Raw genomic sequence first — 72089 nt, 5'->3', positions numbered from 1 at the left:
GTCACCTCATATCTGAAGGGATGGTGTCAATGAGGCGACAAACTTCTCGTTGCTTGAGCTGTTAAGCGACCATTTCTTGCTTTAGGCGACCATTTCCTTCCATCACCTTAGTGTCTGCATGGCGTAGTTGTACGTACGTAAGAGTATATTAGTTTACACCTTATTTTCTCCTTCCTCTTTACCCTAGCTAGCCCTCATATCTAACGGTGGCGAGGTGTACTCAATTACTGACTTTTGGAATCAAGATGCATGGTTAATTCCTTATCTTTCTTTTTTTCATCTTTAGGCATTGTGAAGATAAGATTCTATCAGGTTACCCTGTTGGTGTTCTTGAGACATTCGAGACCTTAAATTGGGATGATTGAGGGTTAATTAGCTTCTCCTTGGACGGTAGGCGCTCTTGTGGCGACAATGGTGGTGTTTCTTTCGGCATGCACGACAAATATTATGTTGTTTTGTGTGTCGAAACCTCAAAAAATTCCCCGTGCTTTGCTGGGAACAAAGGCAATACTAAGGTCGCCGAATTTGATGTAAGTTTTTTTTTATTTTATGAAAGGACTAATGCGGCTGCCTTCAAATTTTCATTAATGAAACCGTCGAATATAAGAGGGGACGTGAACCCTAAACCTCTGATTACAAAGTCCCGATATAAAATCAAAGATCCCTACAAACAAGTACCCAACAAATCAACCAACCAGTAAAGAGTAATACATAAATGACAACTCTATTTGCTTTCGACCAGCAGTGGCATGGTGAAGAGATCACTAGATATGTAACCCTGTCGACGATGAAGCAGCAATTACATATCCTACTGTCTAATAAAACAGCTCAACAACCATGTTGTCGCCGGAATAACCCGACGACACTTAATTAGTCCCATCATGCCACTAGGTGGTAGTGCCCATTTCATCAATAAGCCCCACCTACCAAAACTAGATAAGGCACATAAAGTGCAAATACCGACACAAGGCCAATTTTGCCCTACCTTAAAGCAATAGGGTATTATTCGCGACATAAAGTCACATCTTAGCAAAACTAAATAAGTTTTAATTGAAATAAAAAGAAAGAAAATTGATGGCCAACGCCCAAGCCCAGGCACAAACCTAGGCCCAAGCCCAAACCTTATTTCCATCAGGCCCAAACCAACCTAGCAGACCGCAAAGATGACGATAAACCCTTCCCGTCAGCTCCTCCAGACATGTTCCGACCCTAGCAGCAGCATCACCACCACCTAATACCAGCCATCTTATTGAATCACTGCCCCTTAGTCTTCAACTCAATCTCTCAGACCAAGTCTAGCAGACCCAAGATCTGGATCTTAGAGAACTCAGTGTTGACACCGCATTGCCGTCACCCTTCGCCGATCGTCGACACCGCGTCCCCACCGCAAATCGTCTGCAAGGTCGACCTCGATCCTTCCCATAAGAAAGCAATCCCAACCCAGCCTCCACCTTCTCCTGTTGCACGACACCGAGACTAGAGATGGGCACGGGACGAGATGGGACGGGACGAGGCTCATCCCACGTCCCGTCCCACTCTTTTAAATCGGGATGGGATCGAGACGGGACGAAGGTTTTTAAGAATGCATCACACTCGGGATTAATCCCGGTTGGGACGGGACGGGACAAATCCCACCTTTCTATGAAGTTAAATAAAAACCTATATTTTTATTTTTTCATAACAAAGTAACATTCAATAATGAAATTTTAACAAAAAAATGCATATTTTGTTCAAAATATTATAATTTACCATTATTATTTGAGTTGATATAATTTTGGAGTTATTAAGAACATAAATTAGTTTCATTTTGATACAAATATATAAGAATTTTTAAGTTTTCATTAAAGGTGGGACGGGACGGGACGGGATGAAGCGGGATATAAATTATTCGTCCCACGTCTCATCCCACTATTATGAAGCGGGACGAGACGAACGTTTTTAGGCCACCGTCCCGTCCCTATGAATTTCGGGACGGGATCGGGATTTCCGTTTTTTATGCCCACCTCTAACCGAGACACTCCACAAGAACCCGGAAAAGCAACATTATCCTCCTTCCGTCAGCCACATAGCTGGACCCACCATCACTGGATTCAAGATCCCATCTGGCCCGTCCGACGACGCCGCCGCCGCAAGAGCATGTCATTGGACCGGGCGTACACTCTTATGAAGAAGACGACGGCACCTCCTAGGTTTTTCCCGAGAGGAGAGAAAGAAAAAAGCTGACTTTGATGTAAGCTAAAGGAAGTGAAATGGAAAAATATTGATTTTGTGAGAAGAAAGTAATGAAGCGGTACTCTTTTCAAATGAACATGATCGATGGACATAAAACGAATCGAAACATTTGGGATTGATCATTGGTACATGCTAATTATTTAAGAATGAGGTACGTCTAGTTCTAACTAATCATTACTTCTAGCACAACGTGTGATGGCACTACAAACTCGTCTATAAGGATTAGCCCTCCCAGTGATAACACAATTGTAATACGACTTGCCTCGTTGACCACATGGAACACGATTTTTCAGTAGAGCTCCATAGCTTATGAACCTTCTGGCTTCATAAAGATGTCTTCTTGTTCTTTCGATGGCTTCATCAGAATAATTGTGGCAGTCATCAGAGAAACCATTAGATGATGAGAAATTGTTGATGTCACGACGTTGTGGGATATGCACTTCAAGATCTCCAGCATCCCGCAAGCGAGTTGAGTAACGATGTGAGGTTGGTGACGAATCAACTATCAATGTCATTGCCAAGGCCACCACAAGCAAGACATTTACTAATATGAATGTTTTCATGGAGAGAGAGAGAGAGAGAGAGAGATGAATCAAGTACTGGAATTGATGGATGACCAATAGTGATTAGTTATGATATAGCAATGAAGTTCGACTTGAGTAGCTAATTTTCTAGATAGTACTGTAAGGTAGGTAGTTACGCTTTTGAGATGTAGTACGTGTACGTAGTCCGATTCCCACTCATCATTACTCGTTAAACACTTAAACTAGCTAGATTGGTTCAAACCAAAATGCCGGCTTACATTAAAATTAATAAATTACAGGCTTCACTTCATTGGTATATGACCAGATAATTTGTTGGGAAGGTACGTAATGTTAATATCACAATTTCAATGGGGTTGTTATGTGTAGTTATGCTGAGTTTCAATGGAGTTGAATATTTTTCTTAAATACCAAAAAACTATACTCACTTATAGGCTTACAATTCAAACTGAAGATTTTATTTCTCAAAAACCTGAAATATTAAATTTTCTTTAAAAAAATAGAAGACTGAATAAATCCAGTAGAATTGGTGAACTGGATGATAATTATAATACCACTAGAACATATATACCAGCATCTGTTAAGGTTCTTGTTTATGCAAGTTTGATTTTTGGACAAAATATTTGTTACTCTTTAAACTTTATTTTTAAAAACAGTTTTATCCCTCGCATTTCAAATTAAACAGGTTAGTCTTTAATCTCTCAATTCTCAACAATAAAGTCTATTTCGGTAAAATAGCAATTGTAAGTATATTAAAATGACTAAAACACCAACCTTTAGAAGCAAATTTTTTTTTCCGTTTTCTCTCACTCCTTCCGTATCTCTCACATACAATTACAAATAAGCAACGAGTCTTAAGAAAAACGTAGCTACCTCTTTGTCTTCATTCTTAGATTTTATTTTATATTCTCTCACCTCTTGCTCTCTGAATCTCTCTTGTTTCTCGTTCGTCTTTAATGTCGTAGATGTGCAGCTTATTATTCAAGAGAGTTAAACGACATTAAAAATTGAGTTTCATTTAGAGTGACGAAGGGGTGGTGGATCTAGTGAGATACTTGTAGATGCATGTTTGTCTATATATGACAACTCCCATAATGTAAAAATAGAGAGAAAGAATAAGAAGTTAAGAAAAAAACAAAAGAGAAAAATAAAATTAAGTTGAATTGGGGTCTTTTAGTCATTTTATTAAATTTAATTGAATTTTTGTAATAAAATGGAGTAGATTGTTGATAAATGATATATTAGGGACTAACTAATTTAATTTGAAATGTGAAGGATGAAACTATATTTTGTCCTTAATTTTTATATAAATTTTGCTTGAGTTGCATGATCAATGACAGACTCAATTATCCAAATCATATTGCTCTTTCCAATTTTTTTTAAAATGCATTAACTAATTAAGAAAGGTAAATTAAAAAATAAAATGTAACTAGAAGAAGATCGAAATAATGGATATATATATATATATATATATATATATATATATATATATGTAGATGGAGATGCAGAAGACAATTCCTCAGTGGCCAAGCTCGAACTTCTGGAAGCATACGCTTGGGGCAAAGTTCGAGAAGGCAATCCCTCAATAGCGGATCCACATTAACTGAAATCAGACATTGTTCTTTCCAAAAGAAGAAAATAAGGGGAAACATTATACGTATTTCATTTCATATTTGAGATCAAATGAGGCACACGTGCTCACATTTAGCGGAGAAGTGACGAAAATTTATCGTAGTTGTAGATACAAGTGACCGAGGTTTTTCGTAGTAACGGAGAAGTACAGGTACCATTGATAACTTTGAGAGTTCAGATACCATTCTGATTAAGTGACAAGTCTTCAGGTGTTGTTGGTGCATTTTTCGCTTTGGAGAATGATACTACATTGTTTTACTCACTAATTTTCTAAATTGATTTTGAATTCTAAAAAATAGAATGTTGTCATCAAACATCAAGATTTTTATATAATCTCATTCCATTAAAATAGGGCGGTTAGTTGAAATTTCTCCGCTGATATTGTTTGGTTTGGTGACTACACCACTTTTTCCTTTGCGGTCTGGCTAGTTTTGTGAATCGGATCGCTTTCTGCTCAGCCCTAGTTACACTCATAGAAATAAGTGTAATCATAAACCCTTGGAGACGAGCTTTAATTTATGTATACGTTGAATAAATTGCTTTTTTGAATTTTTCTATAAGAGGGTGTAATTGAATTATCCTTAGTTAAGTTAATTTAGTTGAGTTCCTAAGAGATAAATTCCTGTCATAGTAGATTGAAAAGCTATTTTACTCGCAACATATTCAAAAGCCATTTCGCTCGCATGTATCACATCTCTCTCAAAATTGAGCCTTATTTAGTTGTTCTCTTGTTGGTTGATGTTATTTTAAGATATGGTACTAAAGTTTAGAGAATTGATCTGGTACTATCATGTTCCTTCTAGAAAAACTATTGATTGATCGACAAGAATTTGTATACATGTAAAACTCGAGAGGGTCTTCTAATTGTGAATAAATAAACTACTATAATAACGCTTCGTTATTCAAATATGAATACTAATACTGGAAAGTTTTATTTTATGAAAAAATCAAGCCTCTTATCGGATTTGAACCGACGACGATTTGCAGTTTACCTAGGCTTGTCTGATTCAATTCCTGAATAAAGTCAGTACACCAGTTCTTAGTAGAATAGTGCGTAGATGTTTACTAAAAAAAGTATGGTCTTTAATGATCATCATGAAAAAAATGCATCTATGGTAAAAGAAGATACAAGTTGTGTTACGATCCAGATATTTTATCATAATTATTATTGTTTAAGCATAGGTATGACTTTTACTGTAATCCAAAATTTAAGTTTTTGGCATTTGATTGGTAGTATCTGAGTTTTATCAGAGGAAAACCTGAAATAGTGCTCACATGGCCCAAATATTACCCTAATATCTAAAGTAGGTCGTGCAGGGACTACTGTCGTCAAATGAGTCATTCCAAAATTTTGATATAGTCTCCCTTGAAAGTAGCAAACCCAACTTGTGGAAAAATACAAGAACAATCCAAATACCAAATCTCAACTCTAACATCAAATATCCCAACCATAAATTACAGAACTTAAATTCAATATTCTTCTACAACATCAGAAAAATCTCATGGTGGAGTAGAGCAACTAAAAGGAAAGTAATTACAATGACTTGTAGGTGAAACATGTAACCTCCAGTTTAGATACTCGACGGTGGAGTCAATGCCTCATTGTTGCTAAGGAGAGTCGGTAAACCTGCGATCTGGGCATTAAGAAACAAAGGGCATATAGAGTGAGTGAACAAAAATAAATACTTGAATTAATAAAATTATTTTAAATACTTCTCCCCCCCCCCCCCCGAAAATAGTAACCTTCTAATTCAAGCTTTCCTCCGACAAAACTCCGCTACAACAAACCAAATGTCAAAAACTTAAATTTCGGATTACGGTAAAAATCATACTTATGTTTAAATAGTAATAATTATGATAAAAAAAATTAGGGGTCATAAAAGGTTGTGCGTCGAAAATCGATATACAAAGATTTTTATGATCCATGTGTTTGCCGGTGATTCACGTGAATGAGAAAAATAGCAATGAGAATGTTGTATTGCCTTTGGATTGACCCTCTTGTGTTGTAGATCCAACATAATGAATTTTGTACAAATGTGTTGATTGATGGGCTGAAAAACATCAAGCCTACATTGCCACCTTAAGATTTTGGTCATTGTTTCCTTTATGCAAACATAATTCATCAATTTATCACATTCATGCTCATGAGAAAGGTTTATTTGAAACTAGCATTATAGCCGTTACTACAACACATGTGGCTCAAACTTAGGGTTATAAGAGTTCTGAGCTATCTTCTACATCGTCTACAAAACTTAAGAGTCATGAAGCTAGTCCGACTAACTGATGCTCAAATTAGTAGGTGAAGTCGCCATTTGGTGTGATTTTTTAAACAAAGTTTTAGCTTTGGGACTTTTTGTTCAGTATTGTAGGTCCTAACTAATAAAGAAAGATTGATGCGACCACAACGAAACATGGTCGACCCTTCGGTGTCAGACACTGGCGGACCTAGCTATGGGCAAGTGTAGGCATATGCTCCCATTGCGTTTTGTATATAGTTTAGAAGATTGGTGACCTAATAGCTATTATACTAATTTTTAGCCTAAACATAAACATATATGTTAGGTTAATATTAACCTAGTAATGTTTGCCTTATTCTTATTCTTTTGCTTTATATTTTTGTATATTTATTTATTTCTTTTTACGTTTCATACTCATGCTAGGAAAATGTGCAAATGATCGGAAACACGTCAAGAAGAGTGGATTAAGCGCACATTATGGATTCGGGTGAAAGTTTCAAGCCAAAAAGAGCAAATGTGGAGATTTCATAAGAAAAGAAAAGTCAACGCTGGAAAATGCTTGTTAAACTCCGGCGATGAGAAGGTGGTTGCCGGAAATGGTGGTGGTTAAAGTCAATAAGTCAATGAAGCATATTGGTGAATTATGAATTGTAAATTTTAATTTACAATTTAAATTCAAAATTGAAGAAGACAAATGAAGGAGACAATTTCAAGAACAAGATCCACAATTTGTGCTCCATGAATTGAGGATTTAAATTCAAAATAGAAGAAGACAAATGAAGGTGACCATTTCAAGAACAAGATCCACAATTTGTGCTTACACATTTGTCCACCATATCTAACCATTCATCCCCTTACATCTCCACCATTCATTTGTGACCTTAAGGCCTTTAAATACCCTCATTCTTCACGAATTCGTGCATTCTCCTTCACCACACTAAAACTCCATCAAAACTTCATATTTTCCATAGTTTTAACATAGTTTTCTTAGGCCTAAGTCATAGATATCAAGTTGTGCAAAGAAAAGTGTAAAGTGTCTTGAGTTTTCACCAAAAACTAAAGATCCTTTACACCTTTGATCAATCACAAACTTGTTTCATAGATTTGGGTCACTTCACTCTCTTTATCCTCTACTCATACTCTTTCTCAACCCTTGTTCTTTGTTCCTAGATTGTGTGAATAAAGTATGGTGGTCATGAAGTTCTTCTTTTGTTAGAACCCATTAATACCATACTTAGAAGCATTTTCTTTCTTATTACATCTTTGTGGGTAGTAAACCTTTAGAGGTACGGTTTGGTATCATTTGTACCAAACCCTTGGTAATCTCTTCTCTCTTTACTCTACTTCTCTTTTGATGTATTTCATTTTCAAGGGTTGTTGTATTTAATGGGTTGTGAGTAGTTGGATTTGAGGCTAGACTAGCCCTAGCCAAACTCATGTGCTAATGAATTCATTTTACTTTTAATTGATGTTGATGCATGTTGAATCTATGGGCTTCTACACTTAAAATGCTTACTAAATGTGTTACTAGTTTTGTCACCTAGAAACATGTTTAGGTAATTAATGAATCGGAACTTGAACTTGACAACTTCTTGAATCCGTGAGCATGGGTAGCCTTTAGGTGGTGGCTTAGTGTTTCTTACGGGAAATATTAAGTTGCTTGAATTTCTTACCATGAACTTAATGCTTGTGCCATGAGTGTAATTAATCTAAGGGGGTGTTATGCTTGTGGTACATAGCCCACTTGTATTATAAGGTAATATAATTGGGACTAAGGTTTTGTGATTTAATTTGGCTCCAAAAGACTTTGTTAAATTGCATGATTAGTTGGTTTCTTGGTAGCTTCACCAAGGCACTAGGGGAAAGTTTGTCAAACATGTTATGCATTAATCTTGAGTTACATTTGTGCATGAGTAAGGCTAGGTGCAATGCCTAAGTCTCTATTCCTCTTTTGATTTTATCTCTACATTTACCTTTCTTTGTTGTTTTAGTGCAAGAATTAGTTTGCTTAGCTTAATTCTAAAATCAACCAAGTCGATTCACTACCACTTGTTAATACCATCTCTATGATTCTTAGCTTCCAAAGGGCTAAGGTTGTGAACTTATAAAAAGTTAGAATGCATGTTTTTCTAGTTTTTCTTCCGAAAATCTAGTTAGAGTTGAGTTTCCCCCAATCCCTTGGGTACGATACTCTACACTTTTCCTTACTAAAACTTGACCTCCTATACTTGGGAGTAGGTAGTTTCACACATAAATACATATAATCATACTTAAGTGATTCAACCAACAATATAATGCCTCCACTGCAGCTTAGAATCAAGATAATATGACATTATGTCCCATAGAACTAAACCCCTCGGTCTGCCACTGGTGTCAGGAATAAGAACCCAAAGATGAAAAGGTTCATGGGCGACCCTTGGGTGTCAAGAATTAAACCCAAAGGTGAAGCTTCTTCACGTTTGTAGATATACTATTTGTAGCAATAAACAATAGTAAGGGCAACGAATAGTGTGGACGACCATGTTTTGCTTTCTCTTTTACTTATTACATTCATATATAAGTATATTCCTCCTTAATTAAGTTTATGATCCTAATTACCCCTATATAGCCAGCCTACCATACGTTCTCATATGTCAGGCATTCGTTCCCTTATTTATATGTTTTAATTGTCTTTGGTCTTTCCTATTATTTGAATCTCATTCATGATTATGCTATTTTCATAAATACTATTCTCTCACATATGGCACGTACAATTATGTGTTTATGTAATCGATCTTGTCCATAATTAACATCATTGATGCTTTATTCCCTTCCTAATTTCCTTTGTGTCAATTTAAACCATCTGGGTTCAATTTATTTGTTTATTTCAATTAATTCGTTGTTCATAGATCGAGACCTGAAGTCTTTTGATCATATTTGAGAGGACAAGAAGTTCCTCGAGAGAAGTATAGTATATAGAGGACCCGAAGTTCCTTACACAATCGAATTTAATGCATGAAGTTTCTCAGAGCTTATATAAAGGACCAGAAGTTCCTCATAGATATATAATGATCGAAACCAAATCTTGTGATCGCTAGTCTTATGAGGGCCTGAAGTTCCTCACCTTGATAATATGTTCTTGTGATAACAAAGATTATCATACTTGTGAAATAAATCAGGCAAGAAGTTGTATGTATTTTGTTCATCAATTGAACCAGAAGTTTCCGATGTTAATTTCCTGTAATTTCTTTTTTTTTATGTACTTTTCATTACCGTATGTATCTATTAGAAGTATAGTGGTGGTATGATGAAGCATGATTATATCCAAAAGATACATGGCTATGTTCATGGAAGCATGGTTATATCCAAAAGATGCATGGTTGCTCTTATGCCCGAAACTAGTACGATGTTTAGTGGATTGATGGGAGATGTTGTGTCATTGTTAATAGTTTACTTGTATACTTTACCTTATCATCTCTTATCAGTGTTGATATGTAATTATGTATAGCTTGTTATGTGTTGTCTTGTTCCTCTAATCAAGGGATAGGCATGAGCTTGTAATAGTTTTTTAGGTGATTAAGTATGTTTTATCACTCAATCTTTCTTATATATAGTTTAGGGTTGTAAACTTGTTTTTTATCAAGAAGTAAACCAGAAAAGCTTTTGCATATGTGTTCAATTTTTCCACATAGTATCAAAGCAGGTGTTCATGGCCTGTCTCTTTTACTCTTTATCTTCTTGGTCAATTTTTGATTTCTTCATCGTTTTTGGAGGAAAAATCAATTTAGAGGTTCTACCTCAGTCTTTTCCGACGTTGGAGTAATTCCAAATTGGGTCATTTTTCTGATTTCTTCTTCTTGTTTTTGGGAGAGAAATCTGTTAGAGTTCTTTTGCATAAGACTCTTCATTTCTTCTTGATCTATTTATGATTACCTCTTTCCATTTTGAAGAGAAATATGTTGTTATTGGTCAAATTTTGATTTTTCTATCACATTTTGGAAATTTAGAGTTCATTACTCTTTAGTCTTCTTGGGCACTTTATGATTTCTTTTTTCCATTTTGAAGAGAAATCTGTTGTCTACGGTTAATATTTGATTTCTTCATCTTATTTTAGAGGGGAGGTCTATTTATAGGTTCTATTTTAACTTCGTCATTTCTGATGTTGGACTATCGGTGTTTTTTAGTTTCGTAGAAGTGAAGAACAAGAGGGTCAGTCTTCTGGGCATCACATTTGCAGTTAACCTTGGTGTTGTTTTCAAGAGTATGTTTGGGTCTCGATTCAAATCCATCTCCGACCAACATGATCTTATGTTTGTCGTTGCTCTCCAATCAAGCCAACTCTGATCCGCCCATCCTGGTTGTCACCGTGCATCTCCAATCTAAATGTATCTCTATGCATTAGGAAGTCGTCGTTCGCCGGGTCTTTCATTGGATCTACTCCAACCCAACCCACGAATTTGATTATGACACCTTTTGTTGCATTCACAGTCTGGCTCAGCTGTATAGTCGATCTTGATTCTTCCGTTGCGTCTCCCTCCCATATATGAAATCTGGCGTAGGAAGTCCAATATGTTTGACCCGGTTTTGTTTTTTCTATCTTATCGGATACTTCGATCGAAAAGCTATCGTTCTCCTGTTATCATTTAAATCCGACATCATATGGGACCAATGCACCTTTGTTCTCATGCGTGCAGTTTGCTTATCTTTTGCCATTAAGATCAGTTTGGGTTCTCCTCCATCATTACAAAATTGCAATGATTATAGTGGTGATGACATTTTTACTCTGGGGCTTATGCTTTTAGGTTAACTATTATCAGTTGGTTCCATTGCAGATTTGTATTACCCTTCTAGCATAGGAGTTTGTGCAGTTCCCAATTCAACTTCAGGGGGAAAAACAAACAAAGCTTCAATCTTTGAAGCAAAAATGAGTTTAGCTTCTTGGGAAGAACTTCTATGTTCTTCAGCAAACATGGTCTGATATATTCTTCAACAACATCATTTGGTTGGTGACCCATAAACACTTATTTGTTTCTTTCATTGGTCATATATACATTTGGGTGTGCCTCAAAAGTTGCAGTCTTTTTCGATTATGGCTATTATTTTATGCAATTATAAACTATTTGGGCATGACAATGGTGTGTTGATGAGGATGTTTAGGACCCAAAAGCAACTTTGGAGGTTTTAGATTCTGTTTTGAGGTGTTTATAGAGTTTGAGAGTTCCTATGTTCTACTGTTTGAAATGGTAGAGAAGGGTTTTGATCCGAATTTGAGTACCTTCATGTGGTAATTGATGGGTTATGTAGAAGTATGATTATTGATGAAGTTGTAGAGTTGGGAAGGTATACTTATTCAGTCTAGTTGATGGACTATGCAATCAGAAGAGATTAGAAGAAGGGAAGTTTGTATTAAACTAGATGTATGATTTAGGTTTGAATCATGACTGCACCTTGTACATTACTTTGACTTCAGAGCCTTATCCACCTTACTTTCTTTCAAGAGCCCATCATTCGAAGTTGTTGGTCAACATTCAAGCCATTATTAGTTAGTTCATCTTGTTATTGATCCATCTTATACTAGCTTGCTCCCTCATTGAACCTACTTCTGAAAATCATAAACTCATCCATCCATCTATAACCTTCTTGTTATCACTCTAGTACGTAATATATGGAGGAGATGTCTTTCTAATCCTTGACCTTCATCTCTTCATGTTTCCATTCTATAAGTCCATACCATATCCGTAGACTTCATATTTTGATTTTCATTCCATATCGTATAATCATTCCATATTTTCCCACCTCATTCTATTATGGTATCTTTTTATTTCAGATTTCAAATCGGTACCATAACATCTTTAGCCTTTTTAATGAAATTTGTATCTCACCCCATATTTCATCTCACTCATCTTCATCACATTTCATATTTCATGGAGTTTGATTATCTCAGAAATGTTTGGCAAGCTTGGCTCAAGGCATCCCTTGATCCAACTTGAGGGGGAGTATTGGAAGTATGGTGGTGGTATGATGAAACATGATTATATCCAAAAGATACATGGCTATGTTAATGGAATCATGGTTATATCCTAAGGATGGATGGTTGCTCTTATGCCCCAAACTAGTGTGATGTTCAGTAGATTGGTGGGAGTTGTTGTGTCATTGTTAATAGTTTACTTGTATAATTTACCTTGTCATCGCTTATCAGTGTTGATATGTAATTATGTATAGCATGTTGTGTGTTGTGTGATAAAGTCTATTTTATCACTTAGTCTTTCCTACATATAGTTTAGGGCTGTAAACTGTTTCTTATCAAGAAGTAAACCAGAAAAGCTTTCACATCTGTGTTCAATTTTTCCACAGTATCTTATAATTTATATTTTGTTATTCATACGGGCTAGCAACCCTAACGTCTGTGTTCAAAACCTTGTATTAGAAGTTTAGAACATGAAGTTCTAATAATGAAAACTCATGCCTGAAGTTGTGAGTATAAACTATATATCTGTTATAGTGAGCCTGAAGTTTCACTTTAGCAATTTAGCTACATCGAGCCTGAAGTTTCGAGCATCAAATTTATTTGAATATGAAGTTCATTATGTGAAATATGAGAACTATTAGTCCTAACTAATAGGATAAAAGTGAACTTGGAGTATTGATTACACATAATTAATGACTCCAGAAGAGCACATACTATTCACTCATTACATCAAATGCCTTCAGTTTTGGGTACGTGACTGGTTACGTCCTCTTTTGTTTACCCAATTACTAATCTAATGAGATACTCATCCAACCATGAGGGGAAGAAAGATTGTTCTTGAAGAATGACATAAATTGGTGGAGGATATCTATTTAACCCTATTGTGGGATGCAAGTGTATTTAAGTGACATTGTTTTCCCCTAAAGAGAACGTCATTCAATTTTAAAGTTCGTACGGATGTTCATGAACGTAATGTTTTTGACCTAAGAATTGGTTTGGGTTCTCCACCCGCCAATTAATTAATTTTTTTGCTCGAAAAAAGTGTTAGATCTAGAATGCATTTTATTGCACATGGTCATAATAAGACAGTCTTCCCGCCGTTAGGGGGAGGAAAAACTACTACCATTTAAATAAAAGCATGAATTTTATGTGGAATGTATCCACTAGGTCTAAAGTTCAAAGCTCCTAAAAAGGGAAGATTATACATGCCCTTTAATGCTTTGTATGAGAGACTAAGTAAAAGATCCACATTAGCTAGATAGATGATTGACATTTGTCCTTGAAGTGACAATGTTTGCCCCAGAAGTGGCATGAGTACCCAAATCAATAAGATCATGCATGCATATAAGAATGTGTAAGATATATGAATGATGATCATCGAGGATAATTTACATGGTACTTACCAAAGATCATTAAGGGTTGTATTGATGCTATACCACGAATCATTATGAATGTCGACAAATATATATATTGACCAAATTGGAAAGAGGCGATTCCAATGAAACTGAATACTTGAATTGAAATGAGATACAGACTTGTAACACGATACAAATGAATGTTTTTTTATAGTGAAGTTGAATCATTATGCCGCAATGTCTAATATAAAGACATGAGATTGTGAAAAATCTTCCTTGGCAAGATTGTCAATTTTTCTATAAGTTGGTGTTACATATACTTATTGCAATAGTAACGAGAGACTTATGGACATTGTCATCGTATGTGATGAGGATCTTAAAGGATACATTGCTACAAGTGATTTCCCAAAAATGTCAATATAAGCGTATCGCTTACGAAATCCTTACAGAAGTCGATCATGGACTCTTAGAGACGTACTAAAGCTGTCTCATATATACTCATTATGTTAGTTAACGCGACATAATTTCCTCAATGAGTATTATGTTAGACTACGAAATCGACTTCTAGTTATGATCATTATGTTGCATTATATTTTAACTTTCACGAAGTTAAAAATTTCTCAGAGCTCTTGAAGAGTTTAGATATATGAGACGTATCAATACACAATGATATTAAGGCTTGATATGCCATAATAATTTTCCCAATGCTTCCAACTATACAAAGATAATTGACCTATTACTTTGTATGAATTGAGCATGCTGTTTCTGACCTTATAAGGTAACACTTATTTATAATTGTTTAGCTACGTAGGTGTTGCTTTAATTTTGTAGGTATGAAAAATTTGTGATGAGCCCCTAGATGCAATGTATACATGGTCTCACTATTATGATAGACATGTAGAACTGTTTTACGCAGTGTATGAAGTTTGCAACAATTAAGGGGAGATTCTTATCAAGGGGAGCATCCAGAAGTATGCTATCTAGGACATTACGAGTGTTGTGTTTTTTTCTCCTTCAACCAGAGTTATTTTTGTCTTACTGAATTTTTGTTACATGACAAGGTTTTTAATGAGGCAACATTAAGCCCGTTCAATTTCATCATTCATTCGTGGACATCCAAAGGGAAGTGTTATAAATATAATTATGTGTGGATGTCCACGTAATTACTCATTAGTTATGTACTCTGATGTAAATCTTACGTCTGCCAATGAGAATGAATGAATGAGTGGACTTTTTATCTCTTCCCAACTCTTCTCTATTCATCTTTTCTTTCACTTGATAAAAATTCTAGGCTTTGTTCCGAATTCTCATCGCCAAGACAACTTTTATTCATGGAGGTATATTCAATTTTTTTTTAATTACCCAGGTATATTCATTTGGTTGCAGAATAAAACATAAAAAAGAAAATAAAAAAGGAAGACTACACTGACTATAAAAAAGAGACATAAAACAATTTGACCAGAGAGACAAACTCGATGTTTCATAGAACTCCGACACAGACTGAAGCTTCCTTTGTTAAGCTTCTTCTGTAACCAAACCCCTCCCTCAACTCCCCATCAAGTACCTCCAAACGTTTCGTTGATTCTTCTCCAAGGTTTAGCAATTTCTCAAGTGTCTTCTTCCTCATCTGGTTTGAAGTGCTGTCTTTCGTGTACATAGAATTCAGATTGCTCTCGTGGATTCTTTGTTTCTTCTTGTTTCAATCCCATCTTTGCCGAAACTCCGAAAGCTAAGCTTTTCCTGCAAGTTTAGTATTCATTTTGGGAGGCCCAAAAGGTAGTTTGAACTTTTGGCTACCAACTGGTCCATACTTTGACTGGTGGCTGCTGTTGTTTGGGTCAAAGTAGAGCTGGCAATTATGATCTGCCTAAATCACCCAGCTCAGTATTGATGATTTCCGTTTCTTCTATTAATTGTGGGTTCTGTAGTTCTTGATTTTTGAGGGTTTTGGATTGCTGGGATTGCTTTTTGAAGGGTTTGAGAGTTGTGGGTGGTTTTTGGTTTCTGTGTTTTGTGAAGTTTTTAGATTCAAATTTTAGTGGAATTCAGGGAACTGATATTAGAAGTCAGCTCATGTTTCTAATGCATTCAAGAATTTGGAAATTGGGGATTAGCACTGAGGTTTTCGGAGTTGTGGTTTTGGTGGGTTTCTGTTGTTGAGGGCTGTGTGTGAGGTGAAAATGGGAAGTAATGGGGTAGACCATCCGTTGAAATTATCCGAAGATGAAAGTGTTAGCAGGCCCGGACATAGTAAGGGTTTTAAGTTACACCAGTAATGGACTATGATCTAGTAGCATTGGTTTACTGGTTTTGAAATGAGTGATTATATGCAGGTTCGTTTAGGAAGGCAGAGACTCAGAGGATAAATTCAGCAGGGCGTTCGTCGGTTTTGGAGATTTTTCAGTCTAAAGAGTTCGAAGTTGGTTCTTCACCTCGGAGAGGTTAGTGCGGCTTGTTTTGGTTCTTATACATTTATCGACCAAAATGAAGCCTAACAGTGAGGATATAGATGAGGGTCTTTCTGTTTAATGAAAGATAAATGCAAGAAACTTGCTATCATATATCATCATTTGCTAGACTTTATTACATGAAGGAGGCTTAGAATTGATATATAGGATGGTGGAGTATTATCTGGTATATATGTCCTGTATAAGCTAGTAATCACCGATGACACCTATTTTTGCTGCTTTCGTTTTGAATTTATGTGATCACACTACTGATGTCTAAGCATATCTTTATGCAGGCTTGGACCATTGGATCACGGCACCAATTGTCACTCCCAAGAATTTGTTAATTGATGAGCATGAGATAAAATTCGCTAGATCAATGACAGAGAGGAGGGAAAGTCGAAGGCATGATCTAAAGCTGGATAGACTGTCAGAACGTGAAAAGGTAGATATCAACATAATGTGCATGTTGTTGAGTGTTCCCGTTCTCATGTCTGCTTCTAACTTATCATTTCACGCAAGTGCTACTTAAGCAAAGACGTGCTTTAAAAGCGTTCCCCTGAAAACAATGGGCCGCAGAAGGAGATGCCCAAAACTTCATATTCTGAAGTATGGTTTAGAGTTCTCAATAGTAGTTCTATGATCCCAGCAAGCCCCCTGGTGTTGGTGCCCAACTGTGTACTTGAATTATACCGGGTGACATGTAGCACGATTCACATGTGGGTCTTACATGCAGATTGCTTGCTAAGATACAATGTTAGGGTCTGTACTTTTTTTCTGTAGAGCTTAGTCTTCCTGATGGCAGGTACTTAAATCAGAACATGTAATATTTAATACACGCTATCTAAGATAGATACTTTTTGTTATGGAACTGCATCTTCATGCACATGTTTAATATCTGAGCATGATTGTGTACGAATGGCCCCGCCTTACGCCATCCTATATTCTCTCAATACTTGATTATGAAATGAATATAATGACATAACTTGAGTTATCTGCTGCTGAATAATATAGCAGCTCTGATAACTGTAGCCTCTAGTTAACATCCGCCTCCAACCCCCCCCCCCCCCCCCCTAAAAGCTGCAACCATAGTATAAAAGTATATGACATTAGTGACTTACATGTCTCATCATGTTTATTCCAAATTTTGTCTGCTAATTATTTTTCTTTTCTTGGTTTTCAGAAAAAACTAATTGTTGAGATGGTCAAGATACAAAATGATGGAACAGTTGAAGTTGATCTAGAGAGAAGTGCACCTGTTGCATCTGAACTGTTAGAGCTTCATTCGGTTGAAGATGTACCCATCAGTCTTGGTGATACAACTTCCAACATAGCAAAATCAATTCCAAGATTGAAAATTGCCATGCTTGTTGTTGGAACAAGAGGAGATGTACAACCTTTTCTGGCTATGGCAAAGAGATTTCAGGCATGTTAAGCAACATAACTGACTGATTTTTGCTATAATATTTTTTCTCGTGTGTTAGTATGTACTTGTTTGTAAAGGGATTAGTTTCTACCAAAATAATCTCATTAATCATTATTCCACATATGATAAATGAACATATTCCTATCTCCTATATTTGTACATTGCTTTCCTGCATTAGGAAGACATTTTTTTTTTATTTTTTTTTATAGAAGAGTCAGTTTTTTCAATTTGTGTTAGTAAGTAAATGCACTATTCACCATGCTATTGAATATATTATTTATATCTGTATAGTTATAGTTTTGTTGATCAAGTGTGTCCACTTAGTTTTCCACCCACTTCTGTGTTGTATCACATGAATTTAAATTTTGGGCTCACATGATGGTTGAGGTGAGCAATCAACAGTCATGTTATAGAATAGTGGTATTTTACCTTTATACATAGATGGTGCTATAATGCTAGACATAGTTGTATTAAGTTTCAGATGTCATTGTCAGATTACTCATTTTCCTTGTATGAATAAAAAAAATCATACCGCGTTTTTCTTAGATTTTTTAGTATGCTGTTAATTCTGGATGGTCTGATGTTTGCTTTTTCAGGAATTTGGTCACCGTGTTAGGTTGGCAACTCATGCTAACTTCAGCACTTTTGTAAAGTCTGCTGGTGTAGAATTTTATCCATTGGGCGGTGATCCTCGTGTTTTGGCAGGATGTAAGGGATAACCTAGTATTAAACTTCCTTTTTTTTTTTTCAATTTAACTACTTTTGATGGTGATATTGGGTTGGTAGAATACTTTCTATGTCCCTCACACCCTCTATCTAACTTTGCCTCTTATGCTGTCTGCCTAATTGTGGTTCTTCAGAGGATCGCCAAAAACATTTTTACTCTCTCTCTCTCTCTCAGTGTGTTGACTTGAATATTAATTTCATGAATGATCTTGTAATTGATAGCTGTGTAACTTGCTTTACACCCAATTCCAGTTTTACCATCTCTTCTAGTTCTTTACCTAGGGCAGTTTATTTTTTCATACCTTCTACTTGGAGGATTTATTCCAGCACTGAATTGAGTGCCTTTTAATTTTAGATATGGCCAGAAATAAAGGTCTAATTCCATCTGGACCAGGAGAAATATCTATACAAAGAAAGGAACTAAAGGCAATTATTGAATCTCTTCTTCCGGCGTGCACGGAGCCAGATATAGAAACTGGAGTACCGTTTAAGGCTCAAGCGATTATTGCAAATCCTCCTGCTTATGGTGAGTTCTTAGGAGTTGACTGTTTGCTAGTTCATAACAATTATTTTCCAGTTACTATTTATTACAGTAATGTAAAAGGTTAGAAGGTTGCCTTATCAAATCGTCCTGCATGGTGATTTCCTACAAGCTGTTTTTGTAGTGAGAACAAGTGGTTGGATCCAGGCACAGAATAAATATTTAGTAACAGAAGGTTGAAACGACCTGAACCTTCAGGAAGTATAAATAGTTAAATACTTATAGGAGAATGAAAAACTTCTTTCTTGTGTCTTCTTTAGGAGTAACATATATGTAACAATGATTGCTAGCCCCTTCAAGACTTACTTTTGGTGGAATCTATTACTTTGTAAATTGGCTAGAAGAAAAGTTGTGTAAGTACCTTTTGTTTTTTGAGAAGGAAAAGTTGTGTAAGTAGAGAAGAAGGGAACTGGGAATTTATAATCAGATTACCAGTTTATTTCTTCACCTTCGTCTTGTTAATTTATAAGATACACGAGATGTATGAAATTATTATAGTGCTCTCATCTTCTTATATGAAAAGTTAACGTATCATAAAACTTGTCTAAACATATGATACGGGTTGCAGGACATGCACATGTTGCTGAAGCTCTTGGAGTACCCCTTCACATTTTCTTCACAATGCCATGGACGTGAGTGTTGACCACAATTTTTCTTTCACTATGTGGTACAAAAATATAATACTATTTATGCATTACATGTTTCTTAACGTAATCTTGAATAAAAAGAAAGACACGCATAAATTATATATCTCATTATGTATTTGATTTTTAATTTTAACCTCAGAGCTGAGCATAGTTGACTTGAACGTTGGTTAGTATAGCAATCATCCATGGTGTTGTGTTGACTTTTTATTTTATTTTATTTTTCTTCTTATGGATAATTGGTGTGTATATTGACTTGTGTTCTCTTACCTGAAACTATACCTGTCACGTATTTTTAACCTATCAATTTGGATCAGTCATTCAAACTACAGTTCATTTGAGTAGTGGCTCAAATTGGTAGGGTGGTTTGGGAACAGAACTAATATATTCATTCTACGTTACAACTCTCTTACCATAAGATGCCAAAATGTCCTTACGAAAAGAAAATAAAAGATGCCAAAATGTCTTGTAACTTGGTAACCAATCTTTGATCTGTTTCGTGTCTTATGTTTAGTCACCTATTTGACTATTTTATTTTGAGTGTAGATGGGAATGTGATGGCCCAGAGTTTCTTCCTTCTCATTTTAGATGTAAAATAATGTAATGGAAGCCAAAAAAATAAAAATAGGTTTCTGTGACATTGGCTGTTGTGCTTCAAGTTACTGATTGACATGAGAGTGGAAAAGGTAGGAAATCAAATTCTTGGTCACGTTGACTACATTGGTGTTTTAGATTACATGAATGGAAATTGTTGGAAAGAAGACGTTTTTTTTTAAATATTATTTGTTCTTTAATTTGGCTAAAACTTCTTCCTTTATTATGCTATCTCATCAATCTTTTCTATAGGCAGGCCTACTTATGAATTCCCTCACCCTCTCGCACGTGTACCTCAAAGCGCTGGATATTGGGTATGGCCATGTTTTGGTGTTCTGCTTCTACCAACATATTTTCATATGATTGAACAAGTGGACTAATTTAAGGAAGACATATTCTCCCTTGTCCTTGCCATATCCAGCTTTCATATATCGTTGTGGATCTACTGATATGGTGGGGCATCAGGAGTTATATAAATGACTTCCGGAAAAAAAAGTTGAAGCTTGCGCCTATTGCATACTTTAGCACATACCATGGATCAATATCTCATTTGCCAACTGGGTATATGTGGAGTCCTCATGTTGTGCCAAAACCAAGTGGTAAGCGATTTTTTTTTTGTCATGTATCATTGACTAGAGTTAGGAATGTGGGTGAACTGTTGTAGTTATTACAGTGAGCTAATTGCCATTCCGATGATCCTGTGATACATGGTAATTTGCTCCATATGATGGTGATGCTATCTTCATATTAACTCCTTTTGCTACTGCATAGAGGTCCACTGGTGTTTTTTTGGCAAATCAAAGATACCTATTCTAATATTACATCTTTAACTTCTCACTAGGTTTTTTTACCTGTGAGTCTGTATGTTAAGTAAAATAAAAATCTTGTTTCTTGCACATGTGTCTAAAGGTCTCATTTCGCTTCTCTTTGCTGACCATATATGCCACTGCAGAAAGTTGGAGTTCTATAGGGACTAATACTTGTATACAAAACTTGCTCTTCCATCTTAATCAGAACCTTTGAATATGCCCCATTCATTAACTTATGAATTATCTTGTTGTCTTGTGCAACTGTATCAAAAGAGAACCAAGAAATGATTTTAATTTGCTTCTGTTATGGAGAACCTTTAATGGCAATTCCTGTCGACTGGTAAATGTACGTATGAAGCTGGTGCGATGGTGAAATGGGTTTCCCTTTTGCAAGCCCGCTACCTGGTTAAACTCAGGACCTTAAAATATTATTTTTCTCCGGAAGTAGTAGCTATTTATTATTTAGTATGACGTTAAAATGTGTTTAAAACTATGTTCTTTTCGGTATACTAGCATTTTACTTTAGCCACATCTTTTCACCGATAAACTTCCATCAGATAGTTGATAGTATCCTATGATATTACTGAATATTGGTGATTAACTGTTAAAAGTACTATCAGTTAATTATGAACATTTTTTCTTTGTAATTGGATAGTTGTAATACTATACTCCTAAAGATCATAACAACTAGGGGTAAGATGAAATTGAAATGTTAGCATTGGAACTGAGAGATCTTTGAACCAGACATGCACTCTAGCATTGAATGTTTCAATCAACTGCTTCTCTTTTTGGAAATTGTGAATATAGTAGCTGTCAAATGACATCCTCACACTATTCATCTTAAGCTCCTATATTTGTGTACGTGCAATATTTATGTTGGAAGGTTTGACATGATAGGAAATTTTTTTCCAGATTGGGGATCCTTGGTGGATGTTGTTGGTTATTGTTTCCTAAACCTTGGGTCGAAGTATCAACCTCAAGACGCATTTGTTCAGTGGATTCAGAAAGGGCCAAAACCTATTTATATTGGATTTGGAAGCATGGTATGACGATATCCACCTTCTATATTTCATTGATGTATTTCCATCTGTCAGTTTCTTACCATCACTTGAAAAAGTGAATCAAAGGAGAATTTGTTTCTTATGGATAATTAAGGACTTATTGGCTGTCAAAAAAGAAAAGAAAAAGAAAGAAAGGACTTCAGGCTTTTCTCCTGTTTCTTCACTTGCATATTTGTCTTGTCTTTCTAAATTTTTCTAGTGATTAACATTTATAAAAGATGTTGGTATCATGCATCATGTGTTCAAATAGAATATGATTCCAATTTTCACCTGTTTCTTGTTAAGCCCCTTGAGGATCCCAAGAAAACCACTGAAATCATATTGGAGGCGTTGAAAGACACAGGACAGAGAGGAATAATTGATAGAGGTTGGGGAGACCTAGGGAATTGTAAGTATCTTTCTTTTTGTAACAAACAAATGTTTTTGGTGTTTTTGTAGGTAAAGGTGGCAAATGGACCCAAAAGCCCGAGCCCGGCCCATTAAAAATTGGCCAGGCACGGCCCGAGCCTGTTATTGTAATAGGACGGGCCGGGCCGAGATATTTTGGCCCATGTACCCGACACGGCTTGAGCCCGGTTTTAGCTTGGCACGGCCCGAGCACGATAAATTCATGGGCCGGCCCGTTAAACACATAATTTTATATTATTTATATAAATATTTAAACAATCATCATTATTAGACTTGAATATTAGAGTTTTTAAATTAAAATATCTTGATTATTTCATTATTTTAACTACAATATTTCATAAATATTATCAAATTACTGAAGAAAAAGTCATTATTTTGACATATGTAACATTTTAGAAATAAGATTATGAAATGTGTTGTAGTATTTTATTTATTTTCCTATTTTAAATAGGTATATAAAATAAATATTCTAAGTACATAATATTTTTATTTTTATTGTGTCATATAATGCTAATGGGCTGGGCCGGCCCGTTTCTTGGCCCGGGCCAGGTCCGAGCTTATTATTTAAGCAAATGGGCCGGCCCGAGTCCGGCACAATAAATAAATGGGCCGGCCCGAGCACGGTTTTGGCCCGCTTAAAATGGCCGGCCCAGCCTGGCCCGTTTGCCACCTCTATTTGTAGGGCTTTCTAACAGTTCTTTACATAGTTCAAATGTCTTGGATTGATTAACAAAATTTTATGCTTTTGTGGGTAAATTTATACATCTGATGATCACTGGACTAGATGGTCAACTGGTTTAAATTAATTATTTTCTTTCTTCTTTAGTATTCTATCTGTAGGAGTAAAAGTTGAAGAATGCTCGATTCAAAGGGTAATTCTATACTTTAAAAAAGATAAATGATTTAGCTGAAATTTTTTTGTTGCAATCAGGATCAAGGTGAAATGGAAAGTAAAATTTCATAAGTAGGAGATTGTTTTGCAGATCTCACAGATATATATATAACACTCCAGAATCTTTATGCATCAGCAAGAACCTGATTGGTTGAATCACTTCTTAAAATATGACTGATGTGTTTTGACTTTTAATTGAATATACAAATTAATTCTCTATATGCTTTCTAGTTACTATGTATTGATTCTATTGGAGAGGAAAACATAAGGTCTTAATTTTATATCTAATTTGATTTGCCTCTTGCAGTAACAGAAGCATCCGACAATGTTTTCCTGTTGGAGGACTGCCCCCACGATTGGTTGTTTCCTCAATGTTCTGCAGTGGTAAGTTGTATTTTCACTTCTTGTCAAGCTTAAGGGAACTTTTTGACATCTCAAATTTTTGTTAATGTGTTTTCATCATCTGTTAGATATATTTGCTTGGGTACTATATGGTTCCATTCTTATTGTGTTTTTTCGACCAATTAATGGTAGCGGAAGCCTGTAAAGCAACTGTACAACTTCTGATCATACTTCAAATCCATCTGGTTAAAAATTGAATTTACTGAAAAGTTTACTGTGAAATGATATTTATAAGTTAACTTGAAGCTATTCTTCTTCTATTGTGCAGGTTCATCATGGCGGTGCTGGAACCACAGCTACAGGATTAAGAGCTGGGGTAATACTTTCAGTCACTGTTGTCTTTCTTATCACCTTTTTTTTCTGGGAGAATAGTTTCCACCAATTGAATAACCTTTTTTTGTTTGATGCTATCTAATGGTAATGAAAATAATAGTGTCCAACAACCATAGTGCCATTCTTTGGAGATCAGTTCTTCTGGGGTGATAGGATACATGAGAAAGGACTGGGACCTGCACCAATACCTATATCCCAGCTTGACGTTGAGAGCCTTTCAAATGCTATAAGATTCATGTTGGAGCCAGAGGTATTTATGATGTCATACCGTACTTTATCAACAATAATACCTATTACAAAATGTTATGGCATTGGTGCACTGCTATATAGAAAGAGTTTAGACTTGAACAAGATTTAATTCCTATACATGATATTACTTCTGAAATTGGTGAGAGCTTGAGATTGGACAGCAAAGAAAAAAAAAAAATCTAGTTTTGCTGTGAGGCCTTTGCTTCAATAATATACACTCTTAAATAAAGCCCAATTTCTTTTTGGTTGAAATAATTGAAAATGTGCTTGTCTATATGAGTCAGCAACATATCAAGCTATCGGTCCTATCACCTTGCTTGTTTGTAATTCTATCGACAGATAAGTGAAGATGAGTATTGGGAATGTCAAATCCAGGATGACCTGCTCCATTAGCTCCTGAGTCCATGTTAAACAATCCAATAGAGTTCAATAGTTCATCAACTGAAATTGAGTTACTGTGGAGGTTTTCTTATTTGGGTTAGGCTAATGGTTTTATGACATCAAAATCAAGGTCCCAGATGGACCATTTGGTTCTTCCATTCCTGTATACCTTGTAATCTCAAGATAATGTTCTATATTTCACAAATAGTATATGACAATGTTTCTTTCAAACTTCAGCTATTCTGGCAAATATCCTACAAAATGCAAGCTAGGCACACTTAGTTGAACCGTCACGGACATGAAAAGGAACTGTTTTACTAGCTAGATTAAAAGACACATTGAGGAGGGGTATGGGCCATATGCATTTTTTCTTCTTCACTGTAGTAGAAATTAAGGAAGAACAAGGATCAGAAAGTCTGAAAATATGAAAGAGGAATATGTGAGCTCATGTGGCTATAGTGAACATCAATGATGATGTAACTTCATTGCATTAGGTTTTACTGTACTAGCATTTATAGTGTATTTTCATTTCCTGATGTCATATTTTTTTCAAGCTAGTCTCAATATTATTTATAACATATCAGTCTAATAATATTTATATACACTTCTATGACTAGATTCTTATTCCACCCAAAGAGGCTGCAAATGCAGAAAATATAACTATAAGAAGAAAAATATGATTCCTACTTCCTAGTATAAATTGAAATTAATTTGGATATTTTCCGGGATTGCCAAAACATTAAAAAAAAATTGCTAATGCTACTACCTATCAGGGGCCTAACTCATCGAAGTTGAGCATATGACATTAACCATTTAGGTTTTACTTTAATTTTTTTCCTTTTGTGATCCTTCGCACGAGAACTTTATATGCCATCTAATTAATAGTATGAAAATTATAGTGTTGAGAAACATATCAAGACATGTACTACTTCTAATTGAGCTTGAGTTATCCTAGGTCAAATCTCGAGCACTAGAAATAGCAAAGTTGATAGAGAATGAAGACGGTGTTGCAGCTGCAGTTGATGCATTTCACCGGCAATTACCTCCTGAGCTACCATTACCAACTGCTTCTTCAGAAGATGAACTTGCAAACCCCTTGCAGTGGCTCTTTCTTCAGGTTGAGAAATGGTGCTGCCTGCCATGTGGATCGTAAAAATTTGTGCTACATCTTGTACTAGTGTATAGCTCTTTTTTTTTTTTTTCAATATTTTTCTTATAGTAAAATCATTTTCATCTGCCATTTCATTCATTTCATTCTTGGCTTCTCGGTGTGGGTTTGATTAATAATACTATTTACAGCTAAGATAGGTTTCTGACAGCTTGCTTAAGAGACTTAGGTCTCTTCGACTTCATTTTCAGTTAGAGAAACTGATCTGTAGTGAGAATGTATGCAGAACTAAGCCTAATTATTGTAGAAAGTGATTTCTATTGATCTCATATCATAACAAAGTTTGTGTAGAAAGTGATTTCCATTGATATCATATCATTACAGAGTTTGCAATATATAGATACATTGCAAGCTGATTTACACTACAGCTATACTGTTGCTGATCTACATTGAATGCAGTAATACTCATAAGCACAAGTGAGTCAAGCTATTAATTTATAAGAAATCAGTTTGGAGGAGAATCAGGCTTAATTATAGAGGAAGAGAGATTTGCTCTAACAATATATTAAATCAATTTTCCGCCCCCTTGTCCTCAAGTCGGATTTCTGTATTGCTGTTTACTGGTTTACGAGAATCATTTGGGTTAGTAGAATTCCTGTAACAGTTACATTTTAACATGTACCCTGATTTTTGCTTGTGAGAACCCTGCTGGTATCTTAGATAGATTGTTACATTATGAGAATAAAATTGGTTATCATCTGCAAATGCTTTACTGCAATTTGTATGTTTCGTTTGTCCATGTTGGTCTTTACTCGCATATGGGTTATGAACTTATGATAGAGGTAGTAGATACTTTCTCCACTGGCCATGCTCATCTTAACGAAGATAGAAGAGGGGAAATAACTTTCTGAAGAATATGCTTCATTCTTTCATTAATTTCTCTTCTAGTGTTTTTATTTTTATTTTTCAATAGTAGTTCGATGAGTCTTTACTGAATAGTGGTTTGATTGATTCTTTACTAGAACCAAGTATAAAAACCAGTCATACTGCTGTGCGTCCTTGGCATATCACAATATGATTCATTGCATAGTGTTAGGGGCCGCACTTGTAAGGCCGCAAGCAACCTTGTCCAAGGTCATGAGTCATGCCTATGGCCGGTTGCTTGCGTGCTAGTGGCAGTATTGTAATTTATATTTTCTGTAATTTCCTTTTTTAAGTTGGCTCATGGTGGGAAGGTTCCATGTTTCCCCCTGCCAAGTCTAGTTTTGCAAAATATGCTATTATAGGGAGGGGTTCCTAGGCGGCGACGGTTGGCCTACGGAACTAGTATAGGTAAGCACATGTACTTGCGCCTCCCTTAACGTCTTACCATCAATAAAGAGAGGAATTATTCAATTATCTGCGCCCCGTGAGATCATTCTTGTTGCCTATCAAATTGTTCATGAGATTGCCCAACAACTATATAAACTGTGTTCTTGCTTGCCGCTAACACTATACTAATATCGTGTGCTTTCCATTGTCCCTTGCAAGGTACTCACTTGGCTTACTTGCTACTCGTTCATCGATTAGCAAGTGCCGCACGGTCTGCCTTTTGCTCTACAAAAGTCGGCCCGTGACAGCTGGTATCAGAGCCGGCTTGCCGGCTGTGCTTAAGACTCATACGATGGTGGGAAACATGACGAACGCGCAACGGTTCGATTTCTATGATCAACAACTCGGTGAACTTGCGGGAGTCCCTGATAGATTGATTGATATTACCTCCTTGTTGGATCGTGTCGATCTAGAGAAGTTGGCGACACGAGTGGAGGATCTTGAGGAGTTAAGGGACCGAGTGGTGGCCCTAGAGAAGGCAGAAGCTCCCAGGGGAGGAGCAGGGCCTAAGAAGGAACTTGAAAAACTGAAGGACCGAGTTGCGGCCCTAGAAAAAACAAGAGCTCCCGAGGGGGGAGGACATGATGATGAAGATAGAGGAGGTGCCTCGTTAGAGCAGTTGGGGGCCATGAGTGATGCCCTTGACACTTTACATGTGACTATGGACACCCTCGCTGAGGATGTCCGAGCCACCATTGATGCGTTCAAAACCGAGCTGTTGGAGATGAACACCAAGCTCAATCTTGTTGTTCGAGCGATGTCAAACCAACCTGTGACGGACTACAGGAAGGTCAAAATACCGGAACCTCAAGCTTACGGAGGGGCACGGGATGCCAAGGAGCTTGAGAACTTTCTATTTGATATGGAACAATACTTTCGAGCAGTAAAGCCTGATTCGGAAGAAGCGAAGGTAAACATGGCGACTATGTACTTGTTAGGAGATGCCAAGTTATGGTGGAGGACTAAATACAATGATATTCAAAGGAATGTTTGCTGCATTGAGACATGGGAGGATCTCAAGAAGGAACTCAAAACCCAATTCTTTCCTGAGAATGTCGATTATATTGCAAGAAGGCAATTGAGGGAGTTGAAACACACCAACAACATTAGAGATTTTGTGAGCAAATTCTCTATGATCATGCTCGACCTCCCCGACATGTCAGAGAAAGATCGGCTATTCTACTTCCTTGAAGGATTGAAGCCATGGGCTAGAACTGAGCTCCAAAGACAAAGGGTCCAAGATTTAGCCTCGGCCCAAGCAGCGGCAGAAAGGCTGACTGATTACACATTCGAAGAGAACTCTGCGAGGAAAACCTCATCCTTTTCGAATGTGAATATCAATAGAAATGCCAGACCGGGTCCGAGTAGAAGTGGGGGAGGAGAGTCAAGGTCCTCGAATTTTGGAGGGGGGGATAGAAGGGTTATTGGTGTCAGGGACACTGCCTCCTCCAAGCCAGCAGCCTCCACTGGGGTGTTTACTCCACGCCCATTCAGTTATACAGGCTTCACCCCAAGACCCATATCGTGCTTTCTATGCAAGGGACCTCATAGGGTGAATGAGTGCCCTCACAAGACCGCTTTGTCAGCATTACAAGCCCAAATCTCGGCCAAAGAAAATGAGGAACACCAAGAGGAAGTGGAAGAACCTAGCCACATGGGGGCATTAAAATTCCTTAATGCGGTAGAGAAACAGACCCCCATGCCAAAGAAGCCATTGCTAAAAGGCTTAATGTTTGTTGAAGGTAGCCTGAATGGGAAGAGAGCCAAGAGCGTGATGGTCGATACGGGTGCCACACACAACTTTGTGTCAGAAGCAGAGGCACGAAGGTTGGGGTTAAAAATCGAAAAAGATACGGGTCACCTGAAAGCAGTTAATTCCTCACCCTCACCCACAATTGGGGTATCTAAAGGCGTGCAACTGAAGTTGAGCAATTGGGAAGGAAAGACGGATTTGGTTGTCGTGCAGATAGACGACTTTGATGTAATCTTGGGGATGGAATTCATGTTGGAGAACAAAGCCATTCCCATACCCAATGCTCAAAACTTGTTGGTTATGGGGGAAAGGCCTTGTGTAGTGCCGGCAAAGCTTAGGCCACCGAGTGGACCTCGCCTCTTGTCGGCCATTCAATTCAAGAAGGGTGTGAAGCGCCAAGAGCCGACATATGTCATTGTCCCCCTGATAAAAGACAAAGTTGAGGAGGAGACGATTCCAAGGGAGATTAGGGGAGTGTTGGAAACTTACAAAGACATGATGCCATCAGAACTCCCCAAGGAATTACCACCAAGGAGGAATGTTGATCATGAGATCGAGTTGCTCCCTGGGGCCAAACCTCCTGCGAGGGCACCCTATCGAATGGCCCTTCCAGAACTAGTAGAGTTGAGGAAACAACTTGGGGAGCTGCTAGAGGCAGGGTTCATCCAGCCCTCCAAGTCTCCATTTGGTGCGCCGGTGCTATTTCAGAAAAAGCAAGATGGGACTTTGAGGTTGTGTGTGGACTACCGAGCTCTCAACAAGGTCACCGTGAGGAACAAGTATCCTATTCCATTGATACAAGACTTGTTCGACCAACTCAGTGGTGCCCAATATTTCACAAAGCTTGACCTTCGCTCGGGGTATCATCATGTCCGCATCGCAGAGGGAGATGAGTACAAGACTGCATGTGTCACTCGATATGGTGCCTTTGAATTCCTAGTGATGCCGTTCGGGTTGACTAACGCCCCTGCTACTTTCTGCACATTGATGAACCAAGTCCTTAGCGACTTATTAGACAAATTTGTGGTGGTGTATCTGGATGATATTGTGATCTATAGTCCCACATTAGAAGAGCACGTGGAACATTTGAAGCTGGTGTTTCAACGATTGCGGGAGAACAAATTGTATGTCAAGCGAGAAAAGTGTGCGTTCGCACAAAGTTCCATCAAATTCTTGGGACATGTCATAGAAAGGGGAAGAATCAGGATGGACATGGGAAAAGTAAGAGCTATTGAGGAGTGGCAGAGTCCCAAGAACGTGAAAGAACTGCGCTCCTTTCTTGGACTAGCCAATTACTACAGGCGGTTCATTGAAAATTATTCGGAGAAGACGACTCCCTTAACAGACCTTTTGAAGAAAGGAGTGGTGTGGAGTTGGAATGAAGGTTGCGAGGAAGCCTTCTTAAAGTTGAAGCAGGCAGTTATGGAGGACCCTGTCCTTGCCTTACCAGACTTGAGCAAGCCATTTGAAGTGCAAACCGATGCATCCGATTTTGCTCTAGGAGGTGTCTTACTGCAACAAGGACACCCGGTAGCCTATGAGAGCCACAAGCTCTCGCCCCCAGAAAGAAGATATTCTGCCCACGAGAAAGAGATGTTAGCCGTGATTCACTGCTTGAGGACTTGGCGACACTACTTGTTGGGGTCGAAGTTCCTAGTCAAGACTGACAACTCTGCAGTGAGATACTTCCTGACACACCCAAAGTTAACTCCAAAACAAGCTCGATGGCAAGAGTTCCTTGCGGAGTTCGATTTTGAGTTTGAGTACAAGGCAGGGCGCACCAATCAAGTTGCAGATGCCTTAAGTCGTAAAGCCGACCTGGCGGCCCTCCGTGTCTTGGCTACTATGTCTGGCAGTGTAGTAGCTACAAATATTAAGGCAAGGATCAAGGAGAATCTAGAGAAGGATCCCGTAGCTCAAGCCCTTGTCAAGATAGTGAAGGAAGGGAAAAGTCGCAGATTCTGGTTAGAAAATGACTTGTTGATGACAAAGGGGGGAAGAGTGTATGTCCCCCGGGCCGATGGGCTGCGAAGGATGCTCATGAGGGAGTGTCATGACACCTTGTGGGCGGGTCACCCAGGATGGCAAAGAACCCATGCCCTCCTCAAGCAGGGTTACTATTGGCCTCAAATGCGAGATGATGTGATGGAGTACACCAAGACTTGCTTGACCTGCCAACAAGACAAAGTGGAGCGGCAAAAGACTCCAGGGTTGCTAGAACCACTATCAGTACCTAGCCGACCATGGGAAAGTGTCTCTTTAGATTTCATCACCAACTTACCCAAGGTTGGAGAGTTATCCGGCATCCTTGTAGTGGTTGACAGGTTCTCAAAGTATGCAACTTTTGTGCCAACCCCAAAGCATTGCTCGGCCGAAGACACCGCGGCCCTCTTCTTCAAACATGTGGTGAAGTATTGGGGAGTACCGCAAAATGTTGTCAGTGACAGAGATACCAGATTTACAGGGTCATTCTGGACAGAGCTGTTCAACCTACTGGGGTCAGAACTCAACATCTCTTCCAGTTATCACCCCCAAACAGATGGACAAACTGAACGATTCAACTCAATGCTGGAAGAGTACCTGAGGCACTTTGTCCAAGCAAACCAGAAGAACTGGGTGGAGTTGCTAGATGTAGCACAATTTTGTTTCAACTCGAAGAAGAGTTCAGCCACCAACAAGAGTGCCTTCGAGATAGTTAACGGCCAACAACCACTCCTACCGCACACCGTGCAGGAGGTGTACATGGGCAACAATCCCCGTGCTTTCAACTTCACCAAAGAGTGGAAGGCCAACGCTGAGATTGCTCAAGCTTACTTAGAGAAGGCAGCAGGGAGGATGAAGAAATGGGCAGATCAAGGCCGGCAACCTAAAGCCTTCCAGGAAGGGGACATGGTGCTTGTCAAGCTTCTCCCTGAACAGCTCAGATTCCTCCGTTCCAAAGATAAGCGATTGTTCAGGAAATATGAAGGCCCACTTCCTGTCATCTCAAAAGTAGGGAAGTGTTCATACAAGATCGCCATACCACCGTGGATGAAAGTTCACCCAGTGTTCCATGTTAGCAACCTCAAGCCGCACCATCCCGACAAGGAAGACCAAGTCCGCAACAAGCCTGCTAGAGAGCCTGTGGAGATCAGATCAAGCAAGCCAAAGGAGGTCGAGGAGATTTTAGCTGAAAGAGTTGTTAGCACGTTCAAGAGTCAGGGGCGAAACCAACCAGTTCAAGAGCGACCACGCCAGCAGTACTTGGTGAAGTGGAAGGGGTTTGGAGATGAAGAAGTAAGCTGGGAGAATGTGGAGGCACTGAAGAAGTTCAAGCAGAAGATTGAAGACTTCAACTCTAAGGCAGTCGTCGAGAGCTCCGACAGCTTTAGTGGGGGAGGATGTTAGGGGCCGCACTTGTAAGGCCGCAAGCAACCTTGTCCAAGGTCATGAGTCATGCCTATGGCCGGTTGCTTGCGTGCTAGTGGCAGTATTGTAATTTATATTTTCTGTAATTTCCTTTTTTAAGTTGGCTCATGGTGGGAAGGTTCCATGTTTCCCCCTGCCAAGTCTAGTTTTGCAAAATATGCTATTATAGGGAGGGGTTCCTAGGCGGCGACGGTTGGCCTACAGAACTAGTATAGGTAAACACATGTACTTGCGCCTCCCTTAACGTCTTACCATCAATAAAGAGAGGAATTATTCAATTATCTGCGCCCCGTGAGATCATTCTTGTTGCCTATCAAATTGTTCATGAGATTGCCCAACAACTATATAAACTGTGTTCTTGCTTGCCGCTAACACTATACTAATATTGTGTGCTTTCCATTGTCCCTTGCAAGGTACTCACTTGGCTTACTTGCTACTCGTTCATCGATTAGCAAGTGCCGCACGGTCTGCCTTTTGCTCTACAAAAGTCGGCCCGTGACACATAGCAAGAAGTATGCCAAACATAGAGAAAGTTGTCAAGGTAGTGTGAAACCTTTAGCGTAGTTCTGAGCGTGGTCTGGTTGTGCTGTCTGATTTGAAGGGCTTGCCATTGTTGTATATCCAGAAACTTCGAACTCCATCTTTGTAGCTGTATCGGTCATCAAGGGGTTCGTTATATGGTTTTTGTAGGTCAAAGTTGTCATTTGTTAATGGCACAAGGGTGAACCCATCTGTAGGATCAGCGCTACAGAGATGGTGGTTGAAGAAGCTCAGTAAGAGCAAACATAGAAACTTATAGTAGAAGGAATGCATTTCGAACCAGTATGGGAATTGGAGCTGTATGAAATGGATAATAACCTGGAACATGAGCAGGCCTATTTATAGAGTTAGCAGCAACATGATGTATAGTTGCTTTCATGTATTGGTTCTTGGTCTTTTGCTAATACTACTACGCAAGGAGAAATTTATGTAAGTCATTTGAGCTTGACACTTCACATAAATTAATGAGACTTTCCTATCAAACTTCTTTTTTATTGAGAAATCATTAACAAATCATGAATCCTATATGGCTATCATTGTAAACTTATTGTGTCTGTTACCTACTTACCTTGTTGGATCATCAAATCCAGCCCTAGCATTCACTTTCATTTCATCTCAACGTTCTCTTTACATTAAAGATGGAGCCAAACTAGCTAGTCGTGCTGAAAGAGCAGTCTCTCAGTTTTCAATTCCCTTTGTCTCAGTCAAAAATTCCACAGCTCCAGTTCACATTCTTCCTTTAGTTTTATCATATTATAATAGCAGGAAATATAATGATATTGAATGGCTAAGAATCAAATACGAGAAATGAAATGAAGAGTCATTAACCTTGTTACAGTACATGTAGTTGCATATATATCTTGTACTCATGCAATGCAACTGGTAGTGTTGTCATAAAGTGAACAACTAGGTAAACCATGTTGCTAAGCTTTGTACGAATCAAAATGTCAAAGGATAATCACTTGCTATTCCTTCCATTTCAACATGCAGCATTTCGAAAGAGAAGTGTCGCAATAGAAAACGTATATAACAGACTCTAGTGCAATATATACCAATATTTTAAGAGAAGACATTGATATTTTGTATATACACCCATTATTGGAAAACTTGGACAACTACCACAGTGTCAGAAGTACATTTCACGTATGAACTGTATTTCAGTTCCTAATATAATTACTTCATAGATACGTTGCAGGGTAACATTATATTTATCTTACACTCCATCACCATTGATCGCACTTCTCGTGTACTCTTGAAACCCTTTATGTTTCTCCTTCTCATATTTTTTTAAGGAACCCTATACGAATCATTTATTGGAGAGAAAATTAGAGAAAACCCCAATGTAGGAGACTCATTTTAAGATAAACCTACACATTTAATTTACACCCAATTCATATTTTAAACCTTCCATATAAACTATATATTTGTAATTAATATTTTTACCAAGTCTAATTTGCTCTTTAGCATCTTTTTATTTGAATTTGAAATTCTTCACTAAACTTAAATCTTATTAACTCTATTTCAATCAATTGCATCCATTAATTTATCTTAATTTAGTGACTTGAGCATATATTTAGTCATTACAAAACTATTTCATTGGAAACAAAAATTTGTAGTTCTTGATCTCATTAGTATGCATATTCCTTCCAATAGTGTAAAATTGAGAGAATTTGATATGAAGATGGAGAGATATGCTTTGAAGAAATGATGAGGTTGACTATGTATACGGTACTTTCCACCATTTCGCCGAGTGATAGTTGAGGAAATGTTTTGAATAATACAAGATGAGTCATGGATTCTACAAACATGTTTACACTGTGTTTTTTATCATAAGGTACATATATTGTTATTAGATTACTTTGTCTAATATTTAGGTATACATCGTCATCTTTTAAACAAATCTCTAGTATAGTTTACTAATAAATCACACAACTATGCGACTCTAAACCAATATACATTTTGTCAAGATATTAAGAAAAACCCAAAGGATTAGAGTTACTTTTTGAATAAATAACTTACCTATATAGTAAAAATAGATAACTTACCAATTTAATATAGTAAAATATAATAAAATCTTGCAACCAAGGGGGGGGACGTAGAACCTGAACCTCGTGCTACATAAACATCACCACATATATTCTCGTAGAGAACGTCCTGAATGATAGCAGAAGTCTCATCTAACCAAACAATATCAATATTAGACTTACAAACAAGGTGAGTTAATCTATCCGCCACACCATTTACTTCACGGAAGATATGTCTAATTCTAACTGATCTAAAAGCAGAAAAATAATGCTTATAGTAATCTAGAATATGACTCACCTCCGAAAAATTCACCTATGAACTAGCAAGGGTAGCAACAAGAATGGCTGAATCGCTTTTAATGTCAATCTTAAACCAACCTTGGTGAATCCCAAGGCGTAAGCCAGCTCTACACGCCTTCACTTCCATATTAAGAACCAAGTGTGCATGTACAACATACTTTGCAAGTGCATCAATTCCCACACCACCACAACCAAACTCATATAAGAATGCTCCATCAATATTTATTTTCAATATTTATTTTCAGTCTACCCCGCGGAGGGAACATTTTATAATTTAGGCATATGTAAGTAAAAAGGAAAGGCATTTGATTTAAGATTTTGATGTAGCATACTATAGATTTATATTGGAAGCCTCATGGTAAAAAATTTAATAAAAAAGAAACATATTATAACTTCCGCACTATGTTGCATGTGGTTCTTCTTGACTCTTAGATATAAAATTCATTTACATACTTGGACCAGTTCCTACTTCTTATAGATAAAAACCAAGTTCCTACTTGTCACAGTTTGAGAGAGAACTTTTTTAGAAGCAATTTGCAACAGAGCATGGTCTTTCGGTATTTTATTCTTAAATACATATTGATTGGTTTTTAGTGATTTTATTGAATCCTTTCTTGAAACATTTCCTCAATTCGATGAAAGGTATGTACAGTATATGGACTATGAATGTATATACCAAAATTCGTAGACTTGTATATATACTGAATTATATGAGGGTTTTTTTAGTACTTCTATTGAAATCTATAGTTTATACATTCATACATACAAAGATGAAATAGCCTATATATAACACCATTTTCAGCTACTGATTGGAAATACTGTAATATTCCCATCATTTTTTATAAAGTTTGATCTCCTTCCACCTTGATTCCATGTAGTTACTGGAATTAAATGGTGCAGCATACACACCACATTTGAAGTAGAGGTCTCCCGGTCCCTGATCTTTCACCACAAACTTCTTAACACCGTCAATAAAAACTATGACCTTCCCTTTGTCAACATTGTGGATTATGTTTACTCTAAACCACTTATCATAGAGATCAGTATCAACTAAGTTGTATCTATAGTATCTGAGATCTCCACCATCTCCTTCATACATCCTTAATTGTAGGGTTGTAGCTCCCTCACTTGCACCATGAATTTGCACTATCGTAACCCCAGAAGTACCACTTGGCACATACGCATAGCCTTCAAATTGCCAGATCCCAGACGAGTAGTCATGTCCCTGCAAGCAAAACCAAGGATGCAGTTGACTTGTTACAATGTATTGGTGTTTACCTTGAAGCGAAAGTTGATCGAAATGTGACTTTAGTTTTGCTTGTGGAACATGCCATGCTATGCTTTCCAATTATTCCATGCATATATATTCAAAAGGTTTAACAGTGCATATATACATTGAGAAAGCGAGAGATGTAGTCATGTAGATACCTACCGATATGCGTAGTTCTGACCGTGGTCTGGTTGGGCTATCTGCGCTGTAGGGCTTGTCATTGTTGTAGATCCAGAAACTTCGGACTCCATCTTTGTAACTATAACGATCATGAAGAGGTTCATTATATGGTTTTTGCAGCTTAAAGTTGTCTTCTGTTAATGGCACAAGGGTGAAGCCATCAGTTGGATCAGCACTAGAAAGATAGTGGCCTTCAAAGAAGCTCAGAATGAGGAAACACAACAATTTGCAGTAAAAGGAATTCATTTAGGCAACTTTTAATAGCCAATATGGAATGTGCGGTGATTAACTAGAACATAATGAGCTCTTTTTATAGAAATAATATTACATTGTTGCTTTCATTATTTCATTATTGTTCTTCTGCAACTTGAAAAAGGTCTAACAGTTGGACTTCTATGTAGGTCTTATATGAGACATATACTAATGTCGACTTGGTTTAGTTTCTAGTGAACCTTCTGTCAAGTAATCTTAGGATTGTTACCTTGTCTGATCATCAAGCCCAAACCTACCATTCATTTTCACTCTCTAAATTGAGAATATTCTCTTTTGATTTCTGATGGATAGCACAAATAAGTTGAAAGAGGAGCTCATGTCAAGCCAAAACAGCAGCCTCCCATTTTGCTATCAGTTGATACAATTATGGGCCGGGAGGAGTACTTCATCCGAATGTGATTGTAAATGTCAATATAATAACAAATCATGACAGAATTGCGACTGTTAACAAATTCTGAATTTATGGCGATCCTATTCTTGCCTCTGCAAAGCACATCGGAATCTCAAATGTTATGCATGTGTTCAGAAGCTTTTGGCCTTAGAGCAGGCCTAGTTGCAGCGCTCTACCATGGTGATCTCAAGATAAAAGTTGAAGGCGACTCCAAGATATGAGATTCAATTAATAACAAATGCACTGTTCCGTAGAAAATCAAATCTCTAAGTGTTGCTATAACATCATTTAACGTCTTACTTGTTTTCATATGTGTTGTTGTTGCACCCTTGAGACGTCATATGTTTTGTTCTTTTGTGTTATCTTAGTATCAACAAGCCAATGGATATCAAAAGGTTTGTATTACTTCTATGCAGCTGAAATTACACATATATGTTGTCCTTGTCTCTTTAAGATAATACATTCCAAATAGAATATTGCTTGCGTGCAGTTTCATAAAAATCCGAGAATTAATCATCATAAAATTCTTTGTGATAGTAGTTTACATTCCATGGTATATATGATCCTTGCAACACAAAAGCGTCATAAAGTACTACAAGTAGGAGTTGTACACAAAAGGTAACCAACTAAACAACTTGCACATGCATCAAATTAAAATAGCTCGCAAAAGGCACAGTCCCGGCCATGTCAAAACATACTTGTAGCAAGCTAAGTACTACTGATCATGATTACTAAACATACTTATTATCCTTGAACTTGAAAACATACTTTGCCCACTCTGCACGCAGACCATGAATATCCTCCATAGTGTAATAGTTATTTTCCGAACAAGCCACTGCAATTAAGAACAACAAGGACATATATATGTATATATAAGCTAAGCTGCATGTATATCACAACTGAATTAGTTTAAAGAGAACATGCCAAGGATCAATGATTATCAGCACATTATATTACCTTATCAGGCCAATCTTGGTTTTTGTCCTCTACAATCTCCTTCATGTAAAGCATCACGAAAATCCTACATGACTTTTCACCCACCTGCTCTGGAATTCCCTGCATTTATTGGAAGTCAATTACATTACGAACAGTACATTTATGGATTCCAAGAAGAGATTTCGTGTGTGATGAAGTGAAATCAAATTCCCAAGCATTCACAGAAACAACAATCCAATCAACATAGTAATTCACAGAGATATTTACCACAAAACAACACAACTTCCATGAGAAATTAGTTTCATTACTTAAAATATTGATCAGCTACAAAGTATCAACTATAAATTGTAGAAATACCATGGAATACAAGCAAGGGATAATTAGAGATCAAGAAGGGCACACTTATTGCACAATTTCTCCACAGAATATCCTTGCGGCCTTTTTTGGAATGACATTTACTTTTTCCATTTTGATGGAGCTTCAAAATCAAGATAGTACAATATTATCAAAATAAACCATGCAATCTCACATATATGTGCTTACTAATGCATATAAAAAGAGTTGAAGAGATGCACTTACTAATTTACGACTTTTTCCCAATCAGGCGTGGAAACATCCGGACGACTTGTTCAACCCATATTGCTTCACCACCAGGATGAATATAATTACAGTGCTCATCACCGACTAAATCATCAAAAGACTCGACTGATGACATTGTTGCCTTAAAAGACTATTTTCCCACTTCGATGTCAACTAACTCCTCATCTGATTCAGCCCCATGGTAGTCTCTATCAGGTAGCCTTACTACCACTGACCACTGACCACTGAGCATCGATAGGATCTTCAATGTAAAATATTTTCTTAACATGAGTAGCTAAGACAAAAGCATCATTAAGATGCCCTACCCTGTTCGGATTTACCAATGTGAACCCTAGTTCATCCACCTTGATGCCCCTAGCATTCTCAACCCAATAAAATTTAAACAACGGAACCCTAAACTTGTAGTAGTCCACCTCCCATATATGTTGAATAACACCATAGAAGTCCTCCACTGTATTGACATGATTTTTGTCCTTCGCACTCGAAACCAGCATTACATCAGCAATCAAAAGAACTCCAATGTTTTGAACTGAGCGCATATTGTCCCGGTTCTTAGTGTAGCACTCAACACAATTGACTCAATATCCACTAAAGGTCGATACTACGTTATTTGGGCCTGCCGCCATCCACCTAATTGTTTCTTAAACATTATTGTCTTCCACTTGCAGATCATTTGAAACTTACAAATTGAGTGAGACAAATCAATCAATAACACATATCCCCCGTTTTAAGTACAAATATATATACTGATCGTTAAGGACGTACGTACCCTCTCTTTCAACCAAGTAGCAAAGTTCTGGTTTTGCTTATTCTTTGCACTTCTCATTTTTCGCAATCCTTGGATTTTCCCGCTTCAACAATTCCATATGTTCACTGAACATCAAAAACACAAAGTTCAACAATTTAAATAGAAGAACAATGAACAAATTGACTTAGTTGTGAACTTTGGATAATTAAAACTCGAAAACTTATATGAGATAAGGCTGCACCTCCTCAGTATTTTGCAGTATACACAGTTGTGCTTGATGCATCTCCTTGCCATATACATATATCATTGTAAGAGCTGACAAGGGATTGGAGGCATTACGAACTTTTGGTTTGGAACTTTCAGGAATTCCCGCAGTAGAAACATCACCAAGCATGCGCTTAGCACACAACTCAACTGCCTCTTCGACAATATAGCACTTAGTTATGCATCCCTCTAGATGCCTTCAATTTCTGACCCACCCTTTAAACACTTTCATGTACCTCACGAAAGGGTACATCCACTGAAAAAATAGAGGACCGCATAGCTGAACTTCTCTCACAAGATGCACAGTTAAGTGGATCATAATGTCGAAAAAGGAAGGCTGGAAGTACTTCTCTAGTAAGCAAACAGTCACCACTAAATCTTGTTACATTTTCTCTAGCTTCCCAATGTCGATCACCTTAGCACAAATTGCCTTAAAGAAAGGGCAGAAGCGAATAATGGCATATCTTAATGGCTTCTCAAGAACAAAACGTAAAGAAACGGGAAGAAGAATATGCAAGATAGTGTGACAATCATGTGACTTGAGTCTAGAAAGTTTCAGCTCCTCCATAGATACAAGATTCCTCAAATTTGAAGAAAATCCAGTTGGAACTTTCATTCCGAAGAAAGAACCGCAAAACACTTTTTTTTCTTCAACATCAAGTTCCAACTGGCCAAAGGTAATTTATTCTTTTTACCATCGGCTTGGGGGTGCAAACCAGGCCTAATCTTCATTTCCTTCATGTCTAAACACGCTGCAAGGTCATCCTTTGTGTTCTCTTCAAGGTTCAGTAATGTACCAAGAATTGCCTCAGCAATGTTCTTCTCAATATGCATGACATCGAGAATGTGTCGGACTAGAACGTACATCAATAATCAAGCTGAAAGAAAACAGACTTCTTCTTGCAGCAAGGTCTAGGTTGGTCTTTACCACACTTCAAAAGGGGTTTGCTTTTCCCAAACTCAACAATCTGACCATGTACTCTAGCCAGCACCTCTTCTCCGGTCAATGGTACAGAAGTAAGGTCTTCCTCTATAGTGTTGTCAAATGCAGCAGCTTGCCTCCTATACGGATGATGTCTAGTAAGGAACCGGCGATGCCTCATGTAAGCCTGCTTCTTACCTTTCTTTAACCTATAAGGTTTGGTTTGGTCAAGGCATATTGGACATGCACTGTATCCTTTAACGACACTACTAGAAAAGTTTCCATATGCGGGAAGGTCATTGATAGTCCAAAGAAGCATCGCTCTCATATTGAAGTACTCCCCTCTATGTGCATCGAATACTCCATCAACTTCATCCCATAACTTCTTCAAATCATCTACTAAAGGCTGCAAGTAGACATCGATATCGTTACCCAGCTGCTTCGGTCCCGATATTAACAAAATCAACATCATAAACTTCCTCTTCATACAAAGCCATGGAGGAAGGTTATATGTGACCAATATAATTGGCCAACACGAATACTTGCTAGAAAGAGAACTATGATGGTTAAACTTGTCCGAAGACAAGGCTAATCTAATGTTCCTAGGCTCCACACTAAAATTAGGATATTTTTGGTATAATACTCCTTAAGTAGGGGAATCAACTGGGTGCCTCAGCAACCCATCTTTTTTTCTGCCCCAGTCATGCCAAGTGAGATTTTTAGCAGTTTTACTTGATGCATATATCCGTTTGAATCTAGGGATTGGTGGAAGGTACAATAAAACCTTCGCAGGTATTCCTCCTCTCTTAGTATTATCCTCTCTCAATTTCCACCTTGACATACCACATTTGTCACACTTTTTAGCGTCTGCATAATCATTTCTATACAAGATACAATCATTAGGACATGCATGAATTTTGGGGTACTCCATCCCTAAAACACTAAGTGTCTTTTTAGCATCATACACAGATAAAGGGATTTGATTCCCTTCAGGAAGTAGACCCTTAATCATTTCTAGCATATCAGAATAGTAAGAATCAGTCATTCGATGCTTTCCTTTCAAATTGAAGGTCTGAATTAGACCATTCAGCTTGGTTGTATGGGTACAACCAGGGTACAAAGGTTGAGCCCCATCCTCTACGTACCTCAAAAACTCATTAGAGTCTTCCGACATCTCCTCCTCATCATCCTCACTTTCTCCGATTTCTACATCATACTCCCCTGTCCCAGGTTCCCAAATCACACTTTCTACTGAGTTGACTCTACTCTCATTTGGAGGTGCTATGGACTTCTTCTCGTGCCACCTCCATAGCTTATAACTCCGGTTAATACCATTCCAAAATATATGATCCTTAATGACTCCAACAGAAAATTCCTTTGTGTTACAACAACTTAAGCAAGGACAAGAAATTCTATTTTTGTTAACCGCATTAGACTCAGCAAACTTTAGAAACTCCTCTAATCCTAAATCAAACGTCATGGACCTTCTATCAGCGTCCATCCATAACTTATCCATCTTTAAGAAAAATAAAAAACATGTATTAAGAACAACAAACAATCCTAAACAGTTACAACAAACCATCAATATAAGCCATATATATGTACCAACAATATATACCAACAACATAGCACAAATAATCTATATATGTACAAAGCAACAAATATACCAACACAACACAAACTACATGCATATACCAACAAATATATCAACATATTGATCTTATATACCAACAACTAGAACATGAAGACTCACTAGTGGACTAGCAAACCAGTGAACTTCCAACAATAGCTCTCTTGGCAAATTCTTCCCTGCAAAAGAAACCCAATCAAAATTTAGAAGATAACCCAATCGAAAATCTCCAAATTTATTTCAAGCAATGAAACAACAAAACCCATTGAAATCTCAAACCGAAATCTCAAAATCACCAAATTCCAAGTCGAAACTACTTACCCAGAGCTGAGAGAACAAAGAGATTGAGAGCCGAAAGAAGAGAGAAATCGAGAGCCAAGAGATAGAGAGATTGAGGTAATGTTTTCAAATTTTCAACAAAGAGAGACACATAGAGAATAAGATCGACAGAGTTGAGAGAGAATGAGAGTGTTTCGCCAAATTGAAAGCGGCGCGCAGATTCTAGATAGGGCAAACCAAAACTATGCCGCGTGTTAATTTTATTGAAATTTTAAGTCAACAATATGTGTACACGGCCTGATCGAGCGCGCGGCAATTTTAGGAGAGAGTCATCAAATAAACTTAGCGCGCTCTGATCCGATCCAAAATTGGGCCAATTTTAACACAAACTAGGCGACCTATAAATATCGTCCCTTCTAGCCTAAAAGTATGTATATATACTTAGTTCTAGGGAAACATATAAATGTCCTCAAACTAACAACATTCATATTTAGTAAACTATATATATATATATATATATGTGTGTGTATCTTTGCCTCCAAATTAAGCTGCACACTCAGACGACATATAATTGCGGCCTTATTGTTGCTTCATTTTTTTGGTCAACTTAGAATCCCTCTAGAATTAAGGCAAAACCTCACACGACATATATAAGTCGCCTAAATATTACCCTCTTTTCAGAATAAAGAACTTTAAATTTCTGACCCTATTCAGATGACATATAATACAATATATGTCACTCCAAACCTCCGAACAACACTTAACCCGAAATATGTCGCCCGATATGTGTCGTATATAGACATTATTGGCATAGTGGTAATTTCGTTTTCATTAGAGAAGTTTTAAATACACTCCCTATGTCTCTCAATACACACCCGGTTATGGTTTCATTTCATTATAATTTATAATACATTTTTAATATTATTTCTCACATAACAATTATACTATATATATTATAAAAGTTATTAAAACAAGCTTAATAAATGAGCCGAGCTTTTAACGAGCTCGAGCTAAACGAGTCGAACGAGCCGAATACTTGTTGTTCAAGCTCGGCTCATTTTCAAGGTCGGGATTAATATTGAGCTCAAGTTTGGCTCATTTCTTTACGAGTTCGAGCCGAACGGGCTAAAATCGAGCCGAACACAAATCAAACATGAGCGGCTCGAGCCTATTTACAGCCCTAATAGCAGAGTTGACACGTTGGGTTACAAGACTTCACTACTAAATAATAAATTCATATATGATGTCAAACGTTTTTAGCAGAAAACGTAAAAGATTTGAAAAGAATCTATGTTACTTAAATTATAATTATATCAAATAATATAATATTTCATGATATATAGATAAAGGGTAACTTTGGTATTTTTGAGTGTGCATTTAGAGAAAAATTAATATGAAATTTTAGATTTGTAGTGTATTAAAAAGTGGGTGTGTATTTTGGATGTGTGTATTTAAAACTTCTCTTTTCATTATCGAAAAAAATAAATAAATTCTGAATTTGACAATGCAGAGTAGGTTGTAAATCATAATCATCCGGTTTTGTAATGTAAACTAGTATCTTAAAAGTCGACAAGACTGGCATTAGATAAACTCATGTAGTTAATTAGACTTTTCTTTTTTTGATCAGGTAAACAATTAAAATACTAGTTTAAGTTTGTTGTGGGTCAAACTCATGACCTCCTATTTAAATAGGGGGCATCTATGCCACTAGACCAAATAGTATTGGGCTGATAATTAAATTTTGGGAATATATTTTATAATTAACTCAAATATATCAAGGATAATCTCATAATCACAACTAGAAAATTTTGAAAAATACAATTTAAATTCAATGTTGTGAACAACTATAAAATAACCTCAATTACATTGATTTGTTTTACCGTAATAGTGTATCAAAAATTGAGTTCAAAATGCAACTTAGTCAACATAAATAATACATCATCAATGTTTGCAAAAATAATAACATAATTTGGATAATGTAAAATTCACTTATTCCTCACCAAAATAAAATGGTACAACTTGGTGATCCTTCGACAATAAGCTCTTACAACCCGCTAACTCCCACCTGCAGGTCTATCCCCTACACTATTGGTTGGTGCACCGGGATTGTAAACACAAACCCGGTAAGCTTTACAGCTCATATGAGTAAATCAAACAATTATATAATTTCACCGTTAGTCACATCAGCAAGTGTCATAACCAATTATACATTTGAATTCAATTTCCACAAATGCAGAAGAAAACATAACAAATAACTCTTTTTAACAAGTGAACTCATAAGACCCAAGTAACCCCACCAGGTTACCCCTTATGCAATGCATGACAGACAGACTAAAGTTTTAACTGATCGTAACCAATCATTTGGCCAAAGACTTGGTTCCCGATTTAATTGCCATCACCAGGTCCGAAGACCAGAAAACGTTTTAATAAGACTCAAATGTTAAAAAAAACATGTACAATATAATCAATCCACCCATGGTAATATTGTACAAAACCAAGCGACTCTCACAATATCACAAATGAACAAGTCATACAATAAACCAATTTACTAGAAGGTACATTTTCTTCCTTTCCGGTCTCATCACCAACAATATCAAATAATCAAACTCAATAAACTAAATTACCAGAAGGTACATTTTCTTTCCTTTTGGTCCCTTCCGCCACAATAATAATAATCACAATATCAATATATCTCACATATGATAAAATGAGATGATAACATTATATAATATAACAATATATATATATATGTATATTACGAATACCATTAAATACACACACACACATATATATATATATATCACTATACTATACCAATAACTAAAATGTAACATCAACGTTGTGAGATTTACTCACCTTATACTCCGCTTTGCAACATCTACAATGTCAAGTGAGACTCACTCACTTGCTTCGTCAGTCACCTAAGTGACATAAATTTCACTAAGTAAAGAGTAAACAAAGGCAAGTCAATTAATCTAACTCTCTTTTTAAAAAATCCCTAAAACCCTTGTCAACTTCCAACCCTTACTACTCTTACCCTGACCACGACCTAAGGCTAAGGTTTGTCAAACTCACAAACATGAATTTCAACAATTTCAAACAAAACAAGTGAACCAAACATATACTAAATATACTTCACTTGTTAAAACACAATAAAGCAATAGTTCTACCTCCTCAATATGACACACAGAGCACAAAAATGCACCCGGACCTCACAACTGAACTAAAATTTCTTCCAAAACAGTAAAACATGTTGCTAGCCAAACACACCACCAACCAACCCATACGCCTCAAATTTTCATACCCTCACTACCTCTAACCCATTCCTAACCAATAAAAATAATCTAATTTGAACTAGAATTTTGAAATTACCAAGCAATGAACCACTCCAACCCGAGCTTGAAATTTATGTCCCAAACTCTCCTCTTTGCTTCAAACGGCTTGAGCCACTTTCTTGGTTCGACACAAAGCTCATACATGACGCAACTCCACTACTACCAAGCTCGAAAACAGTCGGAAAGCTACCGGAGATGCAGGTGAAATCTCTCCCCCGACGCAATAGCTGTAGGCTTGGGTTGCTGCCCCAAACGACTTCCTAAAATCATACATCTCAAACCAGGGACAACAAGTGCTAGATTGCAAGTGGCCTCAAGCCCCAAACTTGCCGACGACCGAGAGTGCCATGGCAACGAAAGATGCAGATACTTCTAGGTGCAACTGCGGCTGCTAGACGGTGAGGAATAGTGTGCCACTACCCCAGACACGAAGAGGCCGACCGTGTGGTTCCAACAAGCCCGGTGGCAACTTGATTGACAGTCAGATGAGTGAGATTGAAGAGAGAGAAGTTTCAGCGTCAAAATGAAGAGGAATGGATGATGAACAGTGCATGTGCGGCTGTTCCAAATAATGGTTTCTGATTTTTGCAAATAGGGTTTCCAATTTTCTCCTTTTATACCCCTTTAAAAATTAGAAACTAAACTTTGTTTGCTAACAGCTTCCACGTACGATACCCGAATTAAGCATGCCGCATGTCTACGAACTCGTATCGACGAACTTTACGACTATTGTGAAGAGAGTTTTTGAAAATGAGCGAAGCATCAAAAGACAACTCTTGAGCCTTTAGAAACTTAATTGTTTTCAAGCTTTTGATTTCTCGAAATTGAACCGACTTCGAATAATGCCCAAATCGAAGGTGTAGAATCATAAATTATACAAAATACCATTCTATAAATTTTGAGAAATTACAAGAATTGAATTTGAATATTCGGGTTACTACAATACCATACTCCAAAACATATCAAGCTCTAATTTTGGTCACAAGTACTCTAGGTAGTTAGTGTATGAAGACCATGCAGGATAGGGGGCTTTGGTAAAATCATCAAAATGGCTATATACACCAGTTTTCATTATTTAGAAACTTAGATATCTGACGAACTTTTGGTTCACTCGATAATGTATGTAATGTTGCATATTCAAAGCCAACCGTATGTCTGTATGTAATTAGGATAATTACTTTACCCAATGATATCCTTAAGTATTGTCTCCTCTATATATAACATGGCCACCGATGGCTTTACCCAAATTCACCCAAACAAGTACGACTCTCATCTGATCCCAATGTCAAAGTAGCTCTCTTATGGAGAATTAATTTTAATTTCTTTCGAACTGAAACAAGTTTTATTAATTTATGACTTTATTTTATATTACATATAGCTGTATGCACATAATATCTTCCTTATTCTTTCATGCATCAATCATTTCTTATAAACTTGGATTCCCTTCCACCTTGACTCCATGTAGTTACTTGAACCAGTTAAAGCCGCATAAGCTCCGTATTTGAAGTAATGGGTATCCCGACCGTGGCCATCCATCACCAACTTTTGGACACCGTCAACGAAAATGGTCACTTTCTGTGTACCAACATTGTGAATCACATTCACTTTCACCCACTTATTGTAGACATTTGCCACCACCACTTTCTTGTTGTAGTACATCAAATTTCCATCAATGACCCTTAGCTGCAGAGTTGTAGCTTCAGTGGTTGCCCCAAATACCTGCATGAGAATAACGCCGGTGGTGCCTTTCGGCACGTAGAAAATACCCTCGAATTGCCATACGCCAGAAGTGTAGTCAAGTCCCTATAATGCAATCAACTTACAAATTAAAATCAATCCGATCGAGAATTGAATGACAGAGGCATATATAGTAATATAAAGCATAATAGTTTGAACAAAAATTGAAGTTAGGAGTAAAGAGAATAATAGATGAATGAATACACTAATTCTGATTTCTGTGCGTGGCCTGGTTGGACTGCCTTCCTCAAAGGGCTTGTCACTGGTGTAAACCTTGAACGTTTCGACTCCATCTATTTTACTGTAGCGCTCGGCGGCAGGTTTGTCATACGGCTTCTGCAACTTGAAGTTTTTGTCCGTTAGAGACACGCGCGTGAAGCCATCAGTAGGATCAGCAGCATTACATAAATATCCCGCAGAGCTCAGGAGTAGCAGAAATAGGGCATTCTTGTAGAAGATAGTACTAGTACTGGTCGTCATTTGGTAATAGATAAACGAAAAAGATATCCTCTTCAAGTACTTCAATACATATATTTATAGTAAGAGCTAATTAAGAGTATCATCGACCATTAGCAACGTTATAAGGAGGGCATTGATTTGTAAGCTACTAACCCAATTTAGGCAACTATCTATGTGCCTAACTTGCTTACATTAACCTTTCCTAATTATTTAATTACATGCATGCATCCAACTGATCCAAGAAATGCAAAAGAAATAATCGACATTTGAGATCGATCGGTCCAGTTATTTCAAGTTGCATGCATGTGTTTTTACATAGGAAAACTGTGGTACGTAGATGCATGTTTTTTCGTATGTGCGATTTTCACAATTTAACAACGGGTGTAACTATATCACCCCACAGTTCACTTTATTCACCAAACAACCTATTAATTTATTGAAAGACTGCAAATACCCCGATGTAAAATTACTGTAATAGATACTAAGTTATTTAAATTTGTAATTCATTTTTGTTTATTTCACAAAACACACATCTATTATATAGTTAAAATTGAAACTAATGAAAATATCGAAATCATTATGTTTATGTAATATTATAATATTGAAGAACGTGTTTTTTTTTTTTTTTTGGATTTGGATGTTAATGTGATTGAATTTATTTTCTTAACTATATTTTAACTTAACTAAATTAGACTATTGATATGCGTACAAATGAGAAAATTATAGTATGTGACCCCATTTTATATTTATAAAACCTAGTTACATGTAGTAATTGTAAGTTTTTTGTCATAATAGAGATTGTCAAAATAAATCTGAAATAAAATCTGCACAAAGTAAGTTTAGAATTGAAAAAAATTGTGTAATGTAAGACAAGAATGTAGAGTGAACAAAACAAGCTTAAAATTGAAGAAATTATGTTGGATTATTAAAAAATGAGCAATTTAAGTACTACAATTGGGTGAACAAACTAATTTGAAAATAGAAAAAATACATGTGAGGTTAAAAGAGAATGTGGGGTGAACAAAGTGGGGGTGACAATAGCCTCACCCTTTAACAACTCATGTGAAACTAAATAAATTAAGTACCCGTTAAGGGGACTTAATGTAAATAACATAATAATCGTTTGAATAAATAAGTTCTCATGAGGTTACTGGAATATATAAGTTGGCCAGTAGTTTACATATATATATTATCTGTACATAACAAGTAGTGAAACAACCAAATTTTTGGCCTTGTTTCTGATTTCCAAAGGTGAATCTGATCCTTAATTAATTGACTATATATGCTTGGGAGTGCCATAAGAGTGATAAGACCAATCAAGCATTCAAGCTTTGCTAGAATCTAAGCTACTACAACCTCTTGCGTCAGAAGTCTAGAAGTGGCCGGGTTGGTTCAAATAAATTGATTCACCCAATTTGGCCAAATTGGTATGGTAGCATTTGATCTGATGTGGTAGACTGGTAGCTCTAGCTAGGGTGATTTACTTAATTACTTTCTAGCTAGGACACCAAATTAATCATTTCTTTTAAGGGCTTTGGAATCCAACTTGAAGGCTGGTCTAGAATTCTACACGCATGAGTTATTGGATTGAAATTTAATTACATGTTCATCGAGGAGGACATACAATCTTAGAGCATAACATACTACAATAACCAGTGTACGTATAGTACGTACATGTCCGCTAATAACATGCAGGTGACTTATTTCTTAACGATAACAAGGGTGAGCAAATCAATAGCTACACCATTTTCTTCTGTGATAAATATCAAATATATCAAGTTGAAGAAATGGCGAATAATCCGAATATGACTTGCAATCTTCGATTACCCGCCATACTTCAGATCTATATAGCTTCCAACTCTTGTTTCAACGCATTAATTAACCACCATATATACAGATATCACACTCTGAAAAACGCATGCAGAAGAGTATTTATGTACGGTCGGATAGCATGCCCTAGCTAGCAGGCTCAGCCTGCTGCCTCGAGGCTGCATGTGTAGCGCCGAAGAAGCACGAGAAAAATGTTACGCAAAGGAAGTGCCTTACTCATCACGTACCACCACACCGACAACAACACCACCATCACCACAAAGCCGTAGAAAAGTCGCATATTTAACCATCGATCAACGTCCAAATGACCAATGTCGTACGTACAGTTCTTCATATATGGCCTTTGCCCATCTAATTTCAGGGACGTAATTCACGTAAACCATGAAATCTCTAAAAACAGGCAGCACCACCTCTTCAATAGAAGTCTTGTCAAAAACACAACATGCTTCAGGAAGCATATACTTGATCTACTAGTCCTACTACGTTTTCAAGAAAGCTAGAGTTGGCTTAGTGCCCTAATTCATGAATCTCCACATAAACGCCCGTACGTACTTTTGGTGGGAGTTTGGAGCACCCAGCTTTAGCTTCCATATTACCCTTTGAACGAACCGTATGTACCCATGGATAGAACTCAAGGCACGTCCAGCCACTCTTCTTGAGTTCTTGTCATAGTGCCAAAAAACACTATCATCTGTACTGAGTGGAATGCAACCAAAGTAGCTGAAGTCGCTTGGGACGTAAACAGTTGAACAAGAAATTGATGGATTGTATAAAATTACACCCGGTGGTTCAGAAACATTAAAATACTTAGGAACACCATTTGTTAATGTCCATGCTTACGATGCATGCTCCTACAAAAAACAAAAAAACAAAAAACAAGAAGAGTAGTTCAATCTGTCGTCTAATATTATCTTTGTTAATTATATACACATTAACAATGTTCATGTCGATCAACTTCTTGTCAACTTCAATATTATCAGCAACTGCCAGTATGCATTGTATGCTGAAAGAAGCTTATGCCAGTTCGGACTAAAACATGTACAACATCAATATCTAAGTCTGTCCATCTCGTAGTGTTCCATATAACTTGAAGTTATAACTTGAATGAATGTCTGCTCAGACTGCTCTTCTTAAACATGACCTAGTAATTGCCCGCCATTTCGAGCATGTAGATCTCTCTATCGACATGCATAAATCACGAATTTACAAATAATATAATCTAAATCGGCCGTATGTATGCGTTAGTAGCCATGCCATCAAAGGCATATCAACTCGTCTAAATTTAATTGTTGTTAAAATTACTTAACATAGCATAATGTTCACAAGACTATGCCGGATGACGTACTCATGATCAATTCATAATATGAATGACTATTTGCAGGAACAACTCCATTTTACTCGGACAGAAAATGAAGCAGATCGACTTAACAACAACCGGTACAAAATTAATTACTCGGATCGCACTCTATTTTCGATCAGACCTGTCGGCACTCTCATCATATATTTTTATAGGAACGAACTTATTATACTGGCCGCACTAATAATACGTAACATGATCACAGAAAATATAAGCTTAGCTTATTCAACATTACACCTTGTATCTTAATTATCAAAATTTATGATTCATCATCTCGTCGGTCAGCACTTTTTATATATTTTGATGTCTTTCCAACGTGATTCCATGTAGTAGCTTATATTAGCTGGAGCAGCATAAACTCCACATTTGAAGTACAAGTCTCCTGGCCCTTGATCCTTCACTTGAAACTTCTGGAGGCCATCAATATAAACGGTCACAGTCCCTCCATCCACATCATGAACAATGTTAAGTCTGAACCACTTGTCATAAAGATCCGTGGCCACCACTTCTCGACTGTAATACCTCATCTCGCCGTTATAGTGTCACAACCCGGACCGCTCCGCCGTAACACGATATTGTCCGCTTTGGGCATAGCCCTCACGGTTTTGTTTTTGGGAGCTCAGAAGCACCTTCCCAGCGGGTCACCCATCCTAGGATTGACCTGGGCCAAGCATGCTTAACTTCGGAGTTCTCCTCTCCTCCAAAGCCGTTGAGCCCCCAAAAGGCCTCGCATTAGATAGAGGTGGGCATGTACATATAAGACGCATCACCCCCTCTCCGTTGGCCGATGTGGGATATTACAATCCACCCCCCTTGGGAGTCCGACGCCCTCGTCGGCACACTCGCACCACACGGCAGAGTGGCTCTGATACCAAATGTCACAACCCGGACCGCTCCGCCGTAACACGATATTGTCCGCTTTGGGCATAGCCCTCACGGTTTTGTTTTTGGGAGCTCAGAAGCACCTTCCCAGCGGGTCACCCATCCTAGGATTGACCTGGGCCAAGCATGCTTAACTTCGGAGTTCTCCTCTCCTCCAAAGCCGTTGAGCCCCCAAAAGGCCTCGCATTAGATAGAGGTGGGCATGTACATATAAGACGCATCACCCCCTCTCCGTTGGCCGATGTGGGATATTACAATCCACCCCCCTTGGGAGTCCGACGCCCTCGTCGGCACACTCGCACCACACGGCAGAGTGGCTCTGATACCAAATGTCACAACCCGGACCGCTCCGCCGTAACACGATATTGTCCGCTTTGGGCATAGCCCTCACGGTTTTGTTTTTGGGAGCTCAGAAGCACCTTCCCAGCGGGTCACCCATCCTAGGATTGACCTGGGCCAAGCATGCTTAACTTCGGAGTTCTCCTCTCCTCCAAAGCCGTTGAGCCCCCAAAAGGTATTTTGGATAGATCTACAAAGAAGCTTCGGAGGAAAGACGTGGAGCTAGTCAAGGTATTGTGGAGTCACCATGATGAGGGTGATGCATCTTGGGAGCTAGAGTCAGACATGATGACCAGATATCCACAGTTGTTTGTTGAGTGAGCTTGAATTTCGGGACGAAATTCCTTTAAGGGGGGTAGATTGTAATAACCCCAAATTTTACGAACAATATTAGTTTAATTCGAATTCCATAAAATGTCGAATTTTAATTAGAGTGATTGCGTTTGGTTGCGATGTTATTAAACGAGAACGTTTAATAAGGAAACGTTACGTTTCCGAACGAAATTATCGACTTTCATTTCATCGCTCGGTTACGAAAACTTCCTTCAGGAAAGTTGTAGAGCTCGTCGATACGAGTTCGTGTATATGTGACGCGTTCGAATCGGACGTCGGGGGTAAAAGTTATTAACGTCTGAAGTTAGTTTCCGATTTGGAAACTAGTATAAATAGATAATTATGGGATTAGGGTTTCCATAATCAGAAACCCTTTCTCTCCCTTCTCTCTCATCCCGCCGCTCTCCCTTTCTCTCTTCTCTCTCACTCTCTCGACCTTCTCTCTCTCACCCTCGGATCGTCGCAACCCGAGCTCTCCCATCCTCCTCTCCTTCACGATTGAACACCCTCACCTCTTCCCGAGCTCTCTCTCTCACCTTCGGATCGCTCTCTCCCCGAAACACTCCCACCGCACCTCGAAGATTTGCCCGGCGATCTCCCACACAGGGCTGCCGTGACGTGCACCGCTCGGCTCAACCACGTCGCGAGGACCACAGCTGCCACCCTTCGGCTCGCCTGCTAGAGACTCGCCGCCGTGAGGACGCCGACGTTGCCAAGCTTCTGCAAGTCTCGGCAATGATCTTCATCGCCACCATCGAGCTCCAAACGAGCTTTCCATCATCATATTGAGGTGAGATACGTGCTAGGATGGATTGTGTGTTTGTTGTGTGATGTTTTTGGTTGATTTGGGAGGTTGTTGGTGGAGATCGGAGGGAGAGATGGAAGGGGAGGTTACCGCCGCTTTAGGCGGCGCGTGAGGTTAGTAGGAAGGGGTACGAGGCGGCGTTAGGCCGCGGGGAGGAGGAGGAAGAAGAAAAGGAGAAGAATGGGGCGGCGGTGGCATCACACGCGCCTTGGTTGGCGTCGGCGCATGGGCCCCACGCGCGGCCGGCCGGAGGTGGCGCGTGTGGCACACGCGCCGCCGTGTGAGGCGGTGTAAATAGTTTCGACTGAAAGGGTATTTTGGTAATTTACTGTGTAACGGTAAAGGTAAATGTAAATTTTATTTACGTATGGTGAATGTAATTAAGTTTTACCTACGGTAAATGTAATTATAATTTACTTTCAGTAAATGTAAAAAAAGTAAATTGTAAAAAGGGTAATTTAGTAAATTTTATTTACTGAATTTGTATTTACATTAAATCGTACGTATACGTACAGAAATACGTATTAATATTTATACGTACAGAAATACGTATTAATATTTATACGTACAGAAATACGTATTAATATTTATACGTACAGAAATACGTATTTAATATTTATACGTACAGTAATACGTATTTAATATTTTTATACGTACAGAAATACGTATTAATATTTATACGTACAGAAATACGTATTAACTGAGTATTGTACAGTAACCGTGAATAGTGAACAGTGAACAGTAACTTCGTATAAACCAAAATTTGCTGAACAGTAACCGTATATTACTGTTTTGGCATTTAAAGGTTTACGAAACGATTCTAAACTCTTTTCTTATTCTTTTAAGGTGACCGTTAAATCGAGGAAAGGAATTAGCATCGCGAATTGTGGAATTACGCTCGAGTCAATAAGGTGAGTAAAATCTCACTGAATTACGAATCTACCCTCGCGGTGATTCAACATTTTTGCAAGTGTGTTTATTTAATGAATTACAACATGTATATAACTTAGTGGACTACGTATATATATAGTATAATGGTAATAAATACATATATATATATATAGTTCATTAAATTACATACTGTTATTAATTCATTTAAAATAGTCATTTCGGTGACAGAAAAATTGTGCATGTGTATGTGATTTCAATGGTACGATATGATGTGAGATTATCGTACGTAATTTTTCAGGTGTTTATGAAATATGACATGTATAGGATATAGTGGACTATGTATATGCGGTATAAATGGTAAATAAATACGAATATATATAGTTTGCTATATAATATACTGTTATGATTTTTATTATGGATATATTGTGAAAGTTTTAAAACGTACAATATGATGAGTGATTATTGTACATGATTTTATCACGGAAAATGTGAAATATTGTGATTTGTCTTCGGACGTGATGTGTGGTACAATATGATGTGAGATTATTGTACATGTGATTTTATCTCGGAAAATGTGAAATATTGTGATTTGTCTTCGGACGTGATTTGTGGTACAATATGATGTGAGATTATTGTACATGTGAGGCAAGTCGGAACCTAGCCTTTGGCCGGGCGAAAGTTACGATACAGTTAGAGCTCTAGTCTGTCTGCCATAGTACTGCATGAGGTAACGGGTGGTTATCTGATCATGGGTACTCAGCTTGTTTTGGATGTTGGGTGGCGGGTGGTTACCCAACATCAGCGGTATACTAAGTGAGGGGTAACGGATGTGTACCAGCGCTCATTAGTTACCATTTTGTGAAAGTATTTGAGTAACCAGATGGGTTGCTCGTTTTCTCATGATTTTCATTATACTGTGTTGATGTGGAGTTGTGTCTTTTATGAGACGAGAGTTATTTTAATATTTTACTCATACGAGCTGTAAAGCTTACCGGGTTTGTGTCTACAATCCCGGTGCACCAATTCGATGGTGTAGGGGATACTTCCGCAGGTGCTGAGTAGTGGTGATTGAGTGACGACCCGAAGACTCGAAGTCGATCGCATTCCAGTCGTGGTGAGGTTTCAGCGTGGATTGTGTGTGTGATTTGGTGTGATTTTATTTGTGAGTGTGTGGTGAGGATTATACAATTCCATTTGTTATATGTTGAATTATCATTTGGGTTTGTAATAATCGGCTTGACTGAGTTATATTTTAAACTCAGATGAGATCCGCTGTTACGCTTTAATGATTTCGATTTCATTGAGATTATTTTTGTGTTTAACGATTCTAAGATTTTGAGTTTTGAAGCTCGAAATTTTGGGGTCGTTACATATAGATTCTCAGTATTATAGTGGTGGCGCCATGAGCTGCTCCATGGATCTGTGCTATAGTTGCACCGGAGGTTCCATTTGGCACGAAGCCATACCCTTCAAATTGCCAAACTCCAGATGAATAGTCGAGTCCCTACAAATGCACACAAAGTCTTTATGATTAATTACCAATGAGCAAGCAGGAGTACTAGTTAATAGCAGCAACAATTACATGCATGGACAAATTACAAATAAATGTACGTGAACAGAACTTAAATGCACGGGAACATGAAAATAGAGGCGGGTTGGACTGCATGGCAAGTATTGGAGTTGATGGAGATCTAGATGACTAGATCGATGTACCCGAATGCGAACTTCAGTTCGAGGCTGAGTTTGACTGTTTGGGTCGTGTGGCTTGTCATCAGCATAGACCCACAAATGCCTTACTCCATCGTCAAACTTGTACCGTTGCTCAAGTGGTATGTCATAGGGTTTCTGTAATTCGAAGTTGTATTCAGACAATGGGATGGATAGAAAGCCATTGGTAGGATCAGGATTAGCACTACATAACTGACTGAAATGATCGAGTGAGCTGGGAAAAAGAAAAAGGAGAAACTGATAGAAGTAAAAACCTCTCATCATTTTGTAAACTGAAAGCCACTCTCTACTTGGTGCAGTGGAGATTGAACTATGAAAAAAGCCTAGCTTGCGTGGTGGGATATATATAGGAGCATAATTGGTTGCTCGTAATAGGATATTAGGATTTGAACTTCTTATTTCGGTCATTGACGTAGGTTAACTTATAGTTGTCTATATGAATGTTTTCTGTGTTAGACATAAACCTCTCCACCTAATTGATGTCAAGCTGACTCTCTTAGCTTGTTTGCTAAAAGTCACTTGATACAGTCCAAAAGCAGTTGGGGTTAAGTTAAATAAGATAATATTTGTAATGAAATATGAGTCCGGCTAGCTGTATTATAAATTGGAGAGGAGGATTATATTCGAGCTTGGCATCGTTAATTACTACTCTCTAGATGGTATTCATTTTCTTATGTTGGAAATGAAGATATTCATATTGCAACACCCAGGTAATTTTAACTCGATCTTCGTTTCAACCATTTGTGGTTGTTAATTAAAGTTAGTATTGTTCTTATAAGCTCAGTCATTATAACTTTATTTTCTGAAAGTATTAACGTTTAAACCCTTACATGTATACATCACTTATGGATACCAATAAAATGAAAGCCAATATGGAGGATCAAGTCAAGTAACTGGATAAATCGAGGTGGCGCGCGGTTGGCTCTCAAAATAATTGATAACTTAATTATAGATTAAGGTCCTTGTTCTAAGTTCAGACAAACATAAGTTCACCCTTCACTAATATAATTTATCAGAGACTGTGAACCCGTGAAGGGTGAACCAGAAGCTGACATGTGAAGTTCAGAAGATGCGCTCCTAGCCTCCAGGCACTTTTATAATACAGGTGATATCAAGAAGATGATCACAATAAATCAATAATATGTCTATACGAATCATGCAAGAATATTTAGTATCTCTCAATTTTCTTTTATCTGTTTCTTTGAAATATTGTTTTTTCAAGATCCTTGATTTCAGGGATGCGAAATAAACTATAACTCTAGAGTACCCGGAGAATCGAAGGACATTGAAGTTTACTTCAGCTAGGCTATATCTGCTTACTGGCCGCTGGGCAGAGGCCGGCCACAGTTCACAAGTTGATCTCCACATAACAGTTTTTGCAGCAGCAGGTTTCTAGATATCTAGCTAGGGCTCATCAACGGGCCGGGCCTTAGTACATTTAGATAAAGTGACGGGCCAAATATTTTTAAAAATATGAAAATGCAAGTCCGCCCATCTAAAGAGGATCTTCCAGATTTGTATTAGAAAAAAAAATAATATTCTTATTTAATGATTTAGAACAATAAAAGAATTCATGGAAAACATTCAAAAAAAAAGTCACAAATAAATTCTAATTTCAAAATATTGTCGATTGACACGAGTAAATGTGATTAATATATATATTTAGGGACCCTATAAAAGTTTTGTTTAATTTCGTTCATTTTGGACATGGTTTAACCGTCCGTACCTATGATCAATCAAAAAAGAGGTGTTTTGACATATTAAAACCCCATTGACCGGGGCTTTTCCAAATGGGTTTACTTGATGCGACCGCGCATGATCGGTGACAAATATTAGGTGATTTCAAATATGTAAACAATTTTTGGCATTCGCATCTTGGTAATGACTCATTCCTTAAAGCATATTAATTGTGTTATTGGTTTACCGAAAATTCCGACTGTCAAACGAGATCCGAATTAGATGAAATTTTTACATGATCACTAAATATATATACCGATCACATCGGTTGGTGTCGATTGATCGCGAGAAGTTTCCTTTATATATTCGCTTCATAATGTGATAGTTTTATTATAAACCTAATATAATAGTTATGATTCATTAGTGGACACTTCGGCGATCAACAACTCCAGTTCGAAATATAATCAATTGACATTAGCAGATGTGATCGGTATATATATTTAGGGATCCCGTAAAAATTTCTTTTGTTTTGGACATGATTTGACCGTTCGTACATACGGTTAACCAAAAAAGAGGTGTTTTGACATATTAAAACCCTCATTGACCAGGGCTTTGTCAAATGGATTTCCTCAGTACAACCGCGTACAATCAGTGATAAAAATTAGGTGATTTCAGATTTGGAAACGGCTTTCGATGTTCGCATATTAGTAATATGTCTTCCATTTGGGAATATTAGTGGTATTTTTAGTTTACCGGAAATTACGACAGTTAAACAAGATCCAAATTGGATGAAATTTTTACAGGGTCACTAAATATATATACCGATCACATCGGATGGTGTCGATCGATCCTAGAAGTTTCCTTCATATAATCATTTTATAATGCGATAGTTTTATATTTAAACCTAATATAAAAGTTACAATACATTAGTGGACACTTCGGCGATCGACAACTCCAGCTCGAAATATGGTTGATCCACACCAGAAGATGTGATCGGTATATATATTTTAGGAGCCCGTAAAAATTTCATTCATTTTGGACATGGTTTGACTATCCGTACCTACAGTCAACAAAAAAAATAGGCGTTTTGACATATTAAACCCCATTGACCGGTGCTTCACCAAATGGCTTTCCTCATTGCGATAATGTTTGATTGGTGACAAAAATTAGGTGATTTCAGATATATAAACGTTTTTCGGCGTTCGCATTTTGATAATGGGTCCTCCGTTAGAGCATATTAGTGGTGTTTTCAATTACCGGAAATTCTGATGGTTAGACAAGGTCCAAATTGGATACAATTTTTTCAGGGTCACTAAATATATATATCGATCACATCAGCTGGTGTCGATCGATCCCAAGAAGTTTTCTTCATATAGTCGCTTCATAATATGATAGTTTTATTCTATACCTAATGTAAAAGGTTATGATACATTAGTGGACACTTTAGCGATCGACAACTTCAGTTCGAAATATGGTCGATCTACACTAGCAAGTGTGATCGGTATATCTATTTAGACATCTCGTAAAAATTTCGTCCGTTTTGGACATGATTTGACCCTTCGTACCTACGGTTAACAAAAAAATATACATTTTGACATATTAAAACTCCATTGACCGGGTTCGCCCAATGAGTTTCCTCGGTCCGACCTCGTACAATTGGTGAAAAAAATTAGCTTATTTTAGATATGCAACGCCTTTTGGTGCTCGCATCTTGGTAATGAGTCATCCCTTAGGGCATATTAGTAGTGTTTTTGGTTTATCGGTAATTCTGACGGTCAGACGAGGTACAAATTGGATGAAATTTTTACAGGATCACTAAATATATATACCGATCACATCAGCCGGTGTCCATCAATCATGAGAAGTTTCCTTCATATAGTCGCTTCATAATGCGATAGTTTTATTATAAATTTAATAGAATATGTATGTCTATATTTTACGGACCGGGCCTTACAAGCTTTTAGGGCAGGGCATTACAGGCTTTTAAGGCCGGGCCTTGCGGGCTTTTAGTGGGCCGGGCCGGGTTTCTGACCTCTAAACTAAGCCCGACACTCTACCTACGGAAGCGGGCTTTGCCGGGATTTCTCGCGGGCCGGGCCGGGTAAAAGCCCATCGGATTTGCGGGCTTCCGTGGGCTTCTCGGATCCGCAGGCTCAATAATGAGGCCTATATCTAGCTATGTACTCCCTTCTGCATATTTAGGGGCTTTTCTCATTCTCATGCTATCAAGAGACTAAGGGCGTATCTACACACGGGCTACGGTGGGATACAACTTACCTTAAATTATTTAAAAAAATTTGTCTTTCTAACTAAATTTTAGTGTAAAAAATTAAATTTTAAATATTAACCCACCTCAAATTTCAATATATAACCCATAAATAATCGTAAATTGTTTTTCTATTCAAACCCATTATGAAATTCTAACTCCACCCTTGCAAGAGACCCAATTTGGTACAACTCCGCAGATTATCCCAAATAAATGTTAGACTAAAAAAATAAATAAATAAAGTTTCAAGAGGGAGTACCTTCTATCCCAAGTAACGTAAATATGAAAATGCCATCCAGTTTGAGCTCAAGTAATAAAATAATTGAAAACATGGAATGTACAATCGTTTCAGACAATACATCTCTTACATGAGTTGTGTTGTATTATAGTATGATCAACGGGTCAGCGTACAATAAGCCCAGTTGTAAAATCATTTACTAGCTTAAAGAGAACAAAATGGATGTTAAAAAGTAATCTATGCATAAGACACAAATTCAACGCATTTTTTTTATAATTAAGAAAAATGTCGATTTTTACTTGCAAGTTGCACGCAACACTTAAGGCTGTTAACCCAAAAAAAAAAAAAACAGTTGAGGCTATTTATATTCATAGACCATGATCATCTTAACACGATTTCCTTGGCTTGAAGCAACTAAATCGCTGTGGCGTGAAATGGATTGATATTACTATTTTCCAGCAAGTACTTGCTTATATTTTGTGGCTTTATGAAACACAGATGACGTACACAAGGGCATTATTCCCACACGTTAAAGCAATAACAAATTGAATTCAATTTAGGCGCAACCTACCTACCTTAATTCTCATGCTTCTTCCATCTGCTCCGATCCTTAGCATGTATAAATTATATATTGAAGTCATCTCCTCCATGAAAACTCAAAGCTGCCAAAGAATATCAATCAATGGCAAAGAGAGAATATTTTTGGGGTATTTACAAATTTCAGAGCATTCTTGGAGCAAGTCTTCGTCGCAATAGGCCATCTTCGTCTACATACTTGTCTAATGGTCGTCAAGGACGTGAGGTTTCAGCTGCTACAGTATCGAATATAATCTCGCAACGTGGTTATTCGACGAATAATCCGTTAGGCTTACGGTTATTTAGCAGCACCAACAACAAACCATGTACAAAACTTGAGCAGCCACTGCCTGCTACAAGTTCTTCTAAGCAGACCATCTCTAATTGGTAATAATATTTCGTATATTTCCACTGACATACATTGTGTTCTCGCTATGCCATGCATTGTTCTTTCCATACCTCAGCAGGCACTTGTTATTTCCATTACAGGGTAAGATGGATTTTGGGCTCCCTTATGTCCATTTTGATCCCTTTTTGGACGCACAAGTACTGGAGAAAACTGCAAATGATTGAAGGTATGTATGTTTCAGTGGATCCTTTTTTAATTAGTTTGATTGATTCACTGATCACTTCACTGAATAAAGTGACTATAATGGAACGAATCAATCTCAAATGGGAAACTGTGGTTGGATACATGTAGGAGAGGCAGAGGTGGTGATGGAAGAGGTTGACAATGTAGCAAAAGTAGTAGATAGAGTTGCCACTGCGGTTGAGAAAGTATCAGCCGATTTAGCAGATAAACTACCATCTGGTCATACAAAACTAAAACAACTTGCTTTGCTGATCGAACGCGTATCCGAACTGGCTGCTCATGATGCTCAACTAACACAAGAATTCATTCACAAGGTCTTAGTTTTTTGTTAGTCACACACATTAGCTATATATATATATATTTAACTTGTCTCTCTGGCTAAGCTAAGGAATTTAATATTTTCTTTTTTTATTAATTATATAGGTGGATGCACTGAAGCAAGACCTACGAGACTTGGAGAAGCTAGTGCAGCCAGTTGTTGATGAGATTGAAAGACATTGAATTCCAAGGAAACTACTCGCCTGTTCCATTGACAGAGCAAAAATAATGGAAATGTGGTCTGTGCATACTAATATACTTGCAAATTACAATCCCATTCTTTTGTACTAGCTATGTCAGCTAGCATAGAATTTAATAAGAAAGCTTATACGTACCATCGACTTGTATAGGAAATAATTGCAATTGCAAAGCTCCATTAAGCTTACTTGATGCGCATGTATACCGATCTATCAATAATTCATACCCATGCATACACCTAAGAATGACTTTCTCATCGGAAGAAACTTACGGTACCGGTGTTCAACAAGCAGACTCACGACCGGCCATTCATCCATTTGGCAGGGCATTACTAAAGCAGGAACCTAGTTAGCAAGCATGGGAGACATTCGCCAATCAATGAATTGTGTGTGAAAAGATGATTAGAGTGGTGGTATAAGAGGTACAACTGCACAAGTAACTTCACGTGGATTACAATTTGATTCATCCACTCTTAAATAACATCTCTTCTCACAACCTATATTGCAGCATAGATCTTTTAAAACAGAGCTAAAAATTTGGAATTCATTGAAATTTCTCGAGAATTTTTAGCCTGAAGCTTAGCTTCTACTTCTCTTTCTTTCTTGGGTCTTCTCAATGAGCAATGATTACCATCGCACCTCAATGCGCCTCTTAGCACCTCAACAAAAAAACGAGTTAGCCAAATTCCAGAGCTTCTCAACCTTGACTCTTTGACAATGACTCTTTCCCTCAAACATGCACAACACAATTAGTTGTGTGCTATCAAAGTTACCGAACTTAATAGGAGCAGTCTTTATTAATTTGCACAACTCTCCTTCAGCAACATAATCATGAACACATTCGCATCCATTAAACACCTGTTTTAGACACATCACTCTTAAAAACCAAGATTGCTTCTCAACTTCTCGCTACACCTCAATTGTGGAATATGCATGAGCTAATGAGTTACATATCATATCTCCATGGCTCCGGCCACCCAAAACTTGTGTTAGGTTATCCTTACGGCATAAGTTACCTCCCTTTAAAGTTTGCTGCAATATTGATTGCTTTTGAAAATTTTATCTTCCAAGAAGCAAATTTTGTTCCTCCACATTTACTATTGCTCAGCCTCCTCGAATGCTAATAGGAACTAAGATTGTCCATATATCCACCTTCAACTAAATAAAGAATCCAAAATAGATAAGAAGTTAGTTTTTGTTTAAAGATTGGAGAAATATAACAAACATATAGAGATAACAGAGATATCATCTTATTCATTGATAGGAGCCTCTATTTATAGAGGATTATATGATACATACTAGGAAACGTATCTCTACTTGTAATAATAAACCTATTACTATATGAAACTTGATGTTCCTATTCCTAAGTGGAATAGACCAAGGCACACACATGGTGCATATCCTAAAACAGTTTTGAGCTGAAACCTAAATATATAGGATTTCAATTCTTCATATTATACTATTGTTTAAATTACTTCAAATTTTATTATCGTTAAACCTATAGCTAATCGTATATTTATTAAAAACAATACTTAATTATATATAGAGAGAGGATCATGAGCGGATGTCCGCAGAGTGCGGATTCGCCAGTTTCGGCTACCAGCGACGCGCAACGATGGTGCGGATGGTGCGGATGGTGCTGACTGTGCCCCCTCCCAGCGCTCAGGTCTGTGTCCGTCGCCGTAATCGTAGACGTCTGCACTTTTGGAGAGTTGTGGACGTCCGCTTCATAACAGGTATATATATATATATACAGTCTCTATCCATAGTGAAACTTCATTCTGAAATTACAGAGTCAAGTTCCAATTTTGGCAAACTTTTCGGTCAAATATTTTCACCATAAGCGATTCAATATTTAGGTATGTTATTCAAGATCATCTCTACAAAGTTTCATTTAATTTGACAATGGTTTGAGCTTTCAAAATTGAGATTTACACGAATGATTCACGTTTAACAATTTTAATTCATTCATTCATTTAATCTAATTTCAATACATTAACAATGTCCGAATTAGATGAAATTTTGTAGAGATGATCTTGAATAGCATACCTAAATATTGAATCGCTTATGGTGAAAACATTTGACCGAAAAGTGTGCCAAAATTGAAACTTCACTCTGTAATTTTAGAGTGAAACTTCACTATGAATATAAACTATATATATATATATATATAACGAACTTTAGGGAGAGAAGTATCGAGCACCTTAATCAACATTTAAAGGCGTAGATACACATGGCAACTGTGTGTTATAACCCACCTCAAACAATAAAAAAAAATGAAAATGCGGCTTAAATTTGGTTTTAAAAAATAAATATCAAAGTACCTATTATAAACCTAACACCTCACAACCTCACATTTTCTAAAGGTTGCTTAAAAAAATTCGAGAATACACAGTACACTGGTACACACTATCTCACATTTTCTTCCAGCTAAAAGCCCGTGAGCTTAGCTCGCTCTCAAGCATGAAGTGGGAAATTTCCGTCAATTGGACATCAAGGCTCACTTTTCAAGCATTAAAAGAGCACAGAGAACGCCACTAATTGTAGAGAGAAAAGACATTGGAGATCCACTACTACACATATCACATTTAATGACATTTTAGGCATGACGTTTGTTAAAAAAAGTCATTGAAAGTATATTCAATAGCGTTTTTACAATAAAAACGTCATTGAATTTTCAAGTCACAATTTCAAAATTACATTCAAGTCATAAAAAAAATTATGACGTTTTTAAAACGCTATTAAAATTGCATTTGATGGCGTTTTCCCAACGCCATTGCAAAATTGAAGTCGATGGTATTTATAAACGCCATAAATATTAGATACAGTTGCTCTTATTTTCACTTATTTCCATCAAAACCCTAAATATATCCCCAAACATCTCTCTCTCTCTCTCTCTCTCTCTCTCTCAAGTTTGGATAATTATGAATTCGATGGCCTTCGAGTTCATGTTATCGGATTCTCAGATCTACTTTCATAGCAACTCTCTCCTTGACATTCAATTTGTTGTGGTTCTTCTGCTTTTCCCAACACCGTACATAGCGAATCGATAACATTTCTCCTCTCTCGTTCTTTTATTTTATTTTATTTTTTATTTCCAATTCCAAGACATTTCTAGTGTGGGGCCCGAAGACAACCCCCTAATGCTAAGCGGAGGAGCCAGTCTAGAAACCGGGTATCAGGGTATCCCCACGGCCGAAGGTAATACCTCCGGCATGGGACTAACCCATGATCGGGGCTATGCGAAATGGTTCTAACCTGCAATTTCACCGGGTGCTCTGGCCACAGTAATGTCCTCAATGCCCCAACTCAGGCCCATATTGTGGCTCAGTTAGAAACAAAGAGGTGTGTAATGCCTCCACCAATGGTCGAACCTCTGACCAAGGTCACGTTTAAGCAATGATGAAAGAGTTGCCGCGGTTAGAAACAACTACACCAGTCTCGTTCTTTAATTGGATTGAGTTTCTTTTGTTTTTAGACATATGCATTTAGTTTAGTTGAATTGGGAAGTTAGCATTCATCGCAAACCCTAAAAAACTTGGGCTCGTCATCAGCAAGGTAATTTTTTCTTTGATTCTGGGTTTTGTGTGTGCAGGAATAGATTATAGGGTTTGCTATTGGGGTAGAAAGGAGGTCTCTGTCATCTCATTTGGGTTTGGATTCTCAGAGTCTACTGTTCCAATTTGTATTCGTCTCTCAGTTGGAATCCCTCGTCCCTCTCGGCCTTATGATTCGGTTGGGTTTTTCATTATCAATTCAAGCAAAACGCATCTAGGGTTTTAACACTGCTTTTATTTGATTCAATTTCAGATGCGGATAGGGATTTGAATTGGCAACTCGGATTGAGATTCTCAATTTCAATTTCAAAACAGTAAGAATTGCCTCACTCAATACCTGCTCGAAACTTTGAATATGCCTTTGATCTTTCTTCTCTTGATACAGAGAGAATAATATATGGTTCATGTTCGTTTAAGCATAATATATACTTATATCCCAATGATGAACATATCAGTAATCAGAACTGGTGCTCCCTCTAATTCTTTTGAGGGATTTGTAGAACAGGAATCTGAAAATAAACAAGAATGCAGACACGTGTACAAATAAAATGTAATTTATTGAATATCAAGCGCGAGGTTACAATATTTGTGAACTCCTCTGATTCTATCTCCGTATATGACATGGCTCAAGGGTGACGTGCACTTGATCTTGAGAATTTGAGTTTGATTTGGATTTGGATTTGATGAAGAACGAGCGATTTGGCCGCTTGATGATTCTTGGTGGACTTGAGTTTGGATTTGGATTTGATGAAGAACGAGAGATTTGGCCGCTTGATGATTCTTCGTGGACTTGAGTTTGAATTTAGATTTGATGAAGAACGAGCGATTTGGTCGCTTGATGATTCTTCGTGGACTTGAGTTTGGATTTGAATTTGGATTTGATGAAGAACGAGCGATTTGGTGGCTTGACAGTTCTTCGTGGACTTGGGAGACTTCGGGATTTCTCGAGAGTGATATGGCTCTCTCCTTCTCCAATGTAAAATCCCCCCTCTTTATGTTGAAGGGGTATTTATAGTGTCAAGAATATTATATTTTATAGAATATTTTAATGACACTAAAATAATAATATTTCTTTAGTTGTACAATTAAATCAATATGTATTTTCTGATTAATTTAAATAATCAGGATTCAAATAATTGATTTAATTATAACCGTACAAAATTTATTAATTTAATTAAATGCCCGATTACCATTTCGATCATCAGTGACATTTAATTTCCAATTAAAGTCGGAATCACGTAGCTTTAATTATGATTATCCGTTTATGTGCTGACGCGAATTTTATTCGGGTCCGTACTGACTTTGTTGACTTTTAGGTCACGTGTGCAATTTTTTCGGGTTCTTGGTTGATTTAATCATTTAATGAAAATGATTTACTTCATTAAATTTCTTGTGTCTACAGGATTGAAGTATCAATTTTTAATAAATGTTTTGTGAATTGGAATTGCTAGAGAATTTGGTTTGTGCTTCTAGCTATTGGAATCACAAAGTTTTAAATCTTTTTTGCTGTGGTGCTTCTGAATCCCTGTAGACTTGTAGTGATGGCATCACAAAGTTTCTTTCTTGTTTCGCTAGAAACTACAAACAATTTAATTTGCTTACCACTCTTAACCATGATGTTAGTCGGCATCTATTATCAATTAGAGTCAAATTGTAATGCTACACAGTCTAGATGATGGTTTAAGGTGATGATCCAAATTGCTCTTGAATTGTAATCTGGTTTCAAATGCTCAGTAAAGTCGAATAATAAACACTGGAGTTTCGCTCACAAAGTGCCTTGTGCTATTTCTGCAGATGCTTGAAGTCTGCTATCATATGTGTTGTGTCATAACCCATAACTCCCAACACTATTTTTTTTTTTGAAACAAAATACTGCTTTATTAATAGAAACTTAAGTAATAAGGTTACAGTCTTTCTGAAGGACATCTAAAATACAATCAGGAGGACTAGACCATAATTCCTTAATATCATAATCAAAAGCCATTGCAGCAAGTCTATGCGCAACAAGATTACAAGTACGAGGAGTGTAATAACCCGAGTTTTTGGGGTCAATTTGTAAGGGTTCGTTGATATTTTTAAACTTGTTAAAGTTATTAAATCGTGTATTTTCGCTTCATGACTATGTCAAATCAAAACGAAACCGCATTCGGAAATTTAAATCGGAAAAACGTTACGTTTTCGCGACGCGAGAGTCGATTTTTACTCCGTCGCTCATTTTCAAAAACTTCTTTCTCGAAATTTGTAGAGCTTGTCAATGGGAGGACGGCGACGGCGAGCTGGTGGTGATCCTAGGCTGGAGGGAGGACGGCGACGGCGAGCTGGTGGTGATGCAGGTGGTGCGTCGGCCGGAGGTGTAGAGTCGCCGGAGATCGAATTGCAAGAGCACGGGTAAGTACTTCTGTGAGTTGAAGAGCTCCTGTGTGTTTTTCTGGATTGGTGTTGGGTTGTTAATAAAAAATTGAGGCTGGTGTAATCCTGTGCGGGCATGCCCGCGGGCTTACGGTGCGACCATTTTTTTTTACTTTGACTTTTTTTTTGTCAGACTTTGACATACTTTTGGTCTGACTTTGACCTCTTTATTTTTTTGTTTGAATCGGATTTTTTTTTGACTTTTTTTATTTTTCTTTTTGTTTTGTAGGATTTTGACAACAATTCGAGCGCCGCAGTCAATCTAACCATTCGGCTTCTTTCGAAATGCCTTGGTTTCTGACGGATTTGAAGAACGTAAACGACCTAATCGCTTGACTGCTCTCAATTCATAGATTTGATAGCACTTAATAAAAGCGTTTTAGGCTTTACGCATCACATTCAATATGGCGGCTTTCAGAGTTTGAAGAACGTAAACGACCTAATCGCTTGACTGCTCTCAATTCATAGACTTGACAACACTCAATAAAAGCGGTTTAGGCTTTACGCGTCACATTCAGCATTGCGGCTTTCAGAAATTTCAAGGACGTAAAAACGACCTAATCGCTTGACTGCTCTCAATTCATAGACTTGACAGAACTCAATAAAAGCGTTTTAGGCTTTACGCGTCACATTCAGCATGGCGACTTTCAGAAGTTTCAAGGACGTAAACGACCTAATCGCTTGACTGCTCTCAATTTATAGACTTGACAGCACTCAATAAAAGCGTTTCAGGCTTTACGCATCACATTCACCACGGTGGCTTTCAAAAGTTTGAAGAACGTAAACGATCTAATCGCTTGACTGCTCTCAATTCATAGACTTGACAGTACTCAATGAAAGCGTTTTAGGCTTTACGCATCACATTCAGCATGGCGGCTTTCAGAACTTTCAAGGATAAGACTATCACTATCCTTGACGATGTTGAAGATGGGCAACATGATGGCACCACTTTAATCATATATCCTTCTCTTACTGGGCCATTCGCTTTTGAAGCTCCATTATATAGCAGTTCAACTCCCGTCTTGTAGTGGACTTACGCAGTGAAATAAGAATTTGCTTTATGATTGGCAGACAAACCCTTATTTTTATTTTGATGTGACTGAACTTAAGATTGCTATTCTCAAGCTGCCTACGTATCCTTCTAAAAAAAGAATCAAGTCATCACGTAGTTCAAGGGTTTTTTTTTTGGGTGCCTTGTGCAGTTTAAGCTCATGCAGGCTTGGAGCATTTTTTTTGTTTTTCTTTTTGTGTGTCTTGTGCAGTTTAGGCTCGTGCAGACTTGGAGCATTTTTTTTGTTTTTTTTGTGTCTTGTGCAGTTTAAGCTCATGCAGACTTGAAGCATTTTTTTTGTTTTTTTCTTCTTGTCTTATGCAGTTTAGGCTCGTGCAGACTCAGAGAATTCTTTGACATTTTCAAGCATGGTACTTCTTCAAGAACTTGCCATTAATGGGACCGATCCTCAAACCATCTTCCGCCACAATTTTGTAAGCTCCATTCGTGTATACTTCTCTAACGACGTAAGGACCATCCCACTTTGACTTGAATTTGGAGCCAGACTTGTGCGTCATAATGATGGGTCTTCGAACAGCAAGAACTAAATCATCAACTTGAAATGACCGTGGTCGAACACCTTTGTTGAAGGCGTGTGACATCCGAGCTTGGTAGCATTCCAGGTGTTGTTGTGCATCAAACCTCTTCTCGTCCAAAGCTTCTAACTCTTGAAGGGGCAACTTGACATTGTCCTCATTTGTGAAACCTTCTTGCAAAGCGATTCTCAATGACGGGATTTCTTTCTCTAATGGTAACACGGCTTTGAGACTATAGACGAGAGAATAAGGTGTAGCATTTGTGCCCATCCGATACGTCATTCTATAAGCCCAGAGAGCTTCGCCCAATTTCTCGTGCCAATCCCTGTGCTTCTTGCTGACAGTTTTCTTCAGAATGTTACAAAGCGTTTTATTGAATGCTTCTGCCAAACTATTTGCCAGAGCATTGTACATTGATGAGAAGTGAAGCTTGAAGTGGAATTTTTTGCTTAAATTTTCTGTTGCAGTATTTGAGAAGTAATTGGCGTTGTCTGTGATGATGCACCGTGGTATACCATAGCGCTGTATAATGCTTCCCGTAATGAAGTCCACAACATTCTCTTTCTTTATCTCTTTCAGCGGTATCGCCTCTGCCCACTTTGAGAAAAAATCTGTGGCTGCCAGAATGTACATATGACCAGCTGATGATTTCGGAGTGATGAGTCCAATTGCATCCATTCCCCAAACGTCGAATGGGTGCGAAGCAATTGTCGGATGCAAGGGCTCATGTGGCTAATGAATGAAGTTGGCATGAAACTGACAAGCTTGGGATTTCTGTGTATACTCCATACAACCCTTGAGCATGGTGGGACAATAATACCCTAGTCGTCTTACTTGAATATGTAACTTTGGTCCTGACTGATGTGCTCCACACACACCAGAATGAACCTCTTCCATGGCTTTGACCGCTTCATCTTTTCCTAAGCATCGAAGAAGTACTCCGTCAAATGACCTCAGATATAAAGTTTCTTTGTAGTAGAGGAAGCGCGGTGCTCGCCGCTTGATGCTCCACCTTTGCTTCGAATCTTTGGGAAGCTTGTTGTGCTCAAGATAGTCGATAAAAGGATGCATCCAATCTTCAACATCAATGGTGTAAACTGACACTACATGAGAACTGGCGCACTGGAGTGAAGGCTTTGTTGTCATGACCCACCTTTGGTAAATTGGGATGTCCAAAATTTCGTCTCCAGACAATGCTAAGGTCGCCGCCAAGTTTGCCAATGCTTCTGCCATTTCATTTTCTTTCCGTGGCACATGTATGAGTGTAACTTTATCAAAGCCCTTCAAGAGTTGTGTGACGAGTTGGAAATAAGGTACCAAATCTTCCTTCTTGATCTCGTAATTAGTGAGCAGTTGATCAATCACCAACTTCGAGTCTCCATACACTTCGAGACTTTGGATTTCAATTTCTAACGTTGTTTGCAATCCCATGATCAACGCCTGGTACTCTGCGACATTGTTGGAGCACAGTTTTCCAAGAGTGAAAGAATAAGGCAATATCTGTTTTTGTGGAGTGACAAAGATAACACCGGCCCCTGCTCTGTCTACCCTAGATGAGCCATCGAAAAACATCTTCCAAGTAGGGAGGACCTCTGTAAGGAAGACTTCCTCGTTCGGAAATTCATCTGAGATTTCCCAATCCGCTCGAATAGGGTGGTCTGCCAGGAAGTCGGCTAACGCCTGTCCTTTCACTGCTTTAGCGGGCATATATACGATGTCGTATTGGTTCAATAATAATGCCCACTTAGCCATGCGTCCGGTTAGAACTGGTTTAGATAATATGAACTTAACTGGATCGGCTCGCGCCACCAAGTATATTGTGTAAGCTTGTATGTAATGCCTCAACTTTTGAATGGAGAAAACGAGTGCAAGACACATCTTCTCTATCAGCGGATAATTCAGCTCAGGTCCGGTGACGGTCCGACTTAAGTAGTACAAGGCTTTCTCCTTTTGGCTTCATTTTCTTGGGCAAGAAGGGCCCCAAGTGATCTCTATTGAGCCGCGATGTAAAGGATAAGAGGTTTCCCGGCGATAGGTGCACCTAACACCGGAGGATTCGCCAGGTATTTCTTTATTCTCTCAAAGGCATTGCGACAAGCTTCATCCTATACAAATAGAACA

The 72089-nt window shown here is 37.7% G+C and overlaps 6 protein-coding genes across 6 annotated transcripts; 2 read left to right on the top strand and 4 right to left on the bottom strand.

The window, feature by feature from the left end:
• Positions 1-15406: 15406 nt before the first annotated feature.
• Positions 15407-26314, top strand: LOC126784773 (sterol 3-beta-glucosyltransferase UGT80B1). Its single transcript, XM_050510279.1, has 15 exons — positions 15407-16195; positions 16279-16386; positions 16689-16837; positions 17576-17818; positions 18415-18526; positions 18900-19070; positions 19654-19717; positions 20580-20637; positions 20745-20922; positions 22045-22175; positions 22479-22581; positions 23801-23877; positions 24164-24211; positions 24329-24478; positions 25814-26314. The coding sequence occupies exons 1-15, from the start codon at positions 16126-16128 to the stop codon at positions 26009-26011; spliced, it is 1860 nt and encodes a 619-aa protein (XP_050366236.1). The 5' UTR covers positions 15407-16125; the 3' UTR covers positions 26012-26314.
• Positions 26315-36069: 9755 nt separating this feature from the next.
• Positions 36070-37067, bottom strand: LOC126784791 (citrate-binding protein-like). Its single transcript, XM_050510303.1, has 2 exons — positions 36795-37067; positions 36070-36587 (listed from the first exon to the last, which is right to left on the bottom strand). The coding sequence occupies exons 1-2, from the start codon at positions 37056-37058 to the stop codon at positions 36195-36197; spliced, it is 657 nt and encodes a 218-aa protein (XP_050366260.1). The 5' UTR covers positions 37059-37067; the 3' UTR covers positions 36070-36194.
• A 3823-nt stretch (positions 37068-40890) lies between these two features.
• Positions 40891-46334, bottom strand: LOC126783970 (uncharacterized). The gene is made up of 4 exons (XM_050509492.1): positions 46228-46334; positions 42716-42755; positions 41731-42462; positions 40891-41382 (listed from the first exon to the last, which is right to left on the bottom strand). Exons 1-4 carry the CDS (start codon positions 46332-46334, stop codon positions 40891-40893), a joined length of 1371 nt encoding a protein of 456 aa, XP_050365449.1.
• A 1275-nt stretch (positions 46335-47609) lies between these two features.
• Positions 47610-48407, bottom strand: LOC126783969 (citrate-binding protein-like). The gene is made up of 2 exons (XM_050509490.1): positions 48132-48407; positions 47610-47993 (listed from the first exon to the last, which is right to left on the bottom strand). The coding sequence occupies exons 1-2, from the start codon at positions 48405-48407 to the stop codon at positions 47610-47612; spliced, it is 660 nt and encodes a 219-aa protein (XP_050365447.1).
• A 3273-nt stretch (positions 48408-51680) lies between these two features.
• LOC126784797 (citrate-binding protein-like) lies at positions 51681-56823 on the bottom strand. The gene is made up of 3 exons (XM_050510310.1): positions 56537-56823; positions 56200-56327; positions 51681-52113 (listed from the first exon to the last, which is right to left on the bottom strand). The coding sequence occupies exons 1-3, from the start codon at positions 56813-56815 to the stop codon at positions 51855-51857; spliced, it is 666 nt and encodes a 221-aa protein (XP_050366267.1). The 5' UTR covers positions 56816-56823; the 3' UTR covers positions 51681-51854.
• Positions 56824-61437: 4614 nt separating this feature from the next.
• LOC126784795 (uncharacterized) lies at positions 61438-62515 on the top strand. The gene is made up of 3 exons (XM_050510307.1): positions 61438-61883; positions 62009-62214; positions 62324-62515. Exons 1-3 carry the CDS (start codon positions 61748-61750, stop codon positions 62399-62401), a joined length of 420 nt encoding a protein of 139 aa, XP_050366264.1. The 5' UTR covers positions 61438-61747; the 3' UTR covers positions 62402-62515.
• Positions 62516-72089: the final 9574 nt, after the last annotated feature.

Source organism: Argentina anserina, chromosome 2 (genome assembly GCF_933775445.1).
Source record: "Argentina anserina chromosome 2, drPotAnse1.1, whole genome shotgun sequence".
NCBI lineage: Eukaryota > Viridiplantae > Streptophyta > Magnoliopsida > Rosales > Rosaceae > Argentina > Argentina anserina.
Note: the sequence above shows the minus strand (reverse complement) of the source record. Positions and strands in the feature narration are given on the sequence as shown.

Coding starts and splice junctions, on each gene's coding strand:
- LOC126783969 (XM_050509490.1), bottom strand. CDS start 48,407: ATGACGACCAGTACTAGTACTATCTTCTACAAGAATGCCCTATTTCTG. Junction 47,994..48,131: donor GCACAGAAATCAGAATTAGT/GTATTCATTCAT, acceptor ATTGCATTATAG/GGACTTGACTACACTTCTGG.
- LOC126784795 (XM_050510307.1), top strand. CDS start 61,748: ATGCATTGTTCTTTCCATACCTCAGCAGGCACTTGTTATTTCCATTAC. Junction 61,884..62,008: donor AAAACTGCAAATGATTGAAG/GTATGTATGTTT, acceptor GGATACATGTAG/GAGAGGCAGAGGTGGTGATG. Junction 62,215..62,323: donor CACAAGAATTCATTCACAAG/GTCTTAGTTTTT, acceptor TTAATTATATAG/GTGGATGCACTGAAGCAAGA.
- LOC126784797 (XM_050510310.1), bottom strand. CDS start 56,815: ATGATGAGAGGTTTTTACTTCTATCAGTTTCTCCTTTTTCTTTTTCCC. Junction 56,328..56,536: donor GAACTGAAGTTCGCATTCGG/GTACATCGATCT, acceptor GTGCATTTGTAG/GGACTCGACTATTCATCTGG. Junction 52,114..56,199: donor ACCACTATAATACTGAGAAT/CTATATGTAACG, acceptor CGGGTTGTGACA/CTATAACGGCGAGATGAGGT.
- LOC126784791 (XM_050510303.1), bottom strand. CDS start 37,058: ATGAATTCCTTTTACTGCAAATTGTTGTGTTTCCTCATTCTGAGCTTC. Junction 36,588..36,794: donor GGTCAGAACTACGCATATCG/GTAGGTATCTAC, acceptor TTTTGCTTGCAG/GGACATGACTACTCGTCTGG.
- LOC126784773 (XM_050510279.1), top strand. CDS start 16,126: ATGGGAAGTAATGGGGTAGACCATCCGTTGAAATTATCCGAAGATGAA. Junction 17,819..18,414: donor CTATGGCAAAGAGATTTCAG/GCATGTTAAGCA, acceptor TTGCTTTTTCAG/GAATTTGGTCACCGTGTTAG. Junction 20,923..22,044: donor TGTTGTGCCAAAACCAAGTG/GTAAGCGATTTT, acceptor ATTTTTTTCCAG/ATTGGGGATCCTTGGTGGAT.
- LOC126783970 (XM_050509492.1), bottom strand. CDS start 46,334: ATGTATGAGCTTTGTGTCGAACCAAGAAAGTGGCTCAAGCCGTTTGAA. Junction 42,756..46,227: donor TTGGAGTGGTTCATTGCTTG/GTAATTTCAAAA, acceptor TTTCTTTTGCAG/GGAAGAATTTGCCAAGAGAG. Junction 42,463..42,715: donor CTATTGTTGGAAGTTCACTG/GTTTGCTAGTCC, acceptor TTTTTCTTAAAG/ATGGATAAGTTATGGATGGA.